This window comes from Athene noctua, chromosome 2 (genome assembly GCF_965140245.1).
Source record: "Athene noctua chromosome 2, bAthNoc1.hap1.1, whole genome shotgun sequence".
Taxonomy (NCBI): Eukaryota; Metazoa; Chordata; class Aves; order Strigiformes; family Strigidae; genus Athene; species Athene noctua.
Genome location: NC_134038.1, coordinates 75,186,667 through 75,258,755, shown reverse-complemented (window position 1 = coordinate 75,258,755; position 72,089 = coordinate 75,186,667).

Sequence of the window (72,089 nt, the reverse complement as noted above, 5' to 3'; positions counted from 1 at the left end):
CACAAATCATAAGCTTAGCCAACTGTGTAAAATGGTAGAGATTATATTACCACGGGCTGGTATAAAGCACGCTACTATAGAAAGTATCTGCTTTTTTGTAACTTACCTTTACAAATAATATTTTCATCTATTTGCTATAATTAATTGCATTTGATAAGAGTAGTGATAAATAGACTTACAGATAATGAAGTTTAATATTATTGACTCGAAGTTACTGCTATGCATTTCACAAGTCCAAAGGGAACACTGGATTTCTCAGATCAGCCTTCTGTAGAGTAATACATGGAGTTTTATATTTTCATTCTGTGTTTCAGAACTACCAACAAATATGATTTTCTATATATAACTTCCGATGGTAATTTATCGTGCAATGGCATTTCAAGCAGTCTTCTGGGATTCACTGGAAAGCACATATTTTTTTACTCAAATTCAGAAGTTTTGTTATGTAAACTCATATTTGCATTTTCATCTTGTGTTGCTTTTTTAAAAAACCTTCTACCACCTGTTCATATTTTGTAAGAAAATTATGTAGCAGTCTCACAAATATTATTGTTCGCTTAGGCTTAGGGAATATTATCTTTTATTTCTATCTATGTTTGTGTGCTTGTATGTTTGTGCGTATGCACGCATGAACATGCCAATATTGTCTAGCTGCAAATCACAATTTAAACATCGCATGGCTTGTTTAGTAAATCTAGATATCTTTCCTGTTTAGTCTATTTATTATCAATTGATCTGATAGTGGCTTTCTGATAAGTTTACTTGATATCTTTCATTATATTTCATTATATACTTTGAGGAATATTTTGAGAAGTCCTGACATCTCTGATATTTGCCATTGGTATCATAAATTGGAAGCTGTAAAAGCCCAGGAGTCTGAGAAGTGTCTTTTCTTCTGCCATTTTGCTCAGGTGTGGTTGCAGTATAGTCAGCTGAAAGTCAAGATTTATTTTTTATAGCTTGTTTCCTCAGGAAAGATGTAGCAAACTGGCCAAGATAATAATTAAACATATACAGCTAATCCGTGAGCTAGGTTGATGCCAATGTGCTGGCAACAGTGACAATAGCAAATGATGAACTAGAAATACATCAGTGGCTTACGCCTGTAAGAAGAGGGAAGGTTGAGAGGCTCTGATCATCCTTTCAGTTCTAATTCACAACCTTAAATGTGGCATGGAGTGAAGTACTGAGACCAAATACAAAGAGGGAAATAAAAGTGGGAAAAAGTGGTCTATTCCTAGTTTCTCATTCGAGCCCTAAATCCAGTGGTGCCTCTTCATCCCATACTTCACCCCCACCACACACTCTACATTATTACACACTAAAAATAACAAAGCGCAGATGACAATCAACATAATCAGTTCTGTAAATCAAGAGGTAAAAAGGATGATCTTCACTTCTTTAATGTTGTTCAAGAAGGATTTATTATCACACAACACAGCATAACTGAAGCTGGAAGGAACCTCTGAAGGTCCTGTGGTTCCTCTGCTCAGGGCAGGTCTAACTTAAAAGTTAAATCAGGTTGCTCACAATCTTATCCAAGTCAAGATCTGAATAGCTCCAACGTTGAAGACACAATATATGTACATTTACTTTTAACCCTTCTTAATGAAAGTCCTTGATTCAACTCACTGAAAGTTCTATAATAAAAGGCTAAATTGGGGGAAATAATAATTAGATAACAGAGGCAAACACAACAAAATAAGGAACTGACATATTTAGAGTTTTCTGCAAAACTGTAATTCTATCACTCTGGGTATTGCAAAACAATTTTCAGTTACCTGATTACATGCTCTTCTTACCACTCCCACTTTCACTCTGCCTCTTGAACTCATTCAGTGCATAAGATGGGTACACAAAGAGGCAAAAATAATTTTACATGGATATATTTTGTCTGGTGTTTTCTCACTATCAAGGAAAATATAACAACTCTTGCAGTTTGAGCTAATTTTGTTATAATAGCTGTACTTAATAAGCAGTAATCAAGTATGGAAGGATTCATTCATTGTTCATTCTACAAAAACTATGCCTGTGAGGTCTTTTTAATTAATTCAAATTGTACTTGTTTTTCCCCTCTTTATTTCTACCACTCATATTCCAGATATATCTATATATACACACATAATTATAGTAAGTATATTGTGTGTGCATATAATAAACATGAGAATTATCTTACAAAATTAAAGAAAAATAGTCAGTATATATATAAAATATCTGAAAACATCAGATTAATCACTGAATACATAGTATCAAATCACTTTGGTATTAAGAATGTTGCTTTACTTATACCACACAGAAAAAGTTCTCTCCTACCTGAAGGAATGGCTAGCATTTAGTCAAACATCAGGAGATCCTAAATACAACTAGAAACAGCTTTTTTCTTCTGTTTGCCTCTCCATTTTGTCTTAGATATATACCGCAGCTATTTTAAGCCAGAGGTTGGATTCCAAGAATTATACCTCTTGTTTTGTCATCAATAAAGCATTTTTAGAGCATTTTTCTTTCTGCTAGCCTCTTGCCATTGCTGACCAGTAAGGTTTGCTGTAATTTTTCTTCTCCTAGGCTATGGACCTCTTAGGAGATTGCTCTTTACTCTTGAGTGTGTTTTTTTCCAGCTGCCCCATTTCTGAGTCTCTGCATTAGTTTTTCCTCAGTGCTAAGGACTGTCTTTGTTATTACTGGCTATATGAACCGGTATCAAATTGTCAGCAATTATATTCTTCTTTCTTGAAAATAAGAAATTAATTTCAAAGCATCTCCTACCCAGCTGGTAATTACAGTAACAACAACCTCTAACTGTCTCTAAATTCTGTAATCTGTGATATGTTTAATGGCTACAGAATAAAAACAAACAAACAAAACCTACCAACCATGTGTTCAAAAAATAACTCTGGATTTGAGAACACAAGCAATTTAAATAGATGATAGATCCATTTGGGTGTCAAACATGCATTAAGAGCTGTAAAGTCAGCTGTCAAAATCTAATAGAAATATTGTCATCCTTGCGAGTACCAGAAAGAAACATAGCATATAACTTGTACTAGTGCTAATTAATCTATATTGTGCTCCGAATTGTTATCTTCACAATAGTTTGAGTTATTAGGAAGTGTCCTAAATTATGAGCAAATAACTGAAATTAAATCAGCTAATTTAGTTCCTTTTCTACTCATGAATTATACATAGCTTGCTTTTTAAAAATTTATTTCTTCCTACTGACCACATGCCATTGCTGCCCATTAGATTTAGCACACATTTTTCTTTCTCAGTGGTGCCCTTTACTATTCAACAAGAACATATGAATTATTTGTGACTCACTCTTTACGCTGTGGAATGTACCTATTAATGTCAAGTGTCCAGCGGAAGATGTGTCCATTTTTGCAGAAGAGAAAGGTCTGGAGGAATTGTTGGGTCTTGTCTCACTGGCAGCTTGATCAGGAAAGCTTCAAAAGGAGCAGGGTGCTGATTTAAGAGATGGGTTACTTGGTACCTATTTTACCCTTTCCCCCATATGTTAACTGCAGGTTGTTCTCTGTGTCCTGTGGTGCAAGAGATGTCATGCTGCTGGATGACTTCTCCATTCCCACTACACCTAGATCTGTCACATATGGGGAATTTTAAAGCATTGCCTGTTCCTTTGTGTTCAAGCAGGACATATTGTTTCCTTTTTTGCTTTGGTTCCTCGGCATAAGAGGTGTATTTCCATATGACAGATATCAAAAAGTGCTTGGGGCTTTTCTGGCTGAGGAAGAAAGGAATGCTATATCATACCTTCGGTGAATACTACTTTTAGAGATATCTAGCTTCACAAGCAACAAAGTACTTTTGCATACCTCACAGCTCTAGGGAATATCATTCACCCTGTGTACCACACACTATTAAATACATGCATTGAGTGAGTGTTCATTCTGATATGTCCATATCCCACAGATATGACATGTCTATGTTGCATTATCTTTACCATTCACCTGAGCCGTTAATTGGATGTGCTTCTGGAGTGTTGTTTATGCAAAAGAAAACCATCTACTCTGGTTTTTGTCCCAAGGTGATAATCCTTGGGTAAGAGGTATATAAGTGGTATGTAGTCTGACATGCAGCTGTATTGCTATGCTTGGAGTCTTGCTCTTTCATGGGCTGAGCAATTACGTAACTCTGATTCATTAGTAAAATGTTGACACCAAAATCAGATACTCCTACACAACAGATAAGTAGGTTGTTTCACTTCTTACTATCTCCAACAGTGTTTCTGCTCACCACCTTTCCCACAAGTTGTCATTCCTGAAGGCACAGTCAGCCCTTTGTATGCTTGAATAGCATGTTATAACCCCCTGAATATCCACTGTCCCAAAGGACAGGCTTCCTTTAAGGGAGTATTTTCAGTGTTTAACACCTCAAATCTCCTCTGAGATCTATACTTGTGAATATTTCATGTTTTGCTGCATGATTTTGCATTTCAAGAATAAACAAGCTTTCTGATTTCTTTGTTATATAAACTTGGATGTGGTGAATGTAGAATACATCAAAATCTTTTGATGCTACCAGTATTTATTAATGTCAAAACTATTTAAATTTCTTAATCATGAAAAAATGTTTATATTTAACAAAACGTTACCCATTAGAGATTAAACAACTTCCTTAACTCAGAAATACAAGCTCATCTCCAAAGACTATTTAAAATAAATGGCAATTATTTCATCATAACTATCTAAATTAAAAGATTCTTCAAGAATCAAATCCCAAACTTGTCTGGATTTGTTTAAAGCTGAATTTCAGGTCTCGGTGAAGACTGATGAAGCTGAAAGTGTAATATACTTTCAAGTTATTTTACAGATGTTCAGTGAAGATTCTAGGAAAAAAAAAAAAAGAAACAATCAGAAGTATTGTGTTATATGTATTAACTAGACTAGAAATTAATGATCTAAAGATCTTACTTCTAACTTCTAAAGTTGAGCCAATGAAAGAATACCAACGAATTAATTTCAGATGGAGCCAAGTATGAAAGAGGTGTATTTTCACCTTGAAACTGCAGAAAGAAGGCAGTATAAAAACACACTGAATAGGGCAAACAGTTCTCTCTCTTGCCTCTTCATATAGCAGTCACCACTGGTCATGCAGTTCAGCTCTACAAATACTCAGTAATAAGGACAATGCTTTGAAGAACCCCTCTCAAGCAACTGATTTAAATGTTTTTTTGTTTGTGTAGATATAACCCATATTTTCCTTCCATAAACATCTCAGGTTTTCCTGTGAACTACTAAACCGCAGATCATCTCTAACTCTTAATGAAATTCTTTGCTGTTTGTAAACTAATTGCATTACCCATTCACTATTTCTACATTTCAAGGCAAACCAGCTTGAAATAAAACGTTCCTGAGAAGGTGAGTGATTATTAACTTGGCTAGTCTGCACTGAGCTTTTCATCACTGCAGCAATTGCACGATCATACCTGTGAGGGTAAAGCTGGCTTAGACATGCGTGCCTGAGTTGCCGTTGTCTTTGAATTTTCCACTGGCATGAGCCAAGTCAAGATGCACCTTCATTCTGGGAAAAACTCAGTCTGATTCTCAGCAGTAGACTTCTGATGAAATGGATTAAAACTTTGTTAAAGGTCTGTATTAGTCATCATTTATAGAATGCTTTATTTTTAGTAGTTTTAGGGTGTTTTAAAAAATATGATTTTAAAAAGTATGAGTATGTTAAAGACCATAAGAAGGAAAATATTCACATAGATAAGTATTTATGGGTAAATAAATGACAAGAAACAGAGGGTAGTGTAAATTGTCAGTTCTTGCAGTGGAAAGAAATCACAAATTAAGTTCTTACAGGACCCTGGATGGGAAGACATGCTGTTCAATATATTGATAAGTAAGATGGAAAAGGAAGCAAATAAGGTAGTGAAAAAAGTTGCAGCCTGATTGTAAGGAATTGTAGAAGGACCTCATGAGACTGGAACAAAATAGGTGTCAAAATTCAATGCAAATAAATGTAAATTGATACATATATGAAAAAATTAATTTTAACTTCACCTACAAAATTATGGTTTCTTGAGTTTACCATTCTCCTGAAGAAGTGAGGTTATCTCTCATAACCCTGTTAACAGCAGGAATTCTGATTGATTGGATAACAAGTACTATGAAAATGTCAGTTCAGTGTTTAGTAGTTGTCAGAAAAGTGAACAAAATGCCAGAAATTATTAGAAGAAAATAATAAAGTGCAAACCAGCAAGCATTAGTATGCCTCTAGTGTAAATCCATGGCTAGCTTGCATCTTGAAATGTTGCATGCAGTACCTGTGCGCCCTTTTCAAAAGGAGTATAGAGAACTGGAAAGGTTCAGAAGAGGGCAGCCAGAGCAATTGAAGATACACTGTGGCCTCTGTGTGAAGAATGAGTATGTTGGGACACTGCAGTTTGGAGCAGTGACACCTGAGAAGAGTTATGACAATGACCCATAGGATTATGTGTCACATGGTGAGGGTGGAGACAGGTCAATGATTCAAAACCTTGAAAGCACCACATGAAGGTAGGAGAAACCACATTCAAAACAAATAGAACAAGGTTCTTCATGCAAAGTCTAGCCAAGTCGTAGAGCTGCTGGCTGAAGTATGTTATAGATGTTTAAGGTTTATATAGATTGAGGAGTAAATGGGAGGAGTTCATGGCAGAAAAAAATATTTCTGCTTGCAAAGACCCTGAGCTGAAAACAGTTGAAGCTAAGGAGGGTATTCATTTGCTAATTGATATACTTGCATTCAATTTCACCCTTGTTCAAAATAGGATACCTAGTTAGAGGGCCTTAGGTCAGAGACGATACAGAACAGCTTTAAGGCATGGAGCAAAAGTGTGAGTCATGTTTCTGAATTAGTTGTAAGGCACTCACAGTCTAGTATCTGTCTTACCCTTTCATTTTTCCCTCTAAATAATAAAGCCCAAGTTAGTAGTTTTGAAGATAAAATTATTTAGCTTCAATGATTCAAAATATACTTATTGTACAAAAGCCATGTCTTAATATAACACTTCTGGGTTTGTCCGGGCCTATTGGATGCCTCTGACCAGTCTGCTCTCTTCAGAAAGGATGTTAGTTTTTGCATGCTACAGAGGATTGCTTTGTCAGATTTGGCACACGTCCACCTGGCCCTTTTCAGCATGTCAAGAGAAATTCACAAGCTCCCCAGGTTCCCTAAATACATCCTTGGTGAGCTGTTTCTGCTTTGTTTGACTTTGACCCTTCCAAGGGAATAGCGAACTTTTTTCACCCACATATATTTTGTTCCTAGTATTTTAGTTTCAATAGAAAAGAGAATGAAGAAACATGGTTAGATTTATAATTTGTTATTTGAGGCACTGTTTAGAAACAAAGTTTAAAAATATCACATACAGTTTTAGCTTAATCTTAACAATTTATTACCTCTCTTACTGCTTATCACCTCTCACCTGCAGTCTCAATAAGAGCCACCAATTAAGGATGCATTGTTCACAATAACCCTTTTTTCTCACAGTATTATCATCAGTTTTGGATGCTGTTGATGACTCTCTTTCCACAGGTTAAATTTTCTTGGAGTTAGGTTTTGAGGTTGTCCTGGTTTGAGCTGGGATAGAGCTAATTTTCTTCCTAGTAGCTGGTATAGTACTGTGTTTTGGATTTAGGATAACAATAATGTTGATAACACACTGATATTTTAATTGCTGCTGAGCAGTACTTAAACTAAGTCAAGGGTTCTTCAGCTTCTCATACTGCCCTGCCAATGAGTAGACTGGGGCTGCACAAGACGTTGGGAGGGGACACAGCTGGGACAGCTGACCCCAACTGACCAAAGGGATATCCCATAATTTATGACATCATGTTCAGTACATAATCTAGCAGGAAAGCTGGTTTGGGACTGCTGCTTGGGAACTGGCTGGGCATCTGTCAGTTGGCGATGAGCAATTGTTTTTCAGTTGTATGACATTTTTTTCTTAGTGTTTCTTTTTACCTCTTTTTGTTATTTTCCCTTTCATTACAATTATAATTATTACTACTTTATTATTATTGTATTTCAATTATTAACCTGTTCTTATCTCAACCCATGAGCTTCCTTACATTTACCCTTCTGATTCTTTCCCCCATGCCACTGAGGGATAGTGAACAAGTGGCCATGTAGTGCTTAGATGCCAACTGGTGTTAACCCATGACAATGGTTAAAATTGTAAATGCTTCTGAAAGCTCTCTATAGAAGTAGCTGTCTCAGGTGTTTAGCAGTGATCTCTGCCAGGGAAGTGAACTACAGAAATCATAATAATGGATCATTATTGTTAATGCTCAGTTTGATCAATCTGGACACATTTATGGAAGGAAACATAACCCCAAGCCATTTTATTAGAAGTCAGTGTAACAATGTATCACACAAAGTCAGGGAATCATTTATAATTCAAAATTCTATTGCTCTACTGTTTTGAAAACATACATGTCTCCTGGCAGAGGAGTATACATTGCATGTCACAAATTTGCAAATTCTTTCTCCTGAGCAGAACAGGATCTCAAGTGGGCCAAACCCATGAGAGTGACCTCTTATTCTCTATCCTTGAAGTGAGTGTAGCAGTGGTTTTCTACAGTGTCTTAAAACCAGAACACAAATGAATAAACTAGACTGAGGAAACTCACTAAATGACAAAAACACTGATCTACCGGCTAAGACAAATTAAAGAGAATGTCTGTTGTATCCTTGCCATTTGAGTCCTCCTGACACACTTTCTACTTGAGCATCTTTAAGTGATTTCCAAGGCTGAGTCTGTTGCACACAGGCAGACCTGAGGGGTTCTCATTTCCCATGCCCCAAGGGTTGGCTGCAGGCTGCCAGCCTCTCTGAGTCTCTGCATTTCCCTCTAAGCTCCTTTTTGGCTCTACCTCAAGCTGAAAGATGCCACATCTGGCACAGTTGCAGCTCTCAGAAAAAGAGTGACCCCCTCTTTCCAGAGGTTTCACATGTGAGGCTGTAGGCAGGCAACCTTCCTTTCTGCTGTTCTGCTACAACCTTTATAAGAAATAAATAAATACAGTGTGTTTATGATGAAACATAAATATTCAGACAGCTTTAGTATCTGTCACACTCAAAATGAGCCATAAATCGGAAAAGTCAGGAAGGAAAATTTGATATAGATTTTGGAACTGATAGTAGGAGGACATTTTATTTTCAAGGTCTGTCAAAGACCTTAAACTATTTTAATGGCAGCTGTTGACATTTTAGTCTATTTTTTCTGTACATGGTTAAAAGCTGTATATGGGTAAAATGAGAAAAACTAGAACTATGGATCATCAGCTAGTACAGATAGTTCTATAGTTAAAAAAGTAAACAAAACAAACCAAAACAAACAAACAAACAAAAAACCCCATGACTATACCACCAACAGGCAAAATGACCTATTTGTAATGATTCCCTGTACCTCTCTGCAGTGAGAAACTTCATGTTTCAGCAATAACTTTTATATATTAATTTTGCCTATTTAGTGTTGAGCTCTTTGGCACAGTATTATAAAGGTTCTTCAAGACTATTAACTCAGGTTACATATACAATTCTCAGGCATTTCAAAATTGGAAGAAGAATTATATACATTGACTTTTGACAGAAAAAAAATCTTAAGGTTCTATTGGAACTCTTATAACCTATGGATTTACAAGTTACTAGGGTTCCTTTAACCAGCAGATCTTTGACTCTCACTGCCTGTATTATTGACAGACTGGAGAGACATTACAGTCTCTCATAGATGTGCTGTGTTTTAGCTGTGTTTATTTCTTCATTAGGACTCTTGTATGGGTTATTTCTTTACCTACTTAAATAGGTGCAATAATATAGGAGCCATCACAATGTATATACCAGAAGCTTATGGGGTGGTCATTGATAAGGGGAATAAAAGGCTCTTTAATATCTTTATGGTCCATCATATTAAGCTCTAATTCTCTAGTTCCTCCAGTCAGATTCTTGTGTCGGTTACATAGGTAAACTTTAGGAGTAATCCTACTAAAATAGTGGAATTACTGGGACAACAGTAACATTACATTATGTTGTTGGACAACATAACATACATTACAACAACATTACATTATGTTGATGGAAGAAAACAGAATTTTGTTCCTACTTTGCAGATCATTGACACTAAAGAACATAATGACTTCTGTAGTGCTGTAATATTCTGTCATATCAGTGAAATTACTATTTATGGTGCATTAATAGTTTCCTTCCAGAATAAGCAGAGGATAAAAGTAGTGGGCATACACAGTGTTCCACTTTTCTAGAGAAAATGACTAAGCTATTTTTCTTCATGAGATAACACACACACACAGAAGTAGTACTGTACGTTTCAGTACATCAAAATACTAATAGTTGCCCCTTCTTCTCCCACACTCTGAATTGAAGCTGTTTCAACATAGATTTTTATCTTGTATTTCTGAGGAGTAATTAACTACCTAAAAAGTTTAATACAATCATGTTTTTACATTTATGTTTTAAATACTCTTCTTGTTCCTGAGGTGCAAAAACAGCTTAGCTGTAGTAGTTCCATAAGTCTGTGATGTTGACCAGTAATCACTATTTCACTGTTCTTACTTATTTCCATTAATATTTTGGTCTTAAACTATGGAAGCCTCAGTTTTCCAGGACCTATTTTAGGGCTTCCTTTGAGACTTTGAAAATATCCCTGCAAGTTCAACAAGGCTCTCAGAACCCCTGAAAACCATTTCTAAAAGGTCAGAAATTGAGATTTTGTAAATGGCAACTGTTTTTGAAAAGTTTATTCAAAACAATCTGGATTTCCCTCATTACATTACATTGTTTCTGAGTAGTAGCATAGACATGGAATTCTAGTGAATTTATTGTGTGTTACCCACTTCTTATCACCTCAAAGCCCAGCCCTGATATAAAGAAAATTGTAACAATTTTATTTTTCTACTTGATATTGTGCTCAAGAAAAAATGTAGCATCTTCCATCATAGTCCAACTGTATAGCACTGTAAGAGGGAGTTATGGGAAGCTATGTGTCCTTGACACCAAACCTATAATGAAATGAGCTTCTCAGGTAGTGTAAATCAGCTTGATTTCTGTTGTTCAAGTGAAGATAGACAAATTTACATCAGCTGAGAATCTGGCCTATATCTTTTTGTGTTCTTTTTATTTCTTTTTCTCCCACTGTTATTGTTCCTGCTCCCACATGTGCACTTTTTACCTTTATGACAATAGTGTGAACTGAATTGTGATGAGCAAAGCACAGTTCCTGTCCAAGCAGTCTTTCCTTTTGATTTGTGATCACATTTTCTTCTGAACATTCATCCAAGATTTCTGACAGTAAGGCCAGGTCAAAAGTTGAGGAATGAGTATTTTGACTTATAGAGCTTAATGAATTGAGGTTAATTTCCATTTGGAATAACCTGTAGAATAATAATTTTTTCTTTCAAGCTTAGGTTTTCTCCTTTCTATCACAAAAGCACCTAACTACTCTGTTTTAATCAATATAATATGGTTTTTCAAGTTGAATAATGAGCTCAATAATATTGTAATTCTTTCAACATTGAACTAATGTGCAACTCCTTCATTATGTTAGGCATACAGAGAACACACTAAATGCATTAGTAATCATAGACAGGTGAAAGAAATCTCATATCTTTTGAGATACATGATCTATGAAAGCATGGAAAATTTAACAAGGAAAAAAACATCTTGTTATAGATTGATTTTGACTGATACATCCTATGATATCTCTTCACTAGAAGATCTGTGTAAAATCAGTTCAGAACATACATGTTAGTGTCAGGATTTAGAAAAGAAAGAAAAGTTAATAATGACTGGCAAATGATTGGTTGCAATGGTGATGATGCATCCTACTGATTTGGTGAATAAGGATTCATCTTTGGTAGCTGTTTTGGTCAGAAATGATCTTATTCTCAGAAATTTAACCCAATTTAGGTAATCCAAAGCCCATATAAACAATACAGGTTTAAAGATTAGATTATGTACTCTAGTAATTTTTGCCAGGTGAACAATTTCTGCTTTGAGAGAGTTGAGCAAGAGGGGATATTGCTTCATGATTGGGAAAAGGATCCTTGCTGAGCTGAAAGAAGAGGAAAGAAAATGCTTGACTTCATGTTCCTGAGGGCAGGAAAAATGTTGTTAGTAATGGGAAAAAAGAAAGAGCTTTGTTCTGAGACTGGCAAAACAAACATGTTCACCACCTAAATCCTTCAATTAAAAGCTAAAACTATTGAGGCAAAACAAACTACATTTCTTACCCGTTCCTGTTTTTAGCAGAACTCAGACAAATTTTCAGATAAATTTTCTATCAATTCACATTTCTATATCTACTAATGACATCTGTTGGTAACAATTGCTAACCTTATGAATGAAGACAAGAAAAAAGAACCCATGAAGATGAATAGATTTGTAGGATGTGGAAAATAGGATATGCTGTATAAGATGGAATCTCAAAATGCCCCTTGAAAATGTAATTGCATCAGAGAGCATTTCTGTTCAACCAGAGCATATACATAGTTGAACGTGAGGATCAAATGCAAATCCTTTCAAAATAAATTTTAATCTTCAGACTCAGTTGAGTTTTGGTCACCTTACTGTCAGATGAAATAAGGGAAACAAAGGATACAAAAAAGATGTGAAAACCATACACTAAGTGCAAGAGGTGAAATTCTGGCCTTAACTACGGTCAGTGCATATTCTGCTGTGTCCTTCAATGTGGTATAAAATAAGTAGCAGGTGTGTAGTCAAGCTTAGCAGCAATTATTAAGATTTTTTAGTAAAAATGTGAAAAATGTGGAATGTAGTTACTCAAAAGCTTATTCGATTAACACTTTTTTTATTTTTAGCATAAAGCCCACTGTCTGACATCAAGGGGAACAGATCAGAATGGTTCCATTCATTGCATACAAATGTTATTTTAATAAACTAATAGAACGTTAATATATGATTGACCTGAAAGTGAACTGAAATTTGAATTAAAAACAAAACCTAAAAATCAGACTTCCTTCTCTGGTCTCAGCTTCATCCATAGGAGTAAATTACAATCTTTAATTAATTGGGTTTTAGGAAGCAGAACAGAGCATGATACCTACCATAAGAATCATGTGAGGGGAATTTTTAAAAATATAGGCGTTCCTACAGAAATTACTCTATTGGGAACAAGGCTGCCCAGGTAAAAGTAGAATGCAAAGGAATGAGTTAGAGTCCAATGTACAAGGTGTATTCTTGCCTTGGCACTGAACCAAAACAGTATTGTTTTTCATTGCACTGTGCATGTCAAAATTTCAAATAAAGAAGAAAAGAGGACAGAAGACTTGGCTCACAATATTGTGGAAGGAGAACACTTGCTAGAAAGGGTTAGGATGCTCACAGAAATAAACAGGCAAAAAAAAAGATGATCCTTGCTTAAAACCCAAGCACACATTTGCTAAAATTGCATCAGTGTAATGGGGAAGGCAATCATCATGTTACTTTGGAGCTCTGTTTCATATGGAACTCCTAGAAATGAGTTCTACATAAGGGTCTTCTTCTATACCTCCTTCCTCACAAGGCAAACCACTAACTTTGAGTCAGTTGCCTCTGATAAAAAGGTGTGAAACACGAGTCTTCAACCTTTAGCAGTAATGGCCACTGAACCAAATCAATGACAAAATGTATGATTTTTATATACAAGTATAAAAATGATGCTCTACTCCCTCCTTTTTCCCCTCTGAGATCCAAGATGTGGGCATAATACAATATATTTTATGGAGAATTTTCCTTGATACACTATCTTACTTTGCAGTAATTTATAAATATTCCACCACAAAGTAAATTACTCTGCTCTGAGATCTCACAGTCTGGGAGTCAAAGTTAAAAAAAATACAAAATCAGTCTATAAATAGGTACAAAAGTTAGTATTCAGCTTTGTTAAGAAGAAGGAGATTTGCACAGACCTGTACGTCTGTGTTTGCAAATGTCTAATTAATTTGCATAACTGTTTCAAAAATGTTCAATTCACAGCTGCTAATAGAACATCAGCTATCAAGGGCAAACGTCTGAAAATGTATTTTTCTTCCAAGATGTACAAAGATAATCTATACATTTGACAATTAATTTGGGCTCTGAATCAGACATTTCACAGATTGGAAGGGCAAGACTCTAGATGAAAGAAAACAAACCATATGAACCCAAAAAATCCAACCGAATTTAAGCCTTCAAAATAGTTTTGAATGAACTTTAATCAAAGTACAAAAACATAAAAAAACCCCAAAAAACCCCCCCCAAAAAAAAACCCAAACCCTCAGTCTCCTCATCCCTGCAACAAATAATATCCCTAAAAGAGGGTGGTTTTTTTCTCCTCTCTATGGAAGAAAAGTAACTTTCTCTGTTCTTACTTGGGAGTAGGGATAGGCAACACATGGAAGATATCACATATTATGTTTAGAGCCATGATAACTATGAAGTGAGTTATGGTTTTTTTCTGGTTGCAAGAAAGTCAGGAGAGGAAGATCTATGATAACACCTGCCTTGGTGATTTTGTTCTTTTTGTACACTGCTAACACACAGAAAATGTAGTCAAAGGTCACTGTCCTCTCATATTATATTAAGAAAAAAATCACAAAAAATGATGCCAGCTGTACTTCTTACAGGAGTCTAACTCTTTACAGAAAAATAACTCTTTATAGACATTTCCGAGCAAAGGTACAGGCAAAAATACCCTATTTCACTTGGTTATTATAATGAGGATCCAGGTTATTTTGAGTGAATGTCACTGTGGCAGGTGATCAGAGACAAATGAGGAAAAAGTCAGTAGTTTTGGTAACTTACCTTAGAGTTGAGGTTTGCCTTTAATAGTTACTGTATGAAATAACTTGTCTGATAGATTGAAACTCCTCCTGCCAACAGTCCCTCCTTAAGTCTAGCTGACGTAGTTTCTTATTTGTCCTACCTCACAGCAGTCAAGGTCTTATACTCTAATATCAGCAATGACAAAATGACACCAGGTGTTTTCTGTATGTCATATCAGTCATCATATCAATCTTTCCAGTGTGTAATTCAAATTTCTACTGCAAACCTATCATGTTCTGAATGGATTTTTTCTGTGAAATGGGAATATTTGAAGCTCTTACATTTTATGGAGACAGTCCTGGTGTTCATCCCATCTTCTATGACTGCAGCACTCAGTTTGTGAATTGACTGATCAGTCCGCAGGTCGGAATACCTGCCACTTCAGACTCTTTCAATTAGGCAGTTGTGCTATATGTAGCAATTCACAGCCTTTGTTATGGTTGGAGGATGTGAGAATGGAGGACATGGTGGAGAGCCTTGTCTTTCACGGAGAAGGTAAAAAAAGGTAAGAAAGGATGCTCATAGACAGCTAGTACTCTGCAGATGCATGTGTTTTGTTGCCTTTTCTCAGCAGTCAAGAGTTTCTCTCAAGGAACTTGGAAAAAGTCCAGCTAAAGTCTTCTGAAAGTGCATGAATCACATCAACTTTCAAAAAAAAAGCTAATGACATGATGCATTGTGGCTGCCTCTCATCTCTCACACCTGCCTTTCTTCCCATAGCCAGATGCTCTCACTGCACCCAGAATGGGACAATGGACTCCACAGCTCCTCATTTGACACACAGTAAAGATGAGGATCCTCCTGTGATTAACAGAAGCTCATAAACTCACTGTCTGGGTAGCAGAACAAACAGTGGGGAAGTTTGCTATAGTGCCAGTCCTCTGTGCAAGTGTGGATACTGTACTACCAGCAACATCAACAGAAAAGCAGAATTGCATCATCTCATTCTTCACACACTAAAGTACACTTAACACTAAATCTGGGCTTCTTTCCCAGGTGCTCAGTTCAAACACACCTAAGAATAGCATTTTCTTTCCCTTGAAACATCACAAATACATTGGACCCGAATGCCGATTAGTGTTGAATACAAATCAAGTCTGAATATGAAGTGAAATGGCAGTTTATGGCTCTACAAAAACAGTTTGCTCTCAAGGCAAATAATAAAAAAAACAAAAAAAGTGCAAGTTACACAAAGCTAAAACATTATACTCTAAGAGACAGCCAGCAGAACAAGATGGGGTCAGAGGCCTTTGGTGTAGAGAAATATAATATGTCCAAATGGCTGTTGAAGTGAGTTAAAACCACAAAAAGATACAGAGTCTGATACAAAACCATAGCTCAACAACACTTTGTTGGATTTTCTTCTTAAAAATTAGGTGGTGATAAAGTTTATTGGGTTTGTTTTAAATGTTTTTTCATTTTATTTTATCTAGAGGAATTTTTGTCACTTCTGAACAGGAACAAAAGTGGTAATGCTTTGTGAGTAAATTCTCATAAAATAAAATTCTAGAGAAAGAAAAAGGATTAGTGGTTTTTGTTTTACTAAACTATTTTACTGTCATCAAACTGAAAAATCCTCACCCAATAAGTTAGAGAACTTGCAGAGGGACTATCACAAAATTTGCTTTACTGCAGTATATAAAATATATTACATAAATCCATTTCAACATGAAACATGATAATTATTTTCCATCTAAAATGTACAACTTGGATGGTTTCATCATTACTAAAGGACTTTGTGACAACCCTCTGTCACATTCAAACTTCAACTTCAGGTGACTGTATTAGTTTGTTTTGTTGAATGTGAAGGATCCTACACTTTGCCAAAAGCATGGAAGGATGGAGGCTCTGCACAATGAGCCAGTGCCAGGACCATGATCCAAGAGACTCAGTCTCTACAGTTATTTGGTTATTAACATTATTACAGTTGGCTGTTAACCACTGCTGATCACAAACTGTGGGCTACTGTCACTTTTGGCACCAGCAAAGACATTGGACTAGAACAATAGTAAACAACTATTTGTGTGATAAAGTTGTGTCACAGTGTTTTAATATTAAACCCATGTAACTATGTACACAGTAAGAGCTTTAGAGTGTGCTTACCATGCTCTTCCACTTCTATGAAATGGTAACAAGTATTAATATTTTCAATCTTAACCTTACATTATTTCTACATAAACATGAGGAAAAAAAAAAAAAAAGCCATTCAAATACATGTTTCTCTTAGTAAGACCTGTGTTATGTAAGAGTTTTCCTCCTTCAAGGTATGTAATGAATTATAAGAATGTAATAGCAAGACAAGAACCTGTTCAGTTTGTTTAGGCACAACGTAGTCTTATTTCTAGATTACATTTACCTGATAAAAAACATATGATATTGAGCCTCTTTTCTTAACTGTTAGAGGTAAATATTTCTAAAGTAATAGCTGAGTTGAAGAAGTAAAATAGCCTTCAGAGTCCATAAAGGAAAATTTTACATCTAACAGGCAGTTTTCTAGAAACTCAAATTTAATTTACCTAGTACTAAAATGGATTGACCATACTGATATGAATTGTTAGATCCATCTTCACTGTTTATAAACTGCATTTCAGCCAGCAATAAAATGCTGATGGCAGAATGTAACATAAGATTTTCAGAACTACATTTTTACCTTTTATCAAAGTTTATATCTTAGCACAAACACATAGAAGCACATTTTTATCAGCTCTAGATGCATGAAAGTATGTATCCTTTCAAGTGTATCTTTAGGCTAAACTCAGCTCTCATACAATACATTATAATAAACCTTATGTGATTGTTACTTTATGGTTTCCCATGGTGGGGGGTGTTTATTTTTAAAAAAACTTGAGTGTTTCATTTGTTGTTCCTTGAGGAAAGTGATGCAGTAATCAAAGTGTGGTAACAGTGACTTTCCTCTCAGGGTTTGTCAAAGAAAACAAACTAAGATTCTGTAGCAGCTGAATTAGAGTCTTGCTTTCAGACACTGGGGAAAAAAAGAATGGTCTAGCCTGTGTCAGGTGAAAATCAGACTGAATAACAGATGTAATAAGGCAGAAAAAATGTCTTCCAGCTTGCAGTTGTAATGATAACAGATTGGACTGAAACCTTCTGATGTACATGGAAAGTTTCTGTAAAATTCAGATGACTTAAGATCAAGTTAGTCTGTAATTGCAGAAAAGAAAACTCCTGAGTGAGATTGGTGAGAAAACCATGCAGCAGAGTACATCATACTGGACTTCCTTGTCTTGTACTTCTGTTTGCTTGTGGCTGAAGCCTTTTTCCAGTCATAGAGCTTTCTGTATCATTAGGGAAAAATCAACTGGACTGCACTGGCAGCAAGCCCAGAGAGGCAGAGGCTAATTGCCCTAATTATAAGTGGAAAGCCAGGTGGGGACATTTCCAGCTTGAGGCCAATCAGAACTGAGAGATAAAAATATGGGTCTCTTCTCCTGGGAGAAGAAAATGAGTGGGTATAGGGACTTTTGATCTTGTAGTGTTTTGATGGGCTGGGAGAAATGATTGTTAAGGTTGTAGGTGAAGTGAGGATAATAGACTACTGTTAAAGTGTTATTTCTAATTACTTGGAATTGGATTTTGATTGTTCACACCATAATCCTAGTTTGTCTGTTTGTTTTACTTTTAATATTTTGAGCACACTTCTGAAGGAAATGCTGTTTTGAAGCTGTTGCTCTACACTGTATACTGGATATCTTGGTTACGCCTGATCTCTCGCTTTCTGCTCTGGGATTGTCTGCAGCTGAATTCTAGCAGGTCTGGAGAACTCTTTCAAACTCCAGTATATTGGTCAAAATAGCAAGGGTTTCTTTTCAGAGAGCTTGGATATATAGTGTCATCTGAGCACCAAAACATCCCTGATTTCATTAACATGTTTTTCTTTCTCCTTGGTTAGTTTCTTTGAGATTATTATAGCAATGAGAAGTGTATGACAGCCAGTTGGTACTGCTTTTTTAACTATGGGAATTTCTGACTATGAGATTAACATCTGTAGACAGGAATATGTAGAATAAATCTTAATTGGTGAAATTAGATTTAAAAATCCAGCTTTCTGTTTATTTTTTGTGGGTTTTTTCGTTTGTTTGGTTGGGGTTTTTTTAAGGGGAGGCAAGGGTAATGTATGTCATAATTAAATTGAAGTGAGAATATTTCAACATAGATCCATGTCAAGTAATTCTAATATCTGAATTGCACTGGAGTCTAAATGCATGATAGTGAATTTTTGTTCATGTTGTATCAAAAGACCTATCATAATAATCATATCCTTATTCCTATTTTCTGTGTCATACTTTAAAAAATTAATTAATTAAATATATGTATCAGTGATATAGACTGTTTTTCCCAAAATCAGAGAGGAGACTGTGCCTGGGAAAGATGATGTGATAGGGTAGACAGGAGAAGCAGAGAACAGAGGTACAGTCAAGCCTCAGAAGAAATAGAAGGCCTAGAGAGGTTTATGCAGAATTTGCTGCAAACCAGAAAGCCATTGAGCTGAATGAAAAGAAACCTGAAAATGAAAACCTGTCTTGCAGGGGCACAATAGGAGGCAGGAATAGCAACACACACTTTAAGTCCTTCTTGATTTGTTGTCTTTCATGATTATTTTGACTATGTTTGTTTAGACATAGTCTGTCTAAATATTTAACAGTTTCACATCTCATTCTAATAAACTCTGGGTTTTGGAATGTAAAGATTTTAATTTTTTTTTTTTTCTTTTTAAGGTCCATCTTAAACCACTGGTATACTTGGAGTTCCTTCACACAAAGTAAGTATGAAGCATGATCTATGATATGCCATGAAAAAAAATTGAGCTTCTTTTCCTTACATTGTCTTTAGATTTAAAATGTGTGGACTTTGCTATGTTTTCTTTAGAGTGTTAAACTACCTTTCCCTGACTTTATGCAGTTAGGGTTTTCTCTTGCGTGGCTTTTTCAGTATCTCTGCTGTTTAATGTGCAACTCCATTTAATAGCCTAAACCAGGATTTATAATCTTTAAAAACAAGGATACTGCCTGAAAATTTTCTCATGCATAAAGCTTTCATTTGTGTTTAGAATTAAGACACATGCCCAAGACATTCTGATGATCTCAGTGCAGGCATCCACCTTCTAGAAAACTTGTCTTACTCTGGTTTTGCTCTTCAGGATACCAGCAGCATTATGGGTTTGACTGACTGTGTCTGTCTATTCTAATGTCCAGAGAGCAGCCTAATTTACATGAAAAGTCACCAGATTGTGGAGGGAAGGGATGGACAAACTCTTATTATAGTACCTTTGTATCAACAACTCCTCCTCTCACCCTTGTCCCCACCTCATATTTAGTAACATAACTACAGATGTTTTTCTATTGATATAAATTAAATGCCTATGCACTTCTAACCTAGTTATCACTTTAAAATATAAGATATGTAAGGTAGGAGACCTCTTGAAAAGTAGATCTGTATGCTGTATAGGCATTTGCTCTCATGGGTTGAATCATTTTCCCTTACCAAGGAAAAATTCAAATAAATTATTGTTGACCTCGAGGTGCACTAATTTTGCCTCCAGCCTGAGGGCTCAGAACTTAAGCCTAGTACCCCTTTATTTTTGCTGCTTCATATGTAGAGATTTATAGTTACAGTTTCAGATGTAGTTTACTATTTACTTTTGCTCTGGTGACATTCTGCAACTCAAGAAGCAGCAGCACTGATGTCTGGTGGTCTTAAAATACTCTGTGTAGCTGGAAGTTCTCCTGATCATGACAGAACTGCCCTGGGTACCAGACAGGATGCCTTGGTTTCATTGTAATAGGAAATTGCCTTACTTGGTGTAATTCAATTGAAACAAAGTTTATCAGTCTCTGAGGAAGCAATGGTTGTTAGTGAAAAGTGCTTGTTCTTTGAGTGGAATATGCTATCTGTAATTCTGAAGCTTGGTAGTTCTATGCACTGGATTTGGCAAAGTATACACTGAACAAACAATCTTTTAGGTATAATGTGCCTCCATAAGCAATATTCTCTATTATTTTTTTCATGTAAGTTGTGGCTTGTGTATGATCTACTTTTTCCTTGACCTTCATGGGTTGCTTGTCGTCTTAAAACATAATCTGTTTTAGCAAGGCTCTATGCATTTCTTAATGCATGGCTAGCAATGACTACATTACAGATTTAAGGACTTTATAAATACCAGATCTTTAGCTTTCGTTTCTGCTTATACATTTTTCTTACTGATGATAGCAATGCCAAAACCCTAATGTAAATTGGATGAAGGATTTTTTCCCCCTGATTTTCATATTATATTTTTTATTGTTGAAAGACTTGAACAGGATCATGTTATTTGGCAAGGTGCTATATCTTTAATTCAGTATATGTGCCTTCACAGGTCCAGGATGGCTTCAAAACATTATAAAAATCACTGTAACAAAAATAAAATATATAACTGATCTCCATGGAATACTCTTTTTTTCTGTCACAGCAGGAAATTCCAAACCAGTATGTTCAGAGGCAGAGTTGATACTTTTGCAGAATTTTACTGAAAGTTCATTGAAAAGCTTTAGGAAGTGGTTTGGTTTTTGTTGCTGGCAGACCAGATGTTCAGTGTTTCTCTTTTAGCTAAATCTGATATCCATCTTTCACATGTTGTGTCAAAAACACCCTTTAAAAATAATGCTTCTGTCACTTCTTATTGTTCATTTCAGCATTCAAAAGGCTGTTACAGGGTATAATGGACATGTCATTTATTAATATTTAATGTGAAAGAAATGTGTCTCCTATACAGTTTACAGTCAAATACCTTAGGAGAAAAGTAAAGTATTGCTTATGAAAGAAAAGGACCTAATTTGTATCAAATTCATAACCTAGTACATCAGATATATTTCTGCAAAAATGATACCTTGTGTCACCTACTGAATTGGATTTGTCAGGTGCTGAACTAAGTCAGGTATATCATCCACCACATCACATACATCATTCTTAGTAGCAAATAAATCACCTACTGAATTGAATATATCTCTAGTTTAAGACGACCCACAATAATCTCATTGTATTTCTGTTCACGTGTTTGGCTGAATATGGATTTGGCTGTGTTTGCTAAAGATGTACATCCTTGTTAAATGAAATGTTTGATATGCATCTGACATAACATTTGCTGAAATGTCCATGCTAAGAACAAGATTGATTGTATGAGCAACTGAATTTCATGCATCAACGTACTACAAGCAATTGCATCCGACACATTCACTTTCTAGGAGGCAGCAATCATGTGAATGGGGTAAAATCACTGTCAGAAAAAGTTTAGGTCATCAACAGCTCTACAGAAAGAACTATTAGTTATAGCAGACAACATGACTTCAGACATACAACAGTTTGGTGTGTTGAGGAGAAACACAGAGGAGATTCAGCACCACAAGAAAACAAGATGGTAGAGGAGGTAGTCAAATGTTTTTCATATGTGAAGATCTTGCTTGCTTTCATCTGTATCTTTGATAAAGGACTCCTCCAGTTCTGTTGAGCCAGTCTCTACCTTAAATTTTGCTGTTTCCTCTATGATCGTGTCTCTTCCCACCGGTTCATGTAATACTCAACGTATGGGAATAGATATAAATATAGCATCCAACCTCTGCTGTTATGAGCTGGGCCAGGGAATGTTTCCAAACTTGTTACTTTGATTGGCCATCTGCATTTTAAGTAATCTGGGAAAGTGACATGCATTGAAAATGACTGTGTTTTATTTTAAAAATTGCTTGCATTACAGAAGGGGAAAAAAAAAAAAAAATCTGCTATCAGAAACAAGTGTTTCCCTAGGAAAAAAACTAAGGTAGAGATTAATTATGTCTTTCCCTGAGGAGCTGGAATGGCATCTCCTCTACTGCAGAACTGTGGGTGAGCTCTGCCCAGAGCAGAAATGTGGTTGAAAAACAAGTTCAGGTGGAGGCATAGAGACAGGGAAGGATAGTAGCTTTCTAGATGAATGCAACTAGGATGCCAGGAGGCTTATGAATAAAAGCTCTGGTAAGTGAAGGAGAAAAGCTAAGGTGATTGTTGGTATGGAGTGATATGCCTGGGGTAGCCTTTATCAGATGTCACTAGCATATTGTGTTTCCAGTGTGAAAATCTATAGAAAATATTTAAGAAACAATGTTAATTAATCTTTTCTTAAAGAAACAACAAACCTGCACATTATTACCACCTAGCACAGGACATACAGCAATGAGTTGTGTGTGATAGATATACTGAATAAAGATGTTCTTACTTCTCACTCTGGACATACAGCAGTTCAGCTATTACTGTAGATTTTGAAGATTATTGTCCTCTTTTATCCATCTCTAAGAATGACAGGCTGGAAGACCAGTAACTCAGCTGTGCATGAGCTATATCCCCTCACCCATCTCTGCTTTACTCTTATTCATCTTCCACAGTTCTACAGCAGCCTCAGAAATTCTGATTATCATGCACCACCACTGCACACACCTAGAAGCACAGACCTGCAAGTCGTGACTCTTCCTGGGTATTTCATGGAGGTACTTCAATATATTGATAGTTTAGGTCCTTTTGAAATGGTGGCAAAACACAGATCAAGGTGTTACTGATATGTTTTTCACAAATATTATAGGCCTTAATTTTCCCACCTCTGTTTCATTTTATTTATTTCTACTGTATAAAAACCCAAAGAAAATAACCTTATATTGTGTTAAGTCTCCATTCACCCTGATGTCTCACTATCTATCCTTTTATCTGCAGACCTTCAGTCATGTTTCAAGCCAGTTACCAATGTAACTGGATGTGGTAAACTATTAGAAACTTTCACTTGAATTTTGATACCTCATCAAGAATATTTATTTTGAATTCAATACAAGTTTTTTCACATAGAAAGTAAATCAATATTTTTATAGGAGGCATTCAGTATAAACTTTGCTTCATACTTCTTGCTAAAAACCACAATTGGTATTGCTATTTCATTATTATCTTTCTCAAATGAGAAGCTATTTATAAAAGGGTAGAAAGAGTCCTGAATCTCCAGCAGAGATACCTGAATATTACCCTAACATATCCAAAATTTTCCATGATTCCATTGTTAAAAATTAAAATCCATATCCCAAAAGAAAGAGTATTCTCATTCTGGTCTGTAACATTGTTCTGATTTTTTTTACAGGAATAGTTGTTTCTGCCTTAAATCATCTTCTGCTAAAATCATTGATGCTTTAAAATGGAGTTAATGTAATTTTGTTCAGCAGGGATTTTCTTCTGTTCTGGCAAAATCTCATATAACATAGATTGTCAAACTCAACTTTTGCTGACTTTGTAAATAGCTTATCACCAATGGGGATTACATAGACACAAACAGGTATAATTTAGCTATTGGTAACTTTTGTAATGTATGTGGCAGGCTACAAGCTCCTGCTACCCTTATTCTGCTTTTTTTTGACATTAACACAAATTAAAAATAAGTAAGGCTTTTATTTTTATAAGGAATTGCAAGCTCTAACTCTAGAGCTGACATTACACATTTTAGGTCAGTGGATAAGAATGTCTTTCACAGACATTCATTCAGAGCCAAAAACCATTTCTAACTTCAAGGAGAGAAGACTTCACTTGCTAATATATCTGATCCAACACCAGATGATACTTTGCATTGTCCCATCAGAACTAGGATACCACGTGCGCGAGCAATTAGTTCCCATTTGAAATTAATATATTTTCTCAGTGCTCTGGTACCTGTATATATTTTTCATGAACCAGATACAGTTTTCCTCACAGTACTGCTCTCCTACACAGAGTGTGTTTGCAATTAGAAGAGGGTGTTTTAACTTAATCCTACAAATCCTACAAATGAAGGTCTGGCTAAGCACCACACAGAGGTGGGAGAACATTGAGGAAAGGATAAGTAAAATTCCAATCAGTATTTATATTATATCTGCATGTTCTACGACTATTGCATGGATATATGCCAGTTACTGTACATATGTTCACAGAGGTTTGTCTGCGCACAAACTTTTCCATATATGCAAAATATTAGGTATATATGCTTCTAAAAATACATACAAAGCCTTGGAAGTATGATCTTTTTAAAATGTGCTTTTTAAAATTGGTGTAAATGTTATGAGTATAAAAATCAAGTTTTTTATTTTTGCCTAAACACACAAACTTAGATATTTTTGTCAACAAAATAATATATTTAGAAGAATATTTATAAGCTATTTAGACTCTTGATTAACTCTATGTTATAATTTATAAGCTTTGGTGGATTTTGTATTTCAAAGTAACTATTTTTTATTAATTCATGTGCTGGGTTTGTGTGTGTCGGCGGTTTTTGGTAGTGTGGGAAGGGGCTACAGTAGTGGCCCTCTATGAAAAGATTCTCGAAGCTCTCTTGGCTTTAGCTTGGATCCACCTCTGAGACAAGACTGAAACAACTAGTGATGGTGGCTGCATCTCTGTGACAATATACTCAAGAAGGGAAACCTGGAAGGAAGAGGAGTTGGAGTTGTGAGGAGGAGTTGCAAGGAGGACACTGATGAAAACATGGAGGTCAGTGGAAGAAAGGAGGAGGAGGGGGAAGGTGTGCCAGAGCAGAGGCCCCCCTGCAGCCCATGGTGAGAGGTCAGGCTGTGCCTCTGCAGCTCATGGAGGTCCATGGTTGAGCAGAGACCCACCTGCAGTCTGTGGAGGACCCCACGCCAGAGCAGGTGACTGCACCCAAAGAAGGCTGGGACTTTGTGGGGAGAAGCCCCCGCTATTATAGTTTGGCACTGGGAGGATCGCAACGTGTGGTGGGGACCAACACCAGAGCAGCTTGGGAAGGTCTGCAGCCTGTGGGAAGGACTCACATTGAAGAAAGTTCATGGATGACTGTCTCCCATGAGAGGAGCTCCATGCTAGAGCAGGAGAAAAATGCAAGGAGTCCTCCACCTGAGGAGGAATGAGTGGCAGGACTGACTGTAATTCCCATATTCCCTGTCCCCTGTGCTGCTGGTGGGGAGAAGGTAGAGAAATTGGGGGAAAAGCTGAGCATGGGAAGAAGGGAGGGGTAGGGGAAAGGTGTTTTTAAAACGTAGCAACACTTCTCACTTTCCTACTCTCTTAAGAGGTGGTGGTGTCTCAAATAACTTGATGTTTTTTTTCCTTTGGTGACCATAATGGATGAGTGATCCCTCCCTGTACTTGTCTCAATTCCTGAGCCTTTTGCTTTGTTTTCTTCTTCCTGTTCCTGAGGAGGATTGGGTGAGTGAGTGGCTGTGTGGTGCTCAGATCACAACAATTCATTATCCAATATGTACTTAGGTAGCCAACTACTGGAAAGAGGAAAAGTAAGACATTCTCTTTACAGACCTGTGTTATGCTGCTGACATTGGTGACACATCAAATTAAAAACAGGGCATGAACTTTTTGACTTGCATTATCTTAGAAAGATGTAAACTAAAAATCAATATTCTTTAAAGGAAAAATGGAAAAATAAAAGGTAAAAAAGATAAAAGCCTGGTCATATTCTTAGCTACACTCAATAACTAAACAATTTCCAATTTCAAAACAATTGGGGGGATACTTTTAGAGGTGATTAAAAGCTCAGGAAAAGGTTTATTTATTTTTTGTTCCCATTCTGTCCAAAGTTGGCATATTTGCTCTAGCTTTAGGTTGCCCTATAGAAATTCTACAAGTAAATATAGAGTTCCTGTGGAAATGGTTGGCCTCTTGAGAAAATTCCTGAAATATATCTCCCTTTTGTAACATACCTTTGGAGTAGCTATCAATCCTAGAAACCAACTTCTGTATATAATTGTTGAGCATTTGCTGAAATGGAATGATGAATGTAAATGGCTGTTACGGAAAACTCTGTTTGAAGATGTCCCCTCAGCTCCTTGTATAACAAATTGGGCAAGCAAGCTCTGGTCAGGTTCATTAATGTGAAATTATAATCTTTTATGACCATATCTCCATTTAGTAATATTGATTGTTTTCTTTCTAATGTATGAATAATAAAATTGTTACGATTATAATAATAAGAGGGTAAAGGTACAGTGCAGAATGTGCCTTGATCTTACAGTTAGTGTGCTTCTGCTGTTATCCTGAAACTCAGAGGAACAGCTCTTGGTCATAGACATCCAGACTGAGTGTCTGTAGGCCACTTTTCACATAACTTCTGTTACAGAAGCATTTGTACTCTTTGTGGAGTGTGTAGTAGATTGGAGTCAGGCTATGTTTGTTGAGAGATGGATATGTAGCAAGAAACAACAGGATCATCATAAGGAATAATGCATATCAAATTTCACAGCATAACCTAAGCAGCTCAGCAGTAAAGAGGAATTGAGTTTTCAGTGCTTTAGGGTTCTGAGCAAGCAGATGCAGAAATTATATTGGTTTTAACTGGACCAGATATTCCTTTGGACCAAAACCTAACAAAACGATTGAAAGTTTATTGTTGAAATCATCCAGGTAATTCAGATGTTGAAGACCTAGATCAACTCTTTTGTGCACTGAGTTCAGAATGTTTAATAAAGGTATACCTATATTGTCTCTATTTGAATTTTACACCTACAGCAAGAAGTGAGAGCTGAACTCCCTCTGATTTTTCTCATTTTATCTAAGAGAATATCTTGCAATGTCTGTGCCTGAAAATTTTGACTTATTTAATGTTTCGGGTATTTCCACACACAGGTGGATATTGTCTTGGAAATGCTGCTATTCACAATTATATCCTCTTTATTTGGACATCTGATATTTAAAATCCAACCTTTGGAGGCTACATAGAAGGTGGAGTTTTTATATGTATCTTATCTCTCCCCTCATTCCTTTCCTTTCCAAACAACGTGTCATTTCAGTTATATTTCGGCCTCTGTAAAGGAAAATCCCATTTTCACATGGAAAAGGAAGAAATGTTTCCTAAACTGATATCATTAGTTTGTGCACAAGGATTATTCCAGTGCCTTCTCAGTTTTCCGCAGGATCCTGCGCTTCAGTTAAACTAGAAATGCCTGTTCAGGAAGGATTCTGGATTTTGTTAGGGCAGTCCTAGACTGATGTGAATAATGGGGAATACTAAGGTATTGGGTGATGTTCAAACACATACTTTTTAAAAAAAGTGAAGTAAATTATTTCATAGAATTTTCAAAGGAATATGAATGCAACCCTGAGATGCTTATTATTTGATTCTGAGTGGAATTAAGGTTTAATCAAAACACTCAATATACAAAATTCAATTTTTCAGATTACAGGTTTTTTTCAGTGTGCATTGGTTGCGTGTTTTCCTCTTTCTGGGTGTCAGTGATGCAAAAAATTTGTTAGTTTTTTAGTTATTAAATTGTACTCCTTTAAGATTTGTCCACTTCTTTTGATCAATGCCTATCATAAGAAGAAAAATGCATCTGGAACATCCAGGTAGGTTTCCAAAGGTCGGAAGTTGACATCCAAAATTTAAATAGAATAAGAACAAACATGAGTATATAGAAAACTACTTGATATCACAGAATCATAGAATGGTTTGGATTGGAAGGGACCTTAAAGATCATTTAGTTCCAACCCCCCTGCCATGGGCAGGGACACCTTCCACTGGATCAGGTTGCTCAAAGCCCCGTCCAACCTGGCCTTGAACACTGCCAGGGAGGGGGCAGCCACAACCTCTCTGGGCAACCTGTTCTAGTGTCTCACCACCCTCACGGTAAAGAATTTCTTCCTTATATCTAATCTAAATATACCTTCTTTCACTTTAAAAATGTTACCCCTCATCCTATCACCACACAACCTGAGAAAGAGTCCCTCCCCATCTTTCCTGTAGGCCCCTTTAAGTACTGGGAGGCTGCTATCAGGTCTCCCCAGAGCCTTTTCTGAAGGGGGCTGAACAACCCCAACTCTCTCAGCCTGTCCTCATAAGGGAGGCTCTCAACACCCCTGATCATCTTTGTGGCCCTTCTCTGGATTCACTCCAACAAGTCCATGTCCTTCTTATGGTGGGGTCCCAGAGCTGAACACATTACTCCAGGTGGGGTCTCATGAGAGCAGAGTAGAGGGGGAGAATCTCCTCCCTTGGTCTGCTGGCTACGTTTCTCTTGATGAAGCCCAGGATATGGTTGGCTTTTTGGGCTGTGACTGCATGTTGCTGGCTCATAGTCAGTTTTCCATCCATTACTGCTCCCAAGTCCTCCACAGGGCTGCTCTCAATCCACTAATTTTCAGCCTGTATTTGTGCTTGGGATTGCCTCAACCCATGCACAGGACCTTGCACTTTGCTTTGCTGAACTTCATGAGGTTCGGATGGGCCCACCTCACCAGCCTGTCAAGGTCCCTCTGGTCCCTTCCCTCGAACATGTCAAACACACCACACAATTGGATGTCTTCAGCAAACTTTCTGAGGGTGCACTCAACCCCAATATCCATATCCCTGACAAAGAAATTAAATATTACTGGTCCCAGTATGGACTCCTGAGAAGCACCAGTCATCATTGCTCACCTTCTGGATGTAGAGTGCAACACTTTGAGTGCAACCATCCAGTCAATTTCTGATCTTCCAAGTGGTCCATCCATCAAATCCATGTCTTTCCAATTTAGAGAAAAGGATGTCATGTGGGACAGTGTCACATTCTTTCCACATGTCCAGGTAGATGATGTCAGTTCCTCTTCCCTTATCTACCAATGCTGTATCCCCATTGTAGAATGCCACTAAGTTTCTCAGGCACAGTTTGCCCTTTGTGAAGCCATGTTGGCTGTCACCAGTCACCTCCTTATTTTCCATGTGCCTTAGCATGGTTTCTGGGAGGATCTGTTCCATGATCTTGCCAGGCACAGAGGTGAGACTGACTGTCCTATAGTTACCTGGGTATTCCTTTTTTCCTTTTTTAAAAATGGGGGTTATGTTTTTCCCTTTCCAGTGGGACCTTCATGACTTCTCAAATAGGGTGGATAATGGCTTAGCCACTTCAACCACCAGTTTCCCCAGGACCTGTGGATGCATCTCATCAGGTCCCACGGATGTATGCACCTTCAGTTTTCTTAGATGGTCTCAAACCTGCTCTTCCCCTATGGTGGGTGGTTCTTCATTCTCCCAGTCCCTGCCTTTGCCTTCTGTGACTTGGGCGGTGTGCCTGTAGCACTTGCCAGTGAAGATGAAGACAAAAAAGTTGTTGAGCCTTCTCCATATCCCAGGTGACCAATCTCTTGTTTCCTTCCAGAGAGGGCCCACATTTTCTCTAGCCTTCCTTTTATTACTAACATATCTATAGAAGTTTTTCTTGTCACCCTTGATGTCCTTGGCCAGGTTTAATTCCATCAGGGATTTGGCCTTCCTAACATGATCCCTGGGTGCTCACACAATTTCTCTGTATTCCTCCTAGGCTACTTGTCCTTGCTTCCACCCTCTGTAGGCTTCCCTGTTGTGTTTGAGGTTGTCCAGAAGCTCCTTGTTCATCCATGGAGGCCTCCTGGATGTTTTTGCCTGAATTCCTCTTTTGCTCTGACTTACTCTTTGCTCCTGAGCTTGGAGGAGCTGATCTTTGAATATCAACCAGCTTTCTTGGATCCTTGTTACCTCCAGGGATTTATCCTATACTACTCTATGAAGCAGATCTCTGAAGAGGAATAAGTCTGCTTTCTGGAAATCCAGGGTAGTGAGCTTGCTGTGCGCCCTCCTTGATGCCTTAAGGATCCTGTATTCCACCATTTCATGGTCACTGCAGCCAAGGCTGCCCTTGAGTTTCACATTCCCCACCAGCTCCTTCTTGTTAGTGAGAACAAGGTCCAGCATAGCACCTCTCTTCTTTTGGTCCTCTGTCACTTGGAAAAGGAAGTTATAATCAATGTTTTCCAGGAACCTCCTGGATTTCTTGTGCCCTGCTGTGCTGCTCCAACAGATATCAGGGTGGTTGAAGTCCCCCATGAGGACCAGGACTTGTGAATGTGAGGCTGTTCCTATCAGTCTATAAAGGGCCTCATCCACTCAGTATTCCTGGTTGGGTGCCCTGTAGCACACCCCCACTATAATGTTACTTGTCCCTTCCTTCCCTTTAATCCTGACCCATAAACTCTCAGTTGGCTCCTCATCCATCCCCAGGCAGAGCTACATGAACTCCAGCTGATCACTGACATAGAGGGTGACACTTTCACCTTATCTCTCTTGCCTGTCCTTCCTAAAGAGCCTGTATACTTGCATTCCAACACTCCAGTCATAGGAGTTATCCCACCATGTCTCCATGATGTCAATAAGATCGTAACCCTACGAGCATGTACACATCTCTAGCTCCTGTGTTTATTCCCCATGCTACATGCATTTGCATAGAGGCATTTAGGTTGGGTGCCCATGAAGCTGACTTACTGGTTGTAATTCCTTTGTGCGGCTCTTCAGGTGCTCTCCTGCTGGCCTGTGACCCCTCTCCAGGCTCTGGGCATCTGTTGCTGTCATTAGCATCAAGGTAGTAGGAGTGGAATGGATTGAGGTTCCTCTCTCACGTTAACTTTAGTTTAACGCCATCTTCACCAGCTTGGCAAGTCCATGACAAAAGATGCTTTTCCCTTTCTCTGACAGATGAAGTCCATCAGCCCTTATTAAATCCAGTTTCTCAAAGCAAGTACCATGGTCTGAGTAACCAAATCCCTGGCTGTGGCACCAGTCCTGTAACCAATTGTTTATTTGCCAGATTTGAGTGGTCCTTTAAAACCCCTATGAGTGACAAGGAACAGAAATGGCTGTTCTGAATACCTAAAGGTAGATTTTTTTTCCCTTAAGTATTTACATATAAAGTATTTCATATTGAAAAATACAGACTTTCTAGTGCTATTGAAATAGCTGTCTCTCAAGATGTCCAGATTCAATATAAGTAACTGATAAATCCAGAGTATGATAAGAGCAGGATGGCTGCTAGATGTATTCACATTGAAGCCCTTAAAAATTTAAAAAATAAAAAATAATAAAAAAAAAAAACAACCAAACAAAAAAAGAGAATAAGTCAAGAATTATGAGGTTTGGAAGGAATTGAAATTCTCTTATAAGAAGATGGACAAAAAATTCCCAAGACATGATGAATAATAAATTAAAAGCTTGAAGAACAGATCTAAAAGTTTGAGGACTCAACTGAGAGTCAAAAAGAAAAGTGCTATTACATTGTCGGTTGGATAATTTATGAGATGCTTAGCCTCCAGATACAGGCTGCCATTGGCCTGAGAATCATGATGAATTAATTTGGATAACCTGAAATGTTGTTTTTGGCTGATGAAAACTGAACCAATTAAAAAAAAAAAAAAAGCATCAAGGAGAAGTACAGAAAAAAACCAATCAAGATGATCTGAGGTAGAAAATAACTAAGCAACATAATATTGCAAAGACTGGGTCAGCTGTTCAGGAAAAGGTAGATAATATGATGTGCTAAATACAAACATAAGTTGTGCCAACAAAATTAATCACAGATTTGTTTTCCTACTATAACTGAATATTCCTAGTATAACTGAATCCAGTGTAAAGTGTCCAGTGTCCCATTTAAAACAAACAAGTAACGTAGTATTTTTTTTGCAATGCATGTTTAATGCATATGTGAGATATCTTATTTTTGGAGATGTGCAACTAAAACCATGAATACATTCAAAAGGGTATTACACAATCCACAGCACAGGCGTAGACATACAACACATGAGTCCAAATATAACCTCTAAATTAGAACTCTCCAAAATAGCTGTAGTATGGAAAAGAATAGCATTCAGTTGCTATATGGTACCATTATCTTCAGTGCGCTTATTAGTCTTTCTTAGAAACAGAATATTGGGTTAGATGACACTTTCCTGGGGTTCAGATGATTTGAACAAGAGTAATAAAGAGTATTCTAATTAATTTTTTCTTTACATAATTTTTGAACTGCACAAGATTTCCATGCAGAAGTTTACAGTGGTATCCATGCATCATTCATCATAAAAGTCACCTTCACTTTTTTTCCCTTCATCTTCCTTTACTGATGAAAAGAAAGAAAAAATGTTAACAATTTTACATAAAGTCCTGTATGCACAAACAATCGTGTCAAAAAACCTACACTGTTTGCATATTTGAAATTACGTCTGATTTTGGTCTAGTTTCAAAAAATGAATTGTATCATAAGAATGCCAGAGAGGGAAACTTTTGTGAGAAATGTTCCCCGATAATCAAAATGACCAGAAATTTGTAGGATGAGACTTATGAAAAGAATAAGTTTAACAGAAATTTATTTCTGTTTGCCAAATCTCTGAAAAATAGTTGACTATCTCAACATGCTATAAAAAAAAGGAGAAATACATTCACAAAAATCAGGACTTCTGCAATAATATACTTGGCAATAAAAGTGAAACTAAATAGTACATTCCTCTTCCCAAATTGCTGTAAATAGTGGTTTGTATTTCTTTAATGTAGTAAGAAAGGTAAGAAAACTTATAAACATAAAAGCATTTATTTTATGAGTGGACACATGTTACTATAAGCAGTTCATAAAGTTTTTTCACAAACATTTGTGAGCCTGTAGTAACAAACTGAATGGAGATAAACTATATTGTATTTATATTCTTATCCAGTTTTATGAAGTGCTAAAAGAGACAAAACACTTTCTCTAATCAACATCCAAACAGCTACCCTAAGTTTCATTACTCTTAAAAAGTACAAAGAAAAACAGTGAATTGCGATAACTCTTATGACATGGTGGAAAGACATTTGATTATAAAAAGGTGTTAGGCAGAATTCTTCACTTATATTTAATAACTTACACCACAGAAAGTGTTATCAAATACATATGTGTTTTATACCTCTTTTGAGTGGGTACAAAGTGGTATTCACTGCTATAAAGGAACACAGGCACATTCATCTCCGCAACTCAGTTCAACCTGGCATGGCCATCCTGCACCACAGGCGCAACTACATTTCCTCATCTCAAGAACGGGAACCAACCTTCAGTGCTGTGGAGAAATGGACGATCAATGTTGCCCCATCTTTGTGCAGGCTGGCCATTCCCATCTGTGATTAGTCCTGTCCATCTGCCCTGAAACCTGCAGCCTTCCATACCTGCTCAGCCTCTTCCTAACGCTGACATTGTCCCTCCTGGTTGGTTAGGAGCATGCTTCCTTTGAGTTATTTGTGGAGGAAAATCTGAATTGTTGCTATTTGTATTTCATTAGAACTGACACTTTCAATAATATTTTTTTTCCAAAAAACATAGTTTAAAAACATTTACTAAGCAAGTTTATGATGAAGGACCAAAAAAATCTTTAGGACTCATACATTATTTTCAAGTGTCTAACACTTCCAACAGTAATAATGTTTTCTTTAACAAAAAAAAAAAAAAAAAAAAAAAAAAAAAAAAAAAGAAACCCAAACCTACTGGCTTTATGAAGATAGTCATGCTTTTTGTTAGCACTATGAATTCACTAAAGGAAACCTTCCAGAATTTGAGACGTCACCTTGTGGCAAATTATAATTAGCACTGCATTATTTACAACGTGATTAGATACCAAGAGATTTTTCAAAGGTAGCATAAAAAGTTACAATGAAGGTGATAATGATTCTTTTGGAGAGATATTCCTTTGTTCATTTTAGCATTCTCATAAATGTTTAAAGAATATAAATTAGGCTTCCAAGCCAATTAATTTGTCTGTTTCTCATCTCCAGTGATGTATTTTAATTATACTTTCATGCCTGTAAGCTTCAGAATGGAAGACAGCATGCACTGATCACAAAAAATAAAACCTGTAAAAGTCCGAAAGGAGAATAGAACAAATTCCACAGTTTTCAGCCTTAGACTTATCCCATATCATTTTGTAAATATAGAGAAAGTGGTTTAAGTCTTAAACAGTTATAATTTGGTGAGACATGCAAAACTCATAATTTGGGTGAAAAACATATTTTGGTTCATCTTAACTATTAAACCTAAATTTACTCTATGAAGTAAAAGCAATATATGATCTATTTTGTACTACAATCCACAGGCTTAATTAATTTGTGGTCTAGAATATGTGCTGAATAACAAAAATCAATTTCCTGTTTTTCAAATCCATTTACCCTTCACCCTTCAATCTTTTGTCTGGTTTTGGTCCTAAATATTCCTAATATATAAGGTGCACAACTACAGAATTATTTTGAAACACTGAACCTTAAAATAGAGCTTGGGTGCATTAGGAAGTTGATTATGTATTACAACTAAACTCCTAAATTAACTATTATTAAGACTTTTTCTGATCATGTGAAATTGTAGTAATGGCTATTTTTAACAGTATTGGGCTAAGATGTTTCTTGCTATCCGGTTTCTCTCAAAGGAATTTTCTAAGGGAGAGCACACTGTTTTGAGCTATATTTAGTTATTTACTTACCAGTTTAAACAAAATAAAGGAAAGAAAGAAAGAAAGAAAGAAAGAAAGAAAGAAAGAAAGAAAGAAAGAAAGAAAGAAAGGAAAGGAAAGGAAAAACTAGCTAACTTCTACTTTCCACCATGAGACCCTCCCCCCTACTTTGGTGGGTCTTTTCGCAGGCAAATCCATCTATTTTAGCACTGAATTGATCATAGTACAGGTAAGTGATTATAAAAACATCTATTAAGGAGTACTGTTCTAGATCCATCTTGTAAATCTCCACCTGACGCTCAATTGTTTTCTCTCTCTCATCTATCTGTTCCAACTCTTTTCCTGTCACATTAAATCATAAATTGAGTAGAAGAGGAAACATCTGCATTTAGGTTTTGCTTTTCAGTACTTAAAGTGCATAAAAACGCCTTTTAAATGCATACATGTAGTCCATCTCCCTACTTTGCAGTTTCTGACATCAGGGTAGGGAAGAAGTGTCAACATAACTAAACCTGAACTGACCTGTGTAGCCCTGTTAGGTTTTCACATAGCTGTTGATTGACTTGACCTGATGATCAGTCCTGTTGGTGTGATCTCTGATGTGCACATTTGTCCTTCATACATTTTTCTGATTCGAGGGACCCCCTGTCAATTAATCAACTGCCAATTAATCAACTGCTTACCAGTTTATTAACAACCTGTTCATAAAGAGGGGAAATCCCTAAATTCCAAGTTCATTAAGAGGATGAAAGCAAACTGAACTCAAGGTACCTATTTTGCTTGTTGGAGCTTGTTTCCAGTTCTCTGCAAAACCAGGCTTTCCACTGAAAGCATAGACAGAAAATTAGATGCCGTGGATGACCAAATTGCTGCTTCTGTTTCTAGAGCATAGCCATCCCTTCTTTGAGAAACAGCAATTATGTAGCTCTGCATCATGGATCTAGGCTGTTTATCTCTCTTGTCTCTCCTCACTGTCAAGCTGAATTTTGTGTTTCTTCCCCTCTGTTTGTATCCTGGAAGGCCAGGGAAGGAGATGGAGAAATGTGGAGCCAGTCCTGTGTAATTTCTGATGCTGGAGCTGGGTACCCTGATGAAAAATATCTTATTTGTCTATTTATTAACTCATAACTTCCTCCCTGCATCTTTCAGAGATTCATTGCTTTGAATCCTTGCCAAGACAACAAAATCTATTCTTTTATTTTGGTCTAACAGTCATGAGGTTGTGTTGTTGGAAGTTCATGGGAGAGAGAATCCTATTCAGGACTGGGATTCATTTGAGCTAAAATTGCAGGGCAAGGGCGTAGTAAATAAGAGAAAAGCAAATAGAAAAAAAGAAAAAGCAAAACCAGACCTGCATTCATAGTTTTCATGTGGAACAAAATACTTAATTAACATATGGTGTCAGGTGCTCTATAGATGCAATTACTCATTCTATAAATAGGATAATGGTGTCAAAAAGATCATTGTTAAGAAATGCTGCAATAAGCAGGCCTCTTGTTTTGGATCCTCACAGAAAAATGAAGCTTCAGTCACTGGAGAGACTAGAGAAATTGTTATCTAAAATTAGGTACCATAAAATATATATTTATATTCCAAATAGGGTGGCTTTTCCTCACTGCCTTAAAAACACAACTTCTGTGCAGTTCTGCCTGGACAATGACATTATGCCCCTCTAGGCATGATTTAAACACCAGCAGATAAACAGACTAAGATCCCTGGCCTTTTTTTCAAAAGAAATTTTCATACATTTTTTAAGGAATTTTTCGATAATGTTTTGAGAGTTAAATTAGACCTGATTTTTAAAAAAATGCATCCTGTGCAAAAGCTACTAGAATTTTTATTTACTTTAAGCAAATTCAGCATATCTCTGTGATTTCTAAAATGAGTTTTTATCACGAAGAAAAAAAATAATAATCCTCCCCAATATCCCTGCCCAAGTTAAACTACACTAAATGTTTTATTCCAAGACTAATTTATGCTTTGAAAAAGTCTATTATGTATATAAATCAGAGGTGAACATGTTCTTCCAAATAAAGCAAATAATTAATCATCTGTGGTCTTCAAATTCAGGCTGTGTTATTAGCTTCTGGTTGATTTTTGAATGAGCACAAGTCCTATGGTGTCATCTAGCTCACGCTAAATGATGGTTATAGAAGATCTCTCATGAAAATGCTGTGTTTATGATGACAATGATTTTTTTTCAAATAATAATTACTACATCATTAAGATCTGCTTTAATAAACATTTCATGTATTAAACTTGTTTCTTAGATTGTATTCTATTTATTCTTGGAAATTTATATTCATAAAACATTCAACTTAGAGCATATATTTAACTCAGTGAAGTTAATGGGACTATCCATATGTGTAAAATTAAGTATTTAAAGTACTTTGCTAAATCAGAGTTTTAAAGGGATGACAAAGAACAGTCCCAGTTCATAGGAGACACTTGTATATTTAGAACATTTTAGAATTATATTATTTTTGTGTTTTCTAATTTCAGTTTAAACAACAGCCCAAAATTAATCTTTATATAAAATTCCATACCTTGAACTGGCCACAAGAACTCACAGCAAAAACTTGAATACTATCTTCACCAGAATTAGACATTGTTCCCACTGGTGAGATTTTCTATCAGTTTTTACTTTCTCTCACATATGCAGTGTTTTCTATAGACCTACTTATACCATTCAATATTTTTTCTTGACTCATAGAAGTTATTGACTTTGTATTTATTGTTAATAGAGGGATGTAGTATATAAACTAGACTTTAACGATCAATAAGTTTATTTATTTTGACAAGTGTGGAATACTATAAGGGTTTAGAAACTACATCAAATTGGTCCAAAATCAAAAGATATTTTTGAGAAGAAAATATAGATATTTTCCATGTGCATGGAACACCTTTAAACTTTCTTCTTTTTTTTTTTTTTTTTCTTTAAAAAAAAGTGCATTATTTTACTTCCTAATTTTCTGGAATTTAACATATTTTCCTAAGTGGTAAAGTATTCAAAGTAATAGAGGTAGTACCAAAATTATATCCAAATTTAAGGATGTTTGTATCTGATACTTAGGTCTATTTTATGTCATAAAGAAACAAAAAACAAAAAACAATTCTAGTTCAGGTGAATACAAATGTATAATGTTAGTGTTTTAGTCTACTACTGATGCAAGTTATTTAGATTGGTGGACAGTGATCATGGAGAATAATCAGAATTAACCACAAATCTAAAAGGAACTTGGAACATAACAGGTATCTTTTTTGGTGATAAATAGAGATGTTCTCTATGATGAAAAAACCCACCAGTTATTAGAAAAGAGTTCATGTGGTTGGTTTGGATCTATTCCTTAGACTCTATTTTTATGTCTGACTGCTTCTTAAATTGTTTGGGCAAAGTAAAATTTGTGTTAAACTGCTTTCTGTATTTAAGTTTCCAAAGAGGGCAAAAAGAATTGCCATCAATTCAACAGTATATGCCATCGAGCTGTGCAAGTTTGTGGCTTCATGTTTTACAGCAGGTGTAATTTAACATGTGTATGCCTCTTCTACTCCAAATTTCAACTGCTATTTTCTGTTCCTCTGTAGAGAGAAGTTTTCATCCCGTTGGTTTAAGCACCTTTGTTTGGTGATACTTAAACCCCCTTTTATGAAACTACTTACTTTTTATGAAGCCTTTATTATTATTTTTATTTTAAACCAGTTAACTTTGCTGCAGTTCATAGCACAGCCATTTGTTATTGAACTGGCCAAATCAAGGTAGCAATGCTGTACTGAGAGTGGGAGGACGCCAGAAGAGCTGGAATGAATGAAGAGCACACATGCACATAGAACAAGGAGTTCCTCATCCAAGAAAGAGTTAGAAATGGAGTTTAATGAGGTGGCATAACAGACTACACTGATCTTGTGTATGGCATGGGTGGACAAGCCTGGGAGAAGCTGGAGTAAGGTACTATATGGGCTTACTCTCCTGCCATTGTCATTCTGTGCTCCTCTGTGGTGTGCACATGAGCACACATAGTCTACAGAAACAATACAGTTTGGGTTTTGGCTTCTTCTTCCCACCAGTTTCCATCCAATGTAATGGCTCAGGCAATGATACTGCAAATGATCCCTGTATTTGAGCCACACCAAAGGGCTCAATCATTTTCCTGCAAACAACACTACTGTGGAAATAGATGATGTGGGTTTGCAGAGGTGTGTATCTTTTTATGACGGCTTAAATAACACCTTTATTTAAAAATATATTTCATTTAGGCTCTTCTCAGATGTTTTGATTTGTGACTAATATTTGCTTTGAAAACGTAATGAAAGTGGTTTCACTTAGAACACAGGAAAATGTAGTAGGCTTGAAATATGAGTTATTTGCTTATTTTTTCTCCCTAAATCTAAAATTTTATGTTTTAGTATTTTGATAGTCAGTCTGTCAGGAAGCTTGTTTATTAGTCATACATATAGATTGAGAAAACACTAAGAATGGCAGAGACTGAGAAACAGGGAGAGTTTCCAGTAACACACATGGACTATGAATCAGGTGTTCTCTTAGCTGAAAAAAAAAAAAAAAAAAGAAAAAAGAAAAGATTAAGGGATCCAGTGTTTAAAGACTGGAGAGATCGAAAAGAAACGTTAACGTTAAAAACAAACAAACAAACAAACAACATACTGGGACAAGTATATTCTCTCTTCCTGAAAATATTTGCTGAGACTGAATGACTTTTTAGAGTTATGCCCCAGTTTGACCACAGCAATTGATTGTATGCCAGCATCAGGAGTTAGAAATACTATGGCTTGTAATTTTGTAATTTACAGAAAATCAAAGAAGAATACAATGATATGTGACAAAGAAGGGCTATTCCATTTAGCAGAAATTATCATATGATCTGTTGTGCAGTATTCATAATAACTTTTTGTTGGTTTTAACAAACATAAAAATGAAATCAGTGATAAATATTATAAGCCCTGCTTTTATCAGTTAAATCCGGGAGCTCACCTTTTAGTGTCTATGCAGGACTGATCATTACAGATGCATTCAAAATCTGTTTCTTCCTAAGCACATCTGTACAGATCATGCGTCTATCAACTTCGTGTAACAAATCTATAATTCTAGTTGCTTCTTGGTCTTGCTGAGTGTCATTTTTTGTGATTTTCTATCTGGTTTTGTTTGTTGTTTTTTTTTTTTAAGATGTGGTAGTCGTTGAATTATATTGTTGGAACAGGCATAAATGGAAGAGCAGGAAGAGCAAAGGCATTTATACAGGATCAAGGCTGTCGGCTGTTGGAGCCAGGTATCTTCTACTCCTCCTGTCAAGGCTGAAATGCAAAGGATGAGACTCATTCTGCTGCTCAGGGACAAGGCACAGCAGCTTGAGTATTAAGCTGACAGTGAAGCTGGCCTCTATACAGTGCTGAGGATTGTTTATTTATATTCAGTGACTGGTTTATCATCAAAAGTTGGGTACCTTCACCGAAGCGTGTATGCATTTTGGCCCTGAGGGGAAACAGGATTTCATTTGTACTGTTGTAGCCAGCTCTTGAAAGCAGGAAACTCTAAGCAACAAATTTGTTTTCTGTTATTCTCTTGAAATGTAGGGATCCTTGTTGCTTTATTGGATTTTGGATTTGACCCTGGATACCAGGCAACTGCAAGTTTTTTAGAGACTAATCTTAGTGTCCTAAATTCCCATGGTTGCCTTTCTTCAGAAAAGAAAAAAAAAAAAAAAAAAAAAAAAGTTGGCAAAAGACAGAAGAGATGATCTGTATTCTCATTATCTTGAATCCTGTAGCATATTACTGATGTTCTTTATCTACTGACAGGATTTGTATGGGTACCAGGCTCCACATGTAAACAGTGCTGATCATAATATTGTCACATTAATTCTTGCAGTGCACTTGCAGGAAGTGAAAACCTGTGTTCCTTGAAATTAATTAGTAGAGACATCATCTTGTCATGCTTTGTCATACCCACAGTCATTTACCATAAAATCTGTTGGATTTGCATACTGAAAATATCAGGGTTTCTTGCAAAGTGAAGTTATTAGGTGGTGAAGGTCATATTTTTAGAGGAACTTTAGCAATGAGATTAAGCTACTTATTGACACTGAGATATCAAAGGAAAAATTTTGCTAACCATGTTTGGTGAGACTGATGCAGTTGAATCTTTGGTAGCCAAAAATTATGTTTGGAAGTCAATGTCTGAATTTAGGCTGAGTCTATGACATCTGCCTGCAGTTTGTCTTAATTTTTATGGTAAGAAATGTATTGGTTTCTGGAGAAAAAAATAAGGAAAAAAAAAACAACCCACACCAAAAGCTCTGCAAAGAAAATGTTATTTTTCCTTGTAATATAACTGTGGGCCACTCTTTCTTTTTATTCTACTAATTTCAGTATTAGTCTCTTGCACCTATTTACTCTCATGCTAGATATCATGGAAGAGGAGTTATAGCACAAGAAACTAGTGCTTTGTCTGCTCAGACTCCTATTTTGACCTGTGCTCTCCCATGCTGGTGAGAGAAACCCAGACAAAAATAAGCATCCTGGTGATACTTTATTAAGCTGAAACAGAATGTAAGTAACACTTTGCTGGGTGCAGTATGTCATGCACCTGTATCCTATCTAATATAACTTTGCATATTTACACTACAAACTATCTTGAATCTCATTAACCTTTTAACCTTGCTGCTATCTTACGACGGTGGGTTCTACAGGTTAATTAAGATGTATTAAAAAAAAAAATAGCATAGCTGGAAGAATTCTATTCTTTTCTCTTTTTTTCTTTTTTTCTTTTTTTTTTTTTTTTTTTTAATTCAGTTATGCCAGATTTACTGTTACCTTGAATAGGAGCAGCAGAAAGTTCAAAATAAGTAAGTTAAGTCCTCAGAGTACCCTTTTCCTCCCACTTCCTCACCCCCTAGGAACAATGTCAATTTGAGTGTAAAACAGTCAGGAGGCTGGTATAACTGCATCGTTTGCCTTGTCTCTATAGCTTTGTTTATAACTATGTTTGACGATTTTCTCTGCTTGACCCAAACAAATGAGCTCTTGGAATGATGACTGCTGACTTTGCGTGCAACTTAAAGCCATTAAGCAGCAAACTCTCCACAGTTTCTTCACATTATGAAATACAGAACAGGAGGTGGCTTTCCTCCTCAGTAGTATTGTTCCGTCTTTGGGGTCTGCTGCTGAAACTCCCACATGGTATATTTGCTGCTGTGATCCTTATAAAAATAATATTTCTAATAGTACATTTACCCAAATGTTCCATGAAGCTTTATAGACTTGGAATAAACTTAATTACTGTGTAGAAGAGTGTTTAAGTGCTGCTGGTATCTCATGTTTAAAATTTGTTTATTTTTCATTGCTATAGAAATGCCCTACTAAAGATTTCATAATACCTTTACTGAGGTAATATGCAGAATTCACCTGGAGCTTTGCCACTTGTTTCTATGCCTGAGGTAATATATAAATACAATTATATGCTTAATTTGGTGGATTCTATTATCATTTGAAGACAGAAGAGTTCCAGATTTTAGTCCTTGCATTTATAATTATATATACATGTAAGTAAATAACTATAGGATAGTCTATTAGTCTGCATATATGCAGATGTTACCATTGGATGTATTTTCAGAGTTTTAGAGTTTTTTACTGAACATTTAGTTTACTGAGATAATAAAAATTATGGAAGTCAGCTGGAAGCTTGACTGTATTGAGTAATATGTATTGGGTGATAAATGAAGTTCTGCTATCTAGAGAAATCCTGTGAGGACAATAATATTGGTTAAAATTTTGTTCTGATTAGTGCCACAGTCTCATATCATAAGGCTCTCAGATAATATGTATATGATTTTACACTCCTTATGTATGAAGATGCTGGTTGTCAATGTTCTGACAGGATATTCTTTATATATGCATATAGCATTATTTGTTGTTTTGATTAAATTCTATAGCATTTGATATTTCTTTTTGTTCAAAAAGAATGGACTGTACTTGAATTTGAGGCAATACATAAATCATATTGACAATTACATGCAATAAAGTAATCAGGAACGTATAACTTGCATTGTTCAGCTAAAGATTAGAAAATAATATATTGTGTGGATTGTGTTATGTATCTAGGCTAAAAACAAACTCAGCAGAGCAGATAAGTCCATTGATGAGGCAATAAAGTGCAGTCTGAACATGCTGTTTGTCTTAATATTAGTAGTACATTAAATGGAATATATTAAAATTGGAAAATTAACATTTATATGTTGTCATTTCTTTCAAGCTGCTTGTGGTCTTTAAAGAGACATTGTTCCTTTACTATTTCACTAGTATTTATTTAAATACTCCAACTGGAGGTTGGAACAATTAAGCTTGGTGGTATAGAGACAGAAAATTAGATATTTCTGCCTCAAGCAGCATAGAGTTGAAAAGCTCATTCAAATAACACTGTAAATGCTGAGATATCAAATTGTAAGGGCAAAACTCCACCTTTATTGAAGTCGATGACAATACTTCTGTTGTCTTTAGTCAAGTTGGAATTTCTTTCTAAATATCTTTGAATAAAAAAGTTTATGAGGTAAGTCAAGAGAATAAAGTAGGATAAAGGCAGGCAAGTTAAGTGAGAAAAGAAAGATGTTATAAACCTTGTCTTGAAAAAAATCTTAAATAGGAAGCATGAACTTCAGCATATTTGGCTCTGAAAATGATATAAGTATTTCAGGTGTTTTCCTGGAAGCTGTGCTATTATGAAGTAAGTCCATGGCTCCTTCTACTTCTGAATCTCTGAGAAAGTAAAAGAAAGAAAACATAAAGGCATCAAGCCTAAGGAACTTCAGAAGCTTATGATTTGACATCAAAACACTGCTAGAACAGAGTACTTGCTACCATAAATAAAAAGCTTCAGTTAACTGTACAATACCATCAGTAATGGGATGAAAGTAGAAATAAAAATGCATGAATCACTGATTGTGACCCGTACCATAAGGCAAATAGTTTATGTTCCTTTAAGAGCTGTTTTTTTTTTTTTTCCAAAGAATCAGATGTAGCAGAAATCTCATGCTCTTGTTTCTCGGTGTTTCTGGATGAGCTTTGGGTTTTTTAATAGAAAAGGGATATCGGCTATGCTTTATGCATACGGGACAGTAGGCATAGCCTGAGGCAGGGTTTTCTTCTTTTCATGTTGTTTTTATTGCAGTGATGCTATAGGATGTACCACCTTTCCCTGTGAAAAACCTCTTTTGCTATTGCTTCTTTGTACTCACTTTGACTCCACTCTAGGATCCAGTCATCCTGAGAGATTAATGTGTGCATATCCTAGGAATACTGGGATAACGTCAATCTCCTCCATATGTATGATAAAATACTAAGGCCCTCACAGTAATTAGCAGTGAGGAAAAACTGCATGAGTGGAAACAGTTGAAAACTCCAAGGCTGGAAATGATTGCAGGTTTTTCTTTTCATTTTTTACAATCAGCATATCAGTTACTAAACTTCACTTTGAGTGGGTAGATGGTCTAAGTATTGCCTCTGTCAGTCTCAAGTACTGCCCTGTACCATTGCAAATGAAGTGCTGATCATCTGGAGCCTGCTTTAACACCAGGCTCAGTGACAGCTCACATTATTAAAGAGAATGCTCACCCGTAAAGTCGAAAACTGCTGCTTTAATGTGTCAAGCAATCTTTTTTTGTGTGTGTGTTATCTGTCAGACTTGCAGCTTCTCCCGGAGCTGGGTCAAAGTTTGCATCTGAACACATATACTGATAACCCTGTGAGTTAAACAAGAGTACAGATCCTGCCAGATCTCTCTAATTGCAAGTCTTATCTGTTTTACAGTTCTGTTCATCTCCTTTGTTACTGTCTTCTTTATATAAACTCACTATTAGTATCTAAAGATGCTAAGTGACATTTAGCAGAGAGGCTCTTCTGTAAATGATCAGACTTGTCTGCTACAGCATTAGGCATCAGCACATTTTAAAGTGTAAAGGTTTATGTAAATTCATTGTCTGAACATCTAACAGAGAAATGCTATTTTCAAAGATATAAGATAATAGGTTCTCTTTGTTTTTAAGAATACATCTGTAAGACGTGCATCACTAGTCACATTACATACTAACCGCAGCTTCAAACTTATAATGTAGGAATATCCTTGGGCCATATGTCATTATTCTACAAAATACATATGCGAAAATTTAGAACTTAAGTGCAAGATGTTTGTCTTCCACTTGGCTGCTTGATTGCCCAGACTACCTAGAATCAAGTCACAGACAAGCGTCACAGTGTGAGGATTTAGCAATGGCTGATTGCTTTGAACACAGGCAACGCAATGCATTCTAATGTGCATTAGATGGATGTATGTGTTACATGGGTAAATGACAAGGTAGCTGAAGTGAAGGTATGACACTCAGTCAAGCAGACACATTTGCACTGTGGACGCTATCCTCAAACTACAGTTAAAACAAGAGCAGTATTTTTTGCAGTGAAATTTGTTAATGGGACTACTAGATATGTCAAGGTCTAAGGGGTATGATCTGTCATTTTACTGCCTTGTTTTCTAGATGCTTGTTCCAGAGAGGCCATCAAGATGTACTGGCTGTAGTGTACATCATCTCATTTTCCCATAGTTGTAGTGCTCTGAATCTCTGTGACTGTATATTTTCCTTCTGTCTGACAGAGGTCGCAGCTGTGAAAACACAATTTGAATTTCTAACAGATTTTATATCATACATGCTGTTAGAAATGAGAGGAATACCTTGAAATAGCAATGGTTGGGGTATCCATTGATGATTCTGACGTACTCATTATCCTCATGATTCATTCCACATGAAATCTATTTATCAGCTGTTAGTTGAATATAATATTGATCTGTCTTAGAATTCTGCAGTAATCACCTAAAAGACTGTATTATTCCATTCTCTTCTCTACTGCTGTGGGACATGAGTCTTGTCTTCAATGAGGTGACAAAAAGATGATAGAACAAGAAGCTTCTTATTGTAACCCTGCTGGAATCAATTTTGAAAACTGAGGCATAATCTTACTTGCTATGTTCTGGAAGCAAAGAGTACATAAATATTGGGTTAAAGGTTCATAATAAAATATTTGGTTACTGCTCAATGTTTCTGATAGGGTTAGTCACTGCTTGTTCTCAGTCTGCAGGTGAGGGTGACTGAAATAGTTTGAATTTTAAGAGAGTAGCTTCTTCTAATTCATAGAACCTCTTCCATTCCTCCTAAATGTATTCTACCTTTCTTCCATTTTATCTATGACAGTGTTCAGTGTTAAGCTCAATCTAAACTAGTTTCACCAAAGAAATGCTCTACAAGCAGCTTTCTTCTCCAAAACAGGCATGTTGAAGTTGTAGCCATCCATAGCAGATGACAGCTTCTGCATTATGTTTCTTTCTCTTTGATTGAAAAGTAGTAGAGCCCTTGGATTGCAAAGGACATAGTAAATGGAATCCTGTCAGAAGGAATATTCTATCTGGCAGCAGATATTTGAAGTAAGTCCAGTATGAGCTGAGAGAGTTCAATTTTCTGGCATTCTTGAGCACAACACTGGAAAATTAAATTTTTTTTCCTCCTCTGAAACTCATGTCTTGCATACCATTCTGCTTTATAAAGGAATACAGTGATATAAAGTCATTTGATGTTTTTACTACTCTAGAGCTGTTTTTGTGGAACTTGGTTTCTACAGCATCCTTTCTACTCTAACAGTGCTTACACAGCACTATTTTAAAGAAACTAGTAAAACAGCATGGCACAGCCACGAAAATGAAATGGTTCTCTAACCTGTTCAACATATTCTCTACAGCTTCTATTTTACCTCTTTTCCTGATTTCTAGGTAGAATAAAATACTAGGTATTTAATGGCAGAAGAATATAAAGCTTGGCCACAAGCTTACTGCTACAGGATTGCACCATAAAGAAGTGTGTCTTGTACTGAGTAGTGAATGCAGTCATGTAATGTCGCTTCACAGATCAAAAAGGAAGGGAAAAATGAATGCTAACCCCCTTTTTTATTTCCCCCAAGTGATGGAGTTCTTATTCCTTGAGGAGTGGTAATGTTTGGATGCCATAAAGAGGGAATATGCATTAAATTTTATTTAGAGCATGATTCACAAAACCCATCAATTTCAGATATAAAATCTGCATCAGATTTCCAAGTATAAACACTCTGAGCCTGGCTCCAATCTTCAAATAGAACATTATTTTTTTTGTCCCAGTCTTCTAAGTACCTGCAGAAATTGTAGATGCAAGTCTTGCTTTCGAGAAATCCAGTATCTAAACGAGCAAAGCATGCCATTATTCATTTATACCGTCATTTGTCTGTGGAAACCTCACATGACTATTTATCACTATCTCATGCACCAATAGCAACTCTAAACCATAGTTCATCAAATGCTTTTAAACAGAAAAGCTCCTCTTTCTCTTCTCTTGGCAGTGTTTTCAAGAGAGGTCATGTCTGCTGGAAAGATGTTCTCTAAGATTTAGAGATGATGGCTGTCAAAGCTGTAAAGACCATGGGGTTCCCAAGTACAGACGTGTATTTTTGCACGGTACTCAAAAATTAAGATTAAATATTAAATATGTACCCTGGATGAACAACTCTCTCCTGCCTAGTTTCCATGGACATGATATGTCTGAGTTAAATCTCAACACTACTCTCTGAAACAGTTTTCCCAAGATCCTTTTCTTGTTTAAACTGCCAGCCTGGAAGCTCACTCTGGGCATTAACAATTAAGTTGGATTCTTTTCACTTGACACGTTGGCAGCAGTAACAAAAGCTTTCTGGGCACTTTATACCCTGACCTATCACTGTGCAACTTCAATTCCAAGCACACATGTCATTACGACCTTGATTTGAAGATGATGAGGTTTCACAGGTATAGCTGAAGGCCAGATCTGCCCTCCAGACTTATGCTTCCTGATGATGATGATGATGTGGAAAATGTAAAAAAAACATACTTAGATTGCCCAGGTCATGATTTTTTTCAGATGGGCTTTCAGGAAGCTATTTGAGGCACAATGACTATAAAAACACCCAAGTGCCATCATAAAAAAGCCTTTTCTGTTTTCCAGCGAAGAAGCTTGCTTTAAGCACTTTGCCTGCAAGTCTAGTGGGTGATCCCTGCTTTGTGAACAAAACACTACTGTGCTCTCACCTTGTGCTTCCCATCTCCATGGCAACAGATGGGCGGGGGGGGGGGGGGTGTCGGGGTGTCAGGAATTAAGCATCTATATAATAGCTAAGCAGGCAAAACTGTATGGAATAATGATCGCTTATTTGCAGGCAGGGGAAAATTCTCTGCTAACTAGATATCAAGGGTAATACTGACAAAGATGGTAGGCGGAGAGAGATGCCTCTGCATCTGTGGTTCTGGCCTTTGGCACATCTATATAAATCTTGACTCTGAAGCTTTCCTAATTAAGTTCCTGATAAACTTGAGTATATCCCTTGAGTGCCTAATATATTTTTCTTAAAAGGTTAAGGTCAAACCCTGGCAGGCCATTCAGGCAACATCTGGGGGTTTTCTCCAAAAAACCTGCCTCCAGTGACAATCCCCCATGACTTCAAGGCTATCACACAAACCCGAGGATTTGTGCAGTGGTCTTGGCATTCATCTGCTGCTACTCTACTTCCTGTACTCTGGCTGTTTCTCTTTACAACTGTCTTCCAGGGCACACAAGGGCACACAAAGGCTGCTACAGGGAGGGAAAGAAGTTCATGGAGGAAGATGCCAGGGAAAGGGTTGGCTGCTTGACTTTTCTGAGCGTAAATTTGTCAAAAGTGGGATTGCAAAAAGACATCACTATAAAAATTCGATTCAGTCAAATGGTGGGGTTTGAAATTAACCATTTCACTTGGGAAATATAAAATTCATTTTTCTCAAAGAACACATCTTTTTGTTAGATAAGTAAAAAGTTTAAAAATATGGTAACCCCTGTTTTTTCTTTACCCTCCTTTTGATTTTACATTAAACATTATACCTCAGTACTATACGTTGGTGTCTTTTTTAAAAAATATTTTTAGTTGCCTAGCAAAACTATACATTTTTATATTTTTACACCTCTTCTTTAGGAATAGAGAGAGAGGATCCATCGTAGAGGGTCCAGTAAAGAAGAAAGTGATGTGACAATACAAAGAAATGCAAGAGTGAAAAAAGGAGGAGCAAGACTCTCTGGGCAAGAATGATGTGACCAGAGCCCTAAATGTGGTCACTATTGGTTACCATTCATATCTGTGACTGGCAGTCAAGGTTACCTCAGCAGCTATTAGGATTTTCTGGTGAATATAGATGACACTGGAGTAATGTTGTTTACTGAGAGTCTGACAGGTTTCAAGGATAAACAACAAAGTGCCACTGATGAAGTCAAATGACAGGGACACCACAATTTCCTTGTCTTTAATTTTTTTCTAATGTGTCGTGATGTTCAAAGTAATACTGATGCTACAGTAGTTCCTAAAATAGATGCCATTATGTTCATTAGATGCTTCACATCTGGATATCACAACCAGCAACTGTTGTAAGAAGAGGGGGGAGGGGGGGAGGGCGAGAATGTAATTTTAATCTTTTCTGGGTTTTCTTGATTAGATATCTCAGACTTCATAAGCATTTATTTAATTCATATTAGCATTTAACAGTCAAATGCCCTCAATGGTGAAAAATTACCCTAAAGGCAGCATAGAAATTAATGGTTATTCTGTGACAGATCTTCTCTCTGACAAGGACTTAAATATTGAAATTCTAATTTATTTATTATTCAGGAAGATGACATTTTATCCCTCCAACCATTTGACAGGAAGACACTATAATTATGCCTTTCCCTAGGTTCCCATTTTCCCTCCTGTACCTTTATGAGATTATAAGAGTTCAGACTCCAGTTCCCAAACAGGTTCACCCTTACAGAAGCACATTTGCAGTAATCAATGCAAATGCAGTGACTGGTTCTTTCTAGATCATTTCTTCAAACCGAAATTTCTTTGCTTTCACAGGCTGTTACGGGGATGACAGATGGCAATGTGTTTGTTAGGAAAAGTGGAGGTGACTTTAATTCACTCTTTGTACATCTCTATGCTTGCTCTGTTATTAAGCTCTGATTTGTTCTGAGAGAGAGGACAAAAGGCAGCCACTGTATCAGAACACTATCCTGTAAAATAGTAGTTGTGAAAATATTACATGTAGTTGTGGTTTGTTTGAGTAATTGTCTCTAGGAAGACTATTATTAATGTATTGCAGACGGAAACTGAGGACAAAGAAGCACAACCAGAGCAAACTTCTGGAAGTATATGCAGCCATTCATTTATGCCACAGAAGAATATAATGAAGTTTTTTTATAATGCTGTTAGCGGCTTATAATGTGAGCAGTGTGTCACATGCTCTGAAAGGGCTGTGAAGCCATATCAGTCCCCAAAGATAGCTAACTGCAAACCACATCTAATATTCTGATATTAACTTGCAAACCCAGTCTTATACATCAGCTTGGTACACTGGAGATGTCATGCACGACTTACCAGCATTTCTGAAAACAAAACTAAGAGCCAAGTAAGAATTTGGAAGGAGGCTGGAAAGAAATGGCTGGACTCTAAAAATGTGAATTTTGGAGGGAGGTGGGTAAACGTGAGAAGGGTGCCATAGAGGCGTATGGCAGGTTCCTAGCTGAAATGATGGGGTTTCAACCCCAAGCCCCAAATTAAGGTTGACATGTGGGTGATTCCCACAGCCCTTCACAAAGGGGGGGTGAGTTTGCCTTTAGGCTTCCCTCCAGGGTGCAGCAGCCTGGCAGGGAGAGCCATGAGGTAAATGAGCCCCAGGTGTCTGCAGTAAGTAACCAAAGGTCAGGTGTCCCACTTAGGGATAAAAGCTGGGACCCCTTGCAGGCAGGGGCAGTGTCTGTCTGTGAGGTGGATGCCCTGTGCAGAGTTTCCTGTTGGGGAAGGACCTCCTGCCTCCCTGGGACTGGGCTCCAGTCAGGTCTGGCCTTTGTAAACCTGGGCTGTGTAGAGATTCAGTATGTGGCTTGTTGACTCGGTTGTCTCCTGTCCCTTCTATGGCAAACTATATTTCACCATTTATTCCACACATTGTTGGTTGTGCGGTGTCGTTGTTGGGGTCAGCGGGATTGATGTCGATTATGTATAATCTGACTGACTTGTTTGTACCCCCAGCGCTCACCCATGTATTGACTCTTATGTATCAAATGCAATTTGGTTATTGGTTCATCTTTATGCTGGATGTGTTCTTTATGCTAGCCCTGATAACTGGCAAAACACCAGCTGCTTCCCAGCTGCCACCTTCAGTGAGTGCTGGGGATGCTGGCAGGGAGTCAGAATGCTTATTTAGAGAGGAGGGTTGGCCCTTTGTTGTCACAGAGGAGAGGGCGATCACAGTTTTTCTCAGGTTTCCCTGCTTTCTCACAGTGTTCATGTAGCTTCAGGGGGCAAAAGGGGTCCCTTCCCTAGCATGCTTAACTGGGAGCTATTCACCCCCTCATTCAGCAGCTGGGGCAAGCCCCTGCACCCCTTCTGTAACCTGCTCCCCCCAGCAGCAAAGACAGGCTGAGGAAGACAAGTTGTGCTTTGGGCAGAGGGTGTACAGCCAGCACAAGCCACAGTGTGACAGCCAGGCCCTTTCCCTGACATGCCTTGGCTTTTTGGTTAAGTGTGAATAGTCACAGCACCCTCCTTCTAGCATGGGGAGTGAACCTGGGGATATCTTACACCGTAGAGTGATGGGACCTTTCAGATGAACCTGAAAGCACTTGCAGTCCTCTCTCTCACAGCCTGGCATGGGAGAAATAGATTTCTTGAGCTTCTTATGTCAGGAAATTTAATTTCAGTGGTCTCTCAGGATCCTCCAATGACCTTCAAAGCTTGTGCTTGTCTTCCATGGCCACTAGTGCACCATGTATTCTGGGTCAGCTTTGATCTAGAATGTTTTGTTTTCTTTTCTAAGGAGACTGATATTTTTGAAGATGACAAGTGAGGAAGCTTAAGTAAAAGGTCTGTTTTGTATGAGTGAAAGATGTATATGGTAGTGAGGAAAAAAATTACATTGTTTAAAAGACTCAGCTCTGCTTTCTTACAAATTTCTGTCTGCTGATAATGTTAATAGGAGTTTTGAATAAGCAAAAGACAGCTATAGCTACAAATTTGTATCTACAAGCACCCAGATCCTAAGAGTTTGTTGCTGTGTAGCAAATAATAAAAAATTAAACTATACTGCTCTGATATGAAAGATAAGCTGTGATTAAAAGAGAATACTTTGTCTCTTCACACTGAGAATCCTGAAATATGAAGTTACCTGTTAGTGGGGAAAAAAAAACACAAACAAAAAAGACAAATTACAGTTGCTATACTTTGACATTTTGGAGTAATATCATGATTCTCTTGTTTGCTCAACATGACATTTTAGAGTTTCTCAACATTTTAGGAAAGTACTGATAAACTGCAGAACAGAGTATCTCAGAAACATGTTATTGATGCCCATATGTTCTGCAACTGCCCAGATTTTTGTTATGTGTATCCATTCTCTATTTATTCTTTTTATCTTCTAAAACCAAACATATATACTCTGGAACAACTCAAAATCTTAAAAAGGTACTGTAGATCAACACATCTGAGCAGCTCTTCCTAGGGAACCTTTCTGATATGAGGGGCCCAGATCACTTAAGATGTAACTAATTGTGTTCTGGCTGGAAATTAATAACCTGATCTTCTGAGTCTTCAGAAATTACTCTGCTGCCCATGATAACATGATTTTTTTTTTCTTTTTTTAACAGGTTGAAAATAAAAGAGGTTTTCTGATCAGGCTTTTCTCAATGTTACAATAGTGCATAGATTTTTTTTTCCTGTCAATGAAATAGAGCAGATTCATGAGGTTTTAAACTGGCATGCATGTATATGAGTACGACCATTTTTTATGGTTCTAGAACTCTCAAAAATGTGTGATTGTAACATCTATGAATAGATTTCTCCTTTTATCCAAAGACCCATTTAATATAACATCTGTTCTTTCTTAGATATGTACACTCCTTAAGAAAAGAAAAACAAACATTAAGCCTTATTTAGATATAGGTAGTTTTTTTGAGTTGTTATGATTTACTAAAGTCTTATTTTAATAAAATCTTTTTGTGCAATAAATACTGAATATAAAATATGCTAAAGCAACAAAACAAAGCTGTACATGAAATCTAATGTGATGTTGAGTGTATGTGAGTGGAGATCTAGGACTTCTGAGGGCTGTTTTGGAAGAAATAATTTAATATTTCATCATTTGGAAAATGTTTATTATCTTGGTATTTAAATAATATCTTCAGAAGCACATCATTGATTTAAGAGCCCAAAAACCTTTTCAAAACATAGCTGATGCTTTTTGTCCCCATTAATAAAGAGTGCCAAATTGTATAATTTAAAATATAATGTTATGTACTAAAGGAAGCAATTTTTTAAAGATATTTAAAAAAAAAAATCAGAAAACTTTCCTCTGGGCTCAAATTATATTGTCTTTTAAATTCAGGTAACTACTGTCTCATAAAAGTCACAAATAGAGATAAATCCTATTCCGGTGTTTGCAATCTAATAAACTAGCCAACTTAGAAAGGACATCTCACTGCAGGAGTGGCAAACAGCTTGGAAACCACTGTGAAATAGTAAATTTTTTTAGCATTGTCATTTTGATTAAAGTTCTCTCCAACTTGTTTGCCCATGTATGGCTGTGAGATTCAACAATGAGGAACAGATCAAAGTTTAAAAGAACTCTAAGTTAAAAAAGCCCAAATATCTATCAATATTTGATCAGGAATGAGATTGCTCTTTGACTAGAAAGAACAGTGTCTTCTTACAGTTATGGCAAAATTTAAGCAAGTTTCCAGAAGAATTATTTTCCAAGTGTATTTGTTTCCAGAGTTTATGTGCTTTTCAGCTTCCGTGCAGAATTTTTTTGGATGCAGAACTTAACAAATAATGTGTAGTAATCGTTAATATTTTGTTGTATTTGCAAGCCACAAAACCAAAGCCATATAGGCTAGTAGGCTATGTGTGTGTGTGTACGCAGGTGTGTGTGTGACTCTTTGTGTGTGACATTTACAATGCCCCACTTTTGTGAGTTTCAGTCAGAGGTAGATTTCCTCCACAAGGCTATGCCCTGTTTGAAAGCCTGTCATGATACAGAGAAGTCAAACTAAGAATAAACATTGTTTTAAACATACTACTAGTAGAGAGGGAGGAAAATATATTCTTGTTGGTCAAACCAGCATAGAAGTTTTATTGCAGTGCAGAAACATGTATGCTTCAGGCTTCAGCTAAGTGTCATTTGTGACTATTTTTTTTCAAATTTTTAAGCCTGAAGTTACATTTAGCATGTGTGTATTACTACCATGAAGACCCTGAAAACAACGCCTGCACTTCCTCAGTTATGAAGTGGATCTTTTTTGTAAGAAAAAAGGTCTATGCCAGGAGTTTTATTTACTTTTGTATGTGTTATCTGATGCAAACTCTTTAGCACATGCTGATGTCCTACTGCTGACAAAAGAATTCTATGATACTGAAAGTATTATATACATATTGATTAATAAAAAGAGTTAAATTAGAAGTTTCTGTACTGGGGTTATGCCTAACTCTATCATATGAGAACAACAGGTCCTTGGCACTTACTCTTTGTACCAGGTATCATTTTAGGAAAACCTGTAGGCACCAAGCTATCTGGGTCAGGAAACGCTGTCTTGCCTGTCAGACAGTGTGACTCAGATTCATTTCTGACTCTAGGCATCTGGCAAACTAATTTGTTTTCTTGAGGACCTTTTCTCTCTGGTGTGAGGATATTACTCTACTCTTATCTGAGACACCTCAGTTCAATTTGCCTAAGGTTAGAGAAATCCATCTGCTCTTATGGCTGTTTAAAAATACAAATAATCTCATTCACTCCATAGCAAAATTTTCTCTAGTATTATGCACATGCAGATTTTCCTGGCCTAACAGTTGCAGCTCATCCCTTTGCTGCTCTAATACGCCTTGAAGATTTGGCACTCAGATGGCTCTAATTTCTTCTGCAGTCCCATTCCCTTTAACCCCACACAGTATTTTTCACTGGTAGAATTATCTGGATCCCTTACTCCATAAGTCATATATTTTTATTCACTTACACTTTTTAGTCCACAAAGGAAATGAAACCACCTCTGCAGTGCAATGTTAACTTTGCTTAACCACTTAGAACAGGAAATGTAGATATTAGCATGTTTTAGCAGAAAGCATAATGAAAGCATACACATGCACATACAAAAATGTTGAAACAATGTTGGGTTTACTTTCCTAGATTTTTTTTTTTTTTTAAATTTGGTAGTGTGAGGAGATTTACTGGGTTTGCATGGAAAGGTTTGGTAGTGGGGGAGTGGGCTACTGAGATGGCTTCTTGAGAAGCTGTCAAGAAGCTTCCCCTATGTCCAATAGAGCCGATGCCAAGCAATCTCTACTCCCCATCAGCAGGCAATGTCCAGCCACTTCCTGAGAAGTAGGTTTTCAGTACACATAGGCATTGCTTCAACAGAGAAACGTTGTAATAATGAATGTCCCCTGCCTCCTTTCTCTTAGGTTTTATTCCTGATCATGTCATATGGTATGGAATACCCCTTTGGCCAGTTTGGGTCAGCTGACCCAGCTGCATCCCCCCCAAGATGTTGCTCTCCCCCAGCCCACTGGTGAGGAGGGAATGTTGGAGAGACAGTGAGATGCTGTGTGAACACTGTTCTGCAATAGAAAGACACTGGTGTGTTACCAACTCCTTTCTAGCCACCAATACACAGCATAACACTGTGAGGGCTGGTATTGGGAAAATTATCTCCATGGCAGTCAGACCCAATACAGGAGAAGTACAAGGAGTCTACTTATCATGCTTGAGTGAAACATACTTTTTTCACAGGTTCAAGTGTGATGCCACATGGAAGTTATGATAATTCAAACCTCTATTGCAGAAATATTATTCTTTCAATTTAATTTTATTTTCTTTACTACTTTTTACATTCCTCTTTTTCATTATTTTTTTATCGTTTGGACTCATGGCATTACTATGTGGACTTATGGTAAGGGTTTCACACCAACCTATACACACGTTAAGCTGAAGTAGGTAAGATTGTCCTGGACTGAAAAACACACTTTCCCTTAAGAAATAAGAAGTAGGTAGTAAAAACATTTTAAAAATAATGGGGGAAAAAAAGATAATTTGCTTTAGTTGAAGTAGAAAAAATATGTAGAAAGAGAAAATTGATATATTTTCAAGTTACTGTTAATTTAGAAATTGTTTATACTTGGGTTTCATAGGGCAAGGTTGCTTTCTTTTTTTCTTGGTTTCTTGTTTTCATTGTAAGTTACAATAGAAAGGATTCTCTGTCACAGTCTTTTTCTCATGTAAAAATAGGATTGTTTTCACTTATGCAATGATTGTCCTTTATAGCAATAATAATTGAAAAGCCCTGTCTGCCTGAAGAGCTTTCATGAGTGTCATGATGCTGTCAGAGGAATGCCAGCATACAATCTCAGAGAAGGCTTGGAAGATGGATTACCTGGAAATTTGCTCTACTTTGAGTTTTGATTTTTTGTTGAAGTACACTCTAGCTTTAAATTAATGATACGGTATTTCTGGAATTAGATGGTACCTGGGAGCATAAAAGAATCCAGCTGTGGGAGGCCTTTTTAAAAAAAAAATGTCTAGAAATAAAGGAAGTGAATCATTGACAGGAAAGAGCTACATAGACCCACATTAGATTGATTTCAGTCCCCATTCTCCTCTTCTCCTTTCTCTCTTCCAGCTCACATACTCCAGCCAGCATCCAGCATTTATGCCCCTACTTCTTGTTTTTCTGATGTAAAAAGATGATGTGAAGAAGTGCACATGTAGTTTTTATTTTCTATCCAGAGGTGAAGAACTGACATGAAGGGAAGCTGGAGATAAGAGAACATTCCACTAACATTTGGACCACCTGCCCAGGCAACAGTGCTGCAGCATAACTGCAGCATAATCTCCAGAAAAGCAAGAAAATCTTCATGCCATTAAAGTCAGGGAGAGGAGTTCTCAATGTTTTTCATGAGATATATTTTTGTCATGAAGGTAGAACAGGTTTCATGTTTATAATTGAAACAAACTCAAACCTCTAACTAAAAAATACATTAGTTCCAAAAACCATTCCCTTAATTTCAGCCAACATTGGAAGGAAACATGACTTTGCTGTTGTTGCCTCTAGCTCAAAACTTCTTTTACATTAAATACTTGTATGAGGACCTTCTTTTTCACGTTGCTAACACATTTTAAAACAAACCGAATGATAGCGACCACAAAATACCATCAGCCAATATATGTTGAGTGATTTTTTTCATTCACAGTTTTTTGTTCATTTTCTCATAAATACCAGATGGTAGGTTTGTGCATGTAACACACACTTAAACTTTCATTTCTGAGAACAAAAGTTTCTATCTGAACATATGAATATATATTTATATACTTAATTACTTCTGCCTGAGTTTTTCATTGCTTTTGGACATTGATATTAATATGGAGGACCACAAGACAATACCAGTGAGATTGGATCTTACTGTTTACCCTGCATTATACCTACTGTTTGAACTTAGATTAGTCATCTAATTATACTGTGTCTACAAATTGTAAAAAAGTAAAAGAGCAGCCAGTGATCAGTTGGTAATTTTTCTGGATCTTCATGTGGAAAATTGTAAGATATTAACCTTCTTTGCTGAGCTTATTTTTTGGTCATGAAGATACTCCTAAAGGATGAGTTACTTAGCTTGGGGTTGTGCCGTTCTTTAATGTTGTTGAAATTTTTGATATAAACAGATGAATATAACAAAAAATCAAAGTATGTCTAAAAGAGTATACTTAAAATTTATTTTTATGGCTGAAAAGGAAAATCAAATTTTACTATGTTGGGTTCTTAAAGTTATTCTTCCTGTATTTTCAACATAGAAATATTCTGTGGAGGGAGAAGTAGTATTTAGAATAAGAACATTGTCACAATAAATGTAGTGTATCTGTGATTAAATTGAGTTTAGAAATTGAGAGGAGATCAACCAGTGGAAAGGTCTATAGCGGCTGTCAGCAGAGTTTCTTGGGGTAGTTTAGAGGATCCTTTGCTGACCTCCAGGCATGATCTGTTTAATTCTGTTAGAATAAAGGAAATGAGGAAGAGTGGGGTTCAGGGGGATGTTAATCTATCAGGTAAGACTGAAGGAAAATACTGCTATTTTTAACCATGGCCTGTTATTCCTGAATGTGAAAAGTGGTAGATGTCTGATCAAATAATCACAGGAAGAGCAAGGGATGTAGTCTTTGGGTCAAATCTAAAATGTATCAGTAAAAGTTCAGTGGTAGAAAAGAATAGAAAGTTTGTGTTGAATAGCTGAGTCAATTCAGTTTATTTTTTCCTTTTATCTTAAAGTTTGGTACAAAGAGTTCTTGATTACAGTGTGAATGTAGACTGAGTCAAAGAGAATATTTAGTGTAAGCAAGTGAAGTGCAGAGCTATGGCTCTTTGATGTGGAAGTGGCTTGGCAATTCAAATTAGAGGTATCCAAAGCTTTGGGGTAAGTGTACCCTTCTGTCTGAACCCACTAATCACTAACTCACCACTGTAAATTGCTCCAGACCATGATGAAGGCTAATCATCTAAATGCTCTTTTTTGTCAAGAGGTTAAAAAGAGTTTCAGAGGGCAGCTGATCCCATCCTCTGATACAAGTTTCAGGGAGCTGATTTGAAAATCTTCTGAGTGCACTGAAGATTTCCCATTGTTTCTGTAGTGGTCAGGGTGCATAACTCCTTTTTAGATGCTTCCTTGCTTGCTTGTGAAAACATGCTCTGGATTACATATATATAAACTATGTATATTTAAATAGCACTTATTTGAGATTGGTATGCTTTGTAGTTAAAAACTACTTCAAACTCACTGTCCATGTCCCTACTTCAGAACCACCTTGTGACAGCATTTTCTTGAAGGTCTATTTTTATTTCCTTTCTTCCTCTGTTTCTTTAAAAAAACCCCACCATGACTGTAAACTTTAAGATCTGTAGCATTTCAATGGAAATGCATATTGATATTTTTTTTTCTTGTACTTAATTTATTAATGCTTAATAACAGTGTTTACTAAATATTCTGCTTCCCATGGTGTCCATTTTAGCTCTTTTCTTGTTTTTTCTTGTTTTAGATAAAAACTGTTCTGAAGTCTTTAGAGGCAACTAAACAAGTGTTTTCTTGTTAATTGTACCTTTAGCAACAAATCATGTGGCATGGAGGCAGAACAGTAAGAAACAGGACTTTCAGGCAGCTGTAGCAGTGCTCCTTTCTAACAATATTCCCATTGTTTAGAGTTGAATCTCTGAGAGCTATTGAAAGCAGCAAAACCAGCTACCTGCCTTCAATACTCTAAATCAAATCAATGTTTTTAACAAGATTAACTCCGAATATGGGGCTCTACTGATTCAGTTAAAGCTCTGGTAAAAAAGGATTATCACTAATTTGTTTGATTTGACTCACACAAAAAAAACCCCAGCTATACTATGAGCATCCTCAGACTGTGTTACAGATGGAGAACATACCTTCTTCTCTAAGTACAGATATATAAACCCTGACACTTCCAAAATCTGTAACTCCTTAGCAGAGGGATAATTTTAACAAAAAATAGTGTTCAATAAAGAAGCTGAGCTATCTTCAAATAGCACTAAGAGAAGTAGCCTGTTATTTGAAAGTGTACAGGAAGACTGGAGCTCCTCTCCTCCCAAACACAGCACATCAGTTTTAGCACTGCTTGCAACAACACAGCTTTCCAGCTTCTGGTTGGATTCATCACCACCCTGCTTACAGTTCTGACAGACAACCTTTACATGAATTAGGAGAAAAGCCTCTATTGCTTCTAGCCAGAAACTAAGCTTCCAAGAATGCTAGCTCCAGCTTAATTTTGTATGCACACTCACAACTGTTTCTGGGTACAGGAGGACTGACAGAAGCAGAAGTACCAAGCATCAGGAGACTGGGCATGTGAGTCACTTATGTGTAGCCCAAGAAGGATCAAATGAATTAGAATTAAAAAGCTCAATTACTACTAAGAAAGTTACTGTATTTAGGTAGGTGTTAATAACAAGGAGATAGAGAGGTTGTCTATAGTTATATGTGTATAAATGTGCATATGTGTGCATTGTTTTGTTATCTAAGCCTTGACAGAGGTTGAGATGAAGAAAAGGACTGCCTGTTTTAAGGATATCTACAGAGTTAATCTTGATGTTATAAAGAAACCACAGCCAGGACTGGCTCTCATGCACATGTGGGCATGGAAAGGTTTGTCACAAAGCTTGTTGCAACAGTCCTTCAAAATCTCCCAGTACAGCCTCTTTTTCTTGTTTGGGTTGCACAAAGACTAGAAGTAATTTGTTCCTCCTGAGGTCAGGCAGGTCTGTGACTGCAGATGGGGGAGGAAGTCTATATTTGAGTGGGCCACCCTTACCTAATAAAAACCACTAAGCTTTTGATGAAATAATCCCAACTGTGCTCTTCAAGAAACAAAATTAATTAATTGGCTTCAATATAAGCTTTGAAATGCATTGAGGTTGGCAAGAAGAAGAAACACTGGACCACTGAACTCTTCACACTTTCCAGACCTGACTTTTAGCTACATAAATCAGAGCAGTCCTGTTGTTAGAACTGTGCCAATTTACCTGGAGTCATGGTATTTTCCCTTTGTTGTTCTTTTATATCTATTTTTGGCAGCTGGATTTGCTCTTCTATTGTTGTAAGCATCTATAGTGCCACATCGTGTATTCTTACCCCGGCCTTACTGAAATACTCCCCATAGTTACACGTCGCACAAAGGAGCAGTTCACATTTCTGTCTTGCATCGCTTCTAACAATGCGATCCGGTTAAATACAAGAGGCTATGTGGGCTCCCTCTGGTGGCTAATTGACCTTAATCATCCCAGAGCCGCTTTTCCAGAGCACCTGTCATAGTAAAGGCATAACTTTGGTAGAGAAAGATGGGGATACTTTAATTAAAAATGGTCTGCGGTTTTTTGATCATAAGAAACAGCAAGGGAAGACATGAACACAAAAAGCAGTCCAGGTATTCCCTGAAGCCTAGAGGCAGGGAGATTTTATTCCTTTGTGTTTAGATTTAAACTAACCTCTGTTAAAGTGGGGAAAACTTTGCTGAAAAGCTGACAGGATAACTTACTAAGGAAAAAGTCTGGATGAAGGACTCCAGCTGTGTAATCAGACTTGGTTATCTATCAGGGCCCTTTACTGAAAGCTTGACTGAAGCAGGATGTTTTACTGAATTTGAGCACAGAGAGATATTATCTCACTGAAATTATTGCTGTGTCCACATGATCAAACAGTTGGTTCAAGAAATGAGATTTATTCCTAGATCTATCTAGATGCTCTATTCCAGCCTTCCAGTTGCTGCAGAAAGATGAGATGGACAACAACAAAACATACATGGTATAAGATGAGGTGGACAATGGCATAAATGTATCAGTGTCATGGTGCTGTGACTGCTCATCACTTGCAAGGACTGGGATGAAGAAATATCATTAGCAGATGTAGCCAGATGCAAAGCACTAACTCAGTCATCACTTGCTCTACAGTGCTGGCAACGGGGAGCCCTTCTTGGTGGGCTGGAAATCTTCTTGCAGTCCCACATTATATCATGTCATAACAAGAAACAGTTTAGAAACTGAAAAGATTGTTAGTCTCACATTTCTTTTCCCAGTAAGTCAAATTCTCTGAGTTACCCTAGAACAGACTATAAGGAAACATGTCAATAACCATCAAATTACTCTGGGTTTACCTTTGTATGACCAGAAAGAATATTTGGCCCTAGAGAGAGCAAGAGAGATTAAATATATGTAGACACAGGCATACAATCACACACACATAAACATAATCTCATTTCTTAAATATTTGGGTATGAAACTAACCCTGTTGTCATGGTTTAACCCTGGTCTGCAATCAAGCACCACGCAGCCACTTGATCACACTTCCCGCAGTGGCATAGGAAAAAACAAATAAAACCAACAAAAAAAGAGTAAAACTTATGGATTGAAATAAAGACAGTTTAATAGGACAGAAAAAGAAGGGATAATAAGAATACACAAAACCAGTTATGGACAATGCAATTGCTCACCATCCACTGATGCCCAGCCAATCCCCAAGCCATGGTGCCCCATGGGTAACTCCCCACAGTTTATATCCTGGGCACGATGTCATAGGGTATGGAATAACCCTTTGACTTGTTTGGGTCAGTTGGCCTTGATGTTCCCCCTCCTAGCCTCTTGTGCATTCTCAGTCTCCACTGACAGGGCAGTATGAAAAGCTGAAAAGTCCTTGACTTGGTATAAACACTGCTTAGGAACAACTAAAGCATCAGTGTGTTATCAACATTTTTCTCATCCTAAATTGAAAACACAGCACTATACCAGCTACTAGGAAGAAAATTAAATGTATTCCAGCCAAAACCAGGACTACTGTGTAAGTATTTGCTGCACATTTAAATACAAGACATAAAAATTTAAGGGTTATATTGTTGTAATGTATTAACAGCTGATTTTTAGCATTAGTAAAATGATTACAGAAAAAACTTAACAACATCAGGTCCAACACAGCCATTGGCATGATTAATCCTTTTCTAGCTTTCCACTTATTTACTTATTTTTCCAACAACACCAGTTTTTACCTAGCTGACTTTTTCTTTCTCTGACTTAGCAGCTTTTGCTCAGCTCTAGGACTTAGTGCTCTATTTTTAGAATGGCTATTTTCTTATAGAAGAAGTAAGCACTTGAAAGGCCTGCTGCTACATTTCAACACAAAACTTTGGTGGCAGGGTCAGCAGGTGAGATGAAGACTGCAACCTTCAAAGTCGACCTGCAACACAAGGTACACTGTGGAAATTCAAGAGGTCAGAGCTCTTACTTGGAAAATCAGAGGCAGGGTAGCCAGGGAACTGGTGATTTTATCATGCTGAGCTTAGATCCTGATGCCAGTTAAGACTAAAGAAGCTTAAGAACTGCTCTGACTTGAGTCAGACAGTGATAGTTTTCAGGGATTCTTGACAGCTGAAGATCAATAAATGGCAGAGCAGTGAGGACACCCTGTATCTTTTCCTGCTGTCTGCATGGGAGTATGAAGCCATGTGAGTGAGGGCTTGGTGCCTTCTTGACACTGTCTTAAAGCTTCTCTGTACTGGGATTTCACAAGGCACAATGTTGTGCTCCCTCCATTTGTATTGCTTGTTGAGCTGCCATTCATGTCATTTGGCCAAAGTGTCTGATTTTGGCTACTGCCTGAAGAGGAGGTGCTGTGTATGGATGGCTGGATCTGGTATGTTCACCCAGCTTTCAGTTGCTCGGAGATTTCTGATCTGGGTTGCATTTAGGCTGCTCCGAGTAGCCACTAATGACCTAGTCTTCATGAATTTATCGCTGTTCTTGTTTTTAATCTCCTCATATGGTTAGCCTTCACCATACCACACTGCAGAGTTCCACGGCTTAGTTGTGCTTTTTTCAAACTTACTTTTGTTTCATTCAAAAATCAAATAATACAAAGAAAGAGAACCAGCTGTGATCTTTGTTTACAGAATCAAATGCATTCTCCTATGAATAAATCACCACGTAAATCATAGATTTCAGTCCACTTTTTCAGGTAAATGATGCATATCATTAAATGTTGATGAGTTCATAACAAGTGAACAGATAGCCCTCTAGTACCAGGTTGCAATTTTTAAATGAAGAAACACTGGTGCTTTCACACTCTAAAGTACTTCCATTGAAAACAATGTTACGAAATAGCATGTGAGAAAGAAAATAGAGTGCATGCTTATTTTCTGTATTTTGTACTGCTACATGTCTCCAGTCAGTATTTATACAAAGGCAGCAATAGCTTTAACTGCACCTTAAAAAATTTAGATCTCCACATCTATGGATCCTTTTTCCTCTGTAAGTCTCAAAGAAGTTGTGAGATTATTTTGTTAAATGCATAATATTTTTCTGTCTTTATAGACCGTCTTGAAATTATTGGGAGAGTAGAGAATGCAACAAAGCAAACAGAGCTTTATTTTCCCACCGAAATCCATTAAGGAAGTCTTCTGTTTCTCTGTTGCAATACCAAGAACTATTGAATCTGTGCCGTTGTGCTAGTTTCCCTACAGATTTAGAAATGTATGTTGGAAGCCATTGGAAAAGATAGTACCAGACATCATGCATTTTTCTCCTGTTTTACCCTTCACTGTGAGCCTCTCCACCATGGAAGGAGGAAGAGAGAAAGAGAAGAACAGGTCTTCACTCCCTACATATGCTCACACTGGAACTACAACAGTGTCAGACTGCAAAAAGAAAATGTTAAGGAGTTTTGGGTGACTATTATTTTTCCCAAAACCTAGAAGTGACACATTGTGGGAGCCCTGGAAATTGAGTCTCTGTCTTCCAAGCACACAGCTTCTGCTTTAATCAGAAGAATTTCTTTTGTCTCTTCTAGGCTCTCAGTTTGCTAGTCTTAAATAATTCATGAAAATTCACATGAAATCTCAGTGGGACCATGATTCTAGTACTGTAAAAAAATGAACCTGTTTTCAATACTTCTATCTAGATATTTTGGAGACTAGTCTCTCACCGTAGATGCTTGAATTGCAAGTTGAAATCTTTCACAGTTACCTCCCAGGCAAGGTGCTCACCCCTTTTTGTTTCTGTTCAGATAAACCTGAGCATGCCAGGTTTAGAGGGAAGCAGCTGCCTAAGTGCTCTGTTGAGTCATATACAGTGGTGGCATTCAAGGATTACCCAAAGTGTTTCCAAATAGTTATCCTAGGTCTGACAGCCTGTGACTCTACTAGACACAGCAATGGTAAACCAGTCTCACACTTACTGCTTGGAGGCCAGACTCCTGATTGATTACAAGACCCCACTACTTTTGTCTTTCTCTTTGGATAGAGACATGTGATCGGAAATTTTCTGGTGAGAAGGTAACACTGCTCTTAATCTTATTCTAACTAACATTTTAGCTGTGGAGTTAAAATTTGATGCAATGGAAAGTAGTTCTGGCTGATGAGCTAACTTTGGATGCAAAAGTATCTCAGAAAGATGGAGCATAATAAAAATCCCGCTTAAATATGAGTCAGGAACCACTGGAAGTGCTGAGAGAAAAGGAGTAGAGAAGAAAAGAAGTACTGAAGACTGAGGCCAATGATTAGCTAATTTTACAACAGGAATAGTAATACATGAGGCCAATTATGCAGCAGGGCTCTAGGATCTGCACACACAGAGAAGTAGCATTCTGATATATACCTTACTGTTTTGCCAGTAATGCTAAAAGAAATTAAAATTAAAACCCCCCCAAAATAATAAAAAAACCCCAACCACAAACTAAAAAGCTCACAGTTTCTGTTTTATTTCCTGCTGAATTGAGTGTAGCGAGGATTTTATCTTTTAGAGTATCAGCTTGAACATGTGTCTACTAGATCCTTAGTAAGGTTATGATACTTGTTCTCTGTGAAGTTTGTGATGATGCAAATGTAGTTATAGGCTATGCATGAAGCACTTTCTGCCAATGTTAGCTTCGAATCAAGGACAATTTGTAGTTTGCACACACAAACATACATGTGAATACTCCAGGATTCAGACTGAACTGTTGGTGTAGTGCTACCTGTTCTGTCACTTGTCAGAGTGGATTTTTCATAGCAAACGTGATGGAAATGAATGTAAATGTCAAAGCACAGACTGAAATTAGAACAGTTTCAACTAAAAACATATTTCAAAGAGTATCACAGTAGTTTATATCAATTCATGTGTCTTTCACAAAATAAACTGATGAAATACAGGTGTAAAAAATAAGAAAATATTTGCTTTACTTTAATCTGTTGTTTGAATTGATTTTCTATGTTGGTTTTTTTTTTTTTTTTCAGCCACACCATCTGATAGGAAAATAGATACCTACCTCAACTAAATGAACAGGTGAATTCCTGTTTATCCATTTTTAAGATATCTAAATAGACATATGCAGGATAGTAAGTGTTTAAAGACAGTTCATGCTCTCTGTTACTGCATACATATATGAAATTCAAGATCTCCCCATATTCCCTTCAACTTTGCCACGAACTAGTTGGTCCCATTACAAGCTTTTTAACACCAGTTGTGAGGTGACTTCGAGATGTCACATTTTAAAAGTAGACTTTTTCCTTTGGTGTTTCTCATTCAGAGCTTGTGTGGATGTCAGGTCTGTAAGACTGAGGATTTTAAAAGCAAAATCACATTCAAAGAGGGAACCTTACTCATGCAAAATCTGTGTCTATCTGAGCAGGACATCTGACTTTATGTTCAACTTCAAAGCAAAATGGTATAAAGCTGCCAGAGCGTGACATTAAAGATATCTCACTAGAATTCTCAATCGATATGTAAGTTATTGGGCAAGCTGGTCCATGCTCTGCTACCTTTCACTCAGCAGAACTTGAGGAACTGGTGTCTTTTGAGATCAATGGTAGTAAATAAGTCAATATTTGGCAGAAGCCTTGACGTAAAAGCCTGGTCACAATTATGTCTAATTTAGTTTTTAATTTTTTTAATGATGTTATCTTGATAGCATGTGAACAAATATGTCACTCATTCTTCTCTGGAAAAGTTGTGTTTTCTAGTCAAATCGATATCTGTATGAAACAAGATTTGGGCCTGTAACACCCTTTTGAATGGATGACCGTTACAGTACTGAGAGATCACTAGACTGAATATGCGCAGAGATCAAGAATATCTCATTATTGTAGCCTTCCTGTCATTATCAGGTATATTACCTTCATATCTGTCTTCTCACAGTTTTGAGTATATAAAAGCACACTTTGAATAATTTATGGATTTTTTTTTTCAAACGGAAATCAGATTTCATATTCACATAGGCATATGTTATTTAACATAAACTATATGAAGGTTTTTTCTAGGCTCATAATTTTCAGATTTTTCATTGTACGCTGACTAAATAGTTTGTTTTCCACTTTGATTTTCCTTTCCAGGAAGAAAATTATGGTAGCTATATGCAGTATATATTTTAACATAACCAGTAAAACCATAGATAGACTCTTGAACATAGAGACAAAGACTAAGAAGTGGTCATCATCTTTCTTTCACATGTGTATTAGGTGAGCTGCATTGCTACTTAACTTCATACACTGGCCAACTGTTCTGGTTGCTCAGTCTTAAAACTGGCTCTTGATTAAAACTATTTTCATTTTAATTTGCTTTCAGGAGAGTGTTTAAAAACTGTATCTGTTTTTAATAGTAAAGTAAAATAGCTAATGCAGGTTGTTAGCTGAGGATTTGCGTGACAGTACCTGACACATGACATTTCTGAAATCATCCAGGCAAGTTGTTGCTGGAAGCCGTATTGATCTGGAAAGGCTTCTTCTTTTAAGCTACAAATTATCTAGATTATTAACAATAGGTATTCTGTTTTACATACAAAGTAGAACCACACTGTCTCTGAAGAAGAAATGATCTTAAGAAAATCCAAGCATTGCTTGAAACAACACCTTGTGTTTTAAGAGACAAAGTTAGAAAGGCCAACCTTCAGTGATGGTGTGAAACAAGTTCATAAAAGATTATGGAAACCTCTCCTCTTTCATCTATTTTGGACTTGAACAATGACAACCTGTGATTTAGCTGTGGTAAATTTAATGATGGAAGTCCTAGCTTTTGTTCTTTTCTTTATAGCTTCCTATGGGACAGGGTTGTGGACAACTGTTGCAAGGTATTAATGGTGATGGGAAAGAGAAGCAGGTTTTACCTTCTTGATTGTAAGATTCAACCTTGAAAAAAGTCTTGGGAAAAAAATCTTGAAAACTAGAAATCCAACGAAAAGTCCTCAAAATTTGCATGTTAATGTATCTTATATTTTCTATGTCATCATCAGAGCTCCAGGGAGAGAATCAGGCCCCACTGGCACACTGGCATTTGCAGGGAGAGAGAGAAGACAGTACTATTCAAGAAAACTTAGCACAATTTGGAAGGTCACTGATCAAGAAGAGAACGGGATGTTTATCTATTCCTTGACCATTTATTTACTGAGTATTAAAAATGGGATGTAATAGCTTTTAATTCTCTGCATGTTATGCACTCCCACACTGATAAATGATGTGACATTTGGAGCTGATGTTGAGTCCTTCATAATATAGCAGACCTTTGAGTTCTTGGGGCAGTGTTCTTCCAGGAGTCTCTTTGATTATCTTCCTATCACTGTCTAAGCTGACAGAGCTGCAAATGTTATTGCTAGTCATAAAATTATCCAACCACAATGTCTGTCTACATGACCTGCAGTGGTTGTGAATGCCACAAATTTATTATGCACTGTGTAAAGAAGACTTATCCTTTCGTTCCTTCTAACTTTATTGCCTTTAATTTAATTAACAGTTGCCACATGTTATGGGTTAAAAAGAAAGGGTAATATGTTCTTATTGTATAACTTCAAATTCAGATCATCTCTGACAAGTCTCCTTTTGATCCTAACCTTTTCAAGCAAAAAGAGTGCTGGCTATTTAATCTCTTTCTCTATGTATTTAATCTTTTTCCTATTTCTGCCTCAATCTTTCTTCCATCCCATTCTCCTTCCTGCTTACTCTTCTCATTTCCTGGCTATACTATTCTTCTATCTATAGCCAGTTTTCTTCAGATATGTAAATATATCAGACTTTCCCAATAAAAACTGAAGACCTATGTTCATGTGCATCTTTAATGATACAGACTTTGCATGAGGATTTGATACTGTTGTTCAGAATTGTTTCCACATGAAACTCATTAATAATCCTTGAAATGTTCTTGTTTACAATAGTATTTATGCCATCTGTATTTCTGTATTTTTAAACACAAAAGAGGTGGTAAGATCTTATGCATGTATCATGGCCAAACTGAGGAATGACAGCAGTATGGAAGTTACCATTACATTTCATCAATAGAAGGAGGAAAAACAGTGAAACGCCATGATCATATTCATTGGTTCATCTGGCCTCATTCAATCAGACTACTGAATATGGCGTGTCTATATGTGTACTCTGAAAAATTGAATAAGCATTAATTTCTCCAAGTTTAACACATCAGGTGCTCTGTGGTGATAAGCTTCATATCACCTTGTGAATGGAAGATGTCAGTAAGGACAGGACTGAAGAGTCCTTCTTAAAAGTATAGATGCAGGAAACTGCTCCCAAGACCTTTCTCCTGCCTAAGTGTACCTCTCCCCTTCTACATGCACTGTGCCAGACAGCAACGGTCTATGATATGCCTCCTGAAAACCTGTACCTTCAGTACAGTTGTCCTTGAGGTATACTTTTACTGGGAGGTGCTCTATAAAAGCTAAAATAGAGATTTTCTGTAAAGAGATATTATTACCTCAGTATCTGCAGTACTCCCATAGTGTTTTCTATTCTCAGGACCAGTACGGAGGTAATGTTATCCACTCATCACAGGTATTTAAAGTCTTGAAGGGAACTGCTCTGCCTCAGTATTTCTTGACATCAGAACATTGCAGCTGTCTACTTACTGACATTTCATTTACTTTTTTTTTTTCTGTATAAGGTACGTTTTAGTAGTGATCAGAATAGAGGGCATTAATATATACTTCACTGTATTTTCTATGATTATAAAGAAGCTCAGATTTTATTAGTCATTTAATTATTATTTATCAACAAGTTTTTCTTCTGCTGTTACAAACAAGTATCTCCTGACTCAGGGTGATGAGTACCACCTACTGTATCTCCAAAACCATAACTCCAGCAGAAAGGGGCTTCTTAAAGAGCTCACAGAACTGACCTAGTCCAGATATGTATTAGCCAGTAAAGAATATAAAAATCTCAGCACAGGGTGATATATGCATAGGATCTTTAGCAGCTAAAAATAGATAAAATGTCCAGTGAAGTGCAGCAGGATAAATGCGGTGGTCTGACAGGAAGTTCTCACCAAGAAAACCCAACTGAAGGATTCTTGCCATTTATGTTAGAAATAACAGAGGGCTCACAAGATGTCATCAGGTAATTGGAAATGCTTTTTCATCCCAGTTTTAAAAGTATGTTTCCATTTAAAGCAGAATTAATGAGACCACACATATATATGTATGAAAAGTTAATGATGTCATTCTGGGTGGAATTACATGGGCAGCTAATGCTAAAAGAGTACAGAATGCTATTGAAATAAAGTATGATGCCATGTGAAACTCACTTCAGTCATCATGGCTGGCATGAACAAGAATATGTGTAGTTACGTTTAGATGTATTGACATAGCTGAACTGTGCTAATTCCATCGGGCTCACTGACAGTGGTAGATTCCTTATTCCGTTACATGAAGCCATCTCTAATTAGACTTCAGTACAATAGAGCTGCATTAGCTACCTATTTGTTCTGAAGGAGCAAATTTCAGATATGAACCCTGAACATGAATTAGCTGGCCTCTAGGAAAGTCATCTCAAAAGCTTTCACATAAGGAGCCTCTAAGATCCTTGCTGAATCTAGCCATCCTGAAAATAATCAAAAGAATGAACAATACATCTTCAGACTCCAATTCCCTGTGCTGTCCATTTGGATGCTGGGCATACAAAAACGCCTTCAAGGTAAGGATTGCAATTATAGAGCTAACAAGCCCCAGTGTACATTCTGTACAGGGAATGCTGCAAAATTTTAAGTAATAGAAGGTCAAAATCAAAGTTATTATCCCATCATTATCCACACTGTAATGTTCCCTCGCCAACAATAAGCCAAGATATTTTAAAAGGCTATGCCTGGAGTAATATAAACAGGACACTTTTTATGTGTATATAAAAGCAAAATCCACAGAAAGGAATTAAGTAGCAACAGTATTATACACTTGAATCATGCTCTGTCTTTCAGAGTAATTTAAGAAGTTTATTTCAAAGGTGGTTTGTGGAACTGAGAAGTAACAATGACACCGCTCAGTGAAAATTAAGTTGAATTTACTGTATTTTTCATGTAAACTTTTAGAAATTCACATCACAAAAGAACCTTCCTAGTGTTATACCAAACATGTAAATTAGAAATCAGATGCTTGTCTAGTCTTACTGAATGAGAATTTTATCATGTCCATCATTTTACAGACTGACGTTACCCACTAGCCCTGCCCCCAATTCTCATAGTTAATTGCGCTGTTAGAAAATATATATGGCATGTAATGTATGTAATATATGGCATATGTAATGTATATTTGGCACTATACATAAAGTAGCTATGAAAGGGATTTTTGGAGGGACAAGGCTATTCACTTTTTTTTTTTTTTTTAACAAAGTATTTAGTTTGGTAATGACATAAATTTTGACAGTTACTAAGGTGGGGGCTGTTCAGGATGACACTAAGAACATATATTAGGATGGCTAGTAATAGATGACAAAGAATTGCTTAATTTTCAGGGAACTATTTAAATGAATGTTTTGGCCCTCAAGCCTGACAGATGCACGCTTAAGGGAGGAAAAAATCAATTATTAATAATAATCTCTATCATACTAAGAGAAATAGCAACAGAAACAGGATCTAAAAAGTGCTGCATAGGGAAAAAGTAAGCCGAAAGGAGGAATTCAGTATGTGTCTTGATACATATAATTGCATCCCAACTACATTGTGGAGGTAGCAGTGTGATAAATTGTATTCATCATGTGTTATTGATTGCTTCTCCTGTCTTCTGTTCGCTAATACATCTCAGCCATGACCACTTTCAACATTTCAAAACCTAAATCAGCTTTACAGGGCCATGCAGAGAGGTAATATTAGCAGAAAAAAACAAAACCAACACCCAAAACTTCAATTTTCTTTCAGTTAAGTTGGAAAGAATTGTGGGCTCAGCACTATTTTGAGGTGTCAGGAAAGTGCATAATGGTCAACAAAAAGTTACATGTTTTGTTAAGAGCAGTAATAAAGGGAAAGAGTGTTTCCCTGAATTGGAAAAAGAGGAAATTAAGGCTGTTTAGCCATAGTTTAGAGAAATAAAGGTTGTTTGGCCTGTTCTGCAGACAAAGAATGTATTGG